This window comes from Mytilus edulis, chromosome 3 (assembly GCF_963676685.1).
Source record: "Mytilus edulis chromosome 3, xbMytEdul2.2, whole genome shotgun sequence".
In the NCBI taxonomy this organism is placed as follows: domain Eukaryota; kingdom Metazoa; phylum Mollusca; class Bivalvia; order Mytilida; family Mytilidae; genus Mytilus; species Mytilus edulis.
Genome location: NC_092346.1, coordinates 55166403 through 55238491, shown reverse-complemented (window position 1 = coordinate 55238491; position 72089 = coordinate 55166403). Strand labels below are relative to the sequence as shown.

The 72089-nt window shown below is 32.0% G+C and overlaps 5 protein-coding genes and 1 pseudogene across 5 annotated transcripts; 3 read left to right on the top strand and 3 right to left on the bottom strand.

Annotated features, from left to right (window-relative positions):
- Positions 1-8017: 8017 nt before the first annotated feature.
- On the bottom strand, positions 8018-17420 carry LOC139516882 (cell division control protein 42 homolog). Its single transcript, XM_071307302.1, has 3 exons — positions 16489-17420; positions 9677-9735; positions 8018-8692 (listed from the first exon to the last, which is right to left on the bottom strand). Exons 1-3 carry the CDS (start codon positions 16628-16630, stop codon positions 8288-8290), a joined length of 606 nt encoding a protein of 201 aa, XP_071163403.1. The 5' UTR covers positions 16631-17420; the 3' UTR covers positions 8018-8287.
- Positions 14898-15437, top strand: LOC139518168 (adhesive plaque matrix protein-like; annotated as a pseudogene).
- Positions 17421-27544: 10124 nt separating the features above from the next.
- LOC139516881 (tyramine receptor Ser-2-like) lies at positions 27545-29614 on the top strand. Its single transcript, XM_071307301.1, has one exon. It carries the CDS (start codon positions 27917-27919, stop codon positions 29369-29371), a length of 1455 nt encoding a protein of 484 aa, XP_071163402.1. The 5' UTR covers positions 27545-27916; the 3' UTR covers positions 29372-29614.
- Positions 29615-32739: 3125 nt separating this feature from the next.
- Positions 32740-35192, bottom strand: LOC139514891 (cerebellin-3-like). Its single transcript, XM_071304482.1, has 4 exons — positions 34871-35192; positions 34521-34633; positions 33622-33837; positions 32740-32867 (listed from the first exon to the last, which is right to left on the bottom strand). Exons 1-4 carry the CDS (start codon positions 35121-35123, stop codon positions 32760-32762), a joined length of 690 nt encoding a protein of 229 aa, XP_071160583.1. The 5' UTR covers positions 35124-35192; the 3' UTR covers positions 32740-32759.
- A 3327-nt stretch (positions 35193-38519) lies between these two features.
- LOC139516879 (uncharacterized) lies at positions 38520-54927 on the top strand. The gene is made up of 11 exons (XM_071307299.1): positions 38520-38652; positions 43918-44248; positions 44837-44981; positions 45476-45595; positions 46118-46258; positions 47030-48884; positions 49434-49564; positions 49943-50204; positions 51153-51266; positions 52300-52400; positions 54663-54927. Exons 2-11 carry the CDS (start codon positions 43956-43958, stop codon positions 54891-54893), a joined length of 3393 nt encoding a protein of 1130 aa, XP_071163400.1. The 5' UTR covers positions 38520-38652; positions 43918-43955; the 3' UTR covers positions 54894-54927.
- Positions 54928-57539: 2612 nt separating this feature from the next.
- Positions 57540-67693, bottom strand: LOC139516880 (mediator of RNA polymerase II transcription subunit 6-like). The gene is made up of 8 exons (XM_071307300.1): positions 67573-67693; positions 64230-64389; positions 63543-63634; positions 62842-62924; positions 61840-61879; positions 59889-59960; positions 58652-58786; positions 57540-57839 (listed from the first exon to the last, which is right to left on the bottom strand). Exons 1-8 carry the CDS (start codon positions 67586-67588, stop codon positions 57721-57723), a joined length of 717 nt encoding a protein of 238 aa, XP_071163401.1. The 5' UTR covers positions 67589-67693; the 3' UTR covers positions 57540-57720.
- Positions 67694-72089: the final 4396 nt, after the last annotated feature.

Here is a 72089-nt window from a genome sequence, read left to right as displayed (position 1 = left end):
AATTTGGAGCATTTCCATATTTTTGAAATTTTTGGTGTAGTATCCATGGCAACATAGCAGTTCCAATGATTGCCAAAATCATCCAAAACCAGTATATGCCCGGCACCTACATTGTATCAAAATATAATGATTCTAAGTTAAAGCATTTCCAAATAATTCATCAAAACCAAAAACTGGAATTTTCCATTATTTTTCGGTTTCCATGGTGATGGCAGCCATTTTTTAGTTCCAAAGTTGCACTGCAACTTGAAAGTCAGGGTTCCTTGTTATAGTGCACCATCATTCAGATTGGTTCCTTTGGCTCTGAGAAAACTGCCGGACAAAACTAGGTGGAAGAATAATAATAATAATAATAATAACTAGATTTGTAATTGCTAGCAATAACGGATGGCACCCTCGTCCCCCCATTGCCAGGCGACCGGCAGCCATTTTGAAATTTCCAAAGTCAAAGAGTGCATCTACACATGCAAATCATCATTTTTGTAAAATTTCATTAAGTTTGGAGCATTTTGAAATTTTGGACAATTTTGCTGTTTCCATGGTTACGGCGGCCATTTTGCAAATTCCAACTTCAAAATGCAACTCTGCACATGCCAGTTACTATTTCTGTAAAGTTTCATCCAGTTTGCAGCACTTTATTTTTTTTGGAAATTTTGAACATTTGTGCTGCAACCATGGTTACAGTAGATAATTCCAAAATTCTAAAAGCAGACATCTCATTGCCACATGTCATGTTATATATCAATACAGTTTCATTTACTTTGGTGCAATGCTCTCTGAGAAAATGCTCATTTTGTGCTTTTTTCCATAGGGTCAATGCAAAACTTGGCCTTAGTTTCCATGACAACGGCGGCCATTTTGAATATTCCAAAGTCAAACCCCTGCTGCAATTTTTTCCCTCCATAATCTTATATACCATCATATACCATTTAATGTCTCTAGAATAAATTTAACATTGATGTTCTGGAATGTTCTGTGAAAATTCAAAGTTTTGAACTTTTTGCCTTATTTCCATGGTAACAACAGATATTTTGGAAATTCCAACGCCAAATTCCACATCTTCCAATGTTGCTCATCGTTACTGTGAAGTTTCCTGAAGTTTTGAGCATTTTGAGAATTTTGAAATTTTTGGTGTAGTTTCCATGGCAACATAGTAGTTCCAATGACTGCCAAAATCATACCAAAACCAGTATATAGTGGGCACCTACATTGTATTAAAATATAATGATTCTAAGTTTAAGCATAACGTAATAATTCACCAAAACCAAAATCTCGATTTTATCACAATTGTGCTGTTTCCATGGAAACGGCGGCCATTTTTTACCATTCCATAGCAAGGTGCACAACTTCACATGGGGGTCTTCATTATAGTAGAGTTCCATCAACATTGGTCCATTGGATTCCAAGAACTCGCGCGGACAAAATTTGTTGCAAGAAAAATAATAAGAAAAAAAAGAAACGTAGAATAACAATACGTCACCCCAACTCCGTTGAGGGTGCCATAATAATAGTGAAAAAGAAACAGAGGAATAGCAATATGTCACCCGACATTGTCGATCGGGTGACATAATAACAAAGAAACATAAGAAAAGCAATATGTCACCCGACATTGTCGATCGGGTGACATAATAAGAAAAAAAAGAAACGTAGAATAACAATATGTCACCCCAACTCCGTTGAGGGTGCCATAATAATAGTGAAAAAGAAACAGAGGAATAGCAATATGTCACCCGACATTGTCGATCGGGTGACATAATAATAAGAAAAAAAGAAACGAACAATAACAATATGTCACCCCAACTCCGTTGAGGGTGCCATAATAATAAGAAACGATACAAAAACAATAAGTCGCCAAAAACTCCGTTTTGGTGACTTAATAATAAACGAAAATTCATATTGCGATTATATTCATTTTGCTATTTAATTGTGTTACAGTTATCTCCCTTTGGTCAGTAGACTACAAACAATTAGTTTTTGTCATCATAATCATGATAATTTAACAGATAGCAGTGGTATGCGTAGTGTTATCCGTAGAACGATTCATATTAAAATAAACATACAAAAGAGAAATCAATAACTTTCAGGGGCGAAGCTACGAGTCTTGAAAATAGAAGCAGAATTTTTTAGAGTATAAACGTCGACTACGTCTTGCCATTGCAAAACCCTAGGCGAAGTTTTGTTTACGCTTTTGGACGTCTAGGCAATTTATGTTTCCAACAGTTTAATTGACTACGCCTTTTAATTTATTTTATAACCAGGTCTTTTTCATCCGCCAGTAAAATCCTTAATTTTTGGGGATGATGCAAGTGTGTAAATATTCTTCCAAATAAATAAGATGAGTGCCAATGAGAGACAACTATCCAGTTAAAAAGTAAACAATTATAGGATAAAGTATGGATTTCAATATGGAGACTTGGTTGACGCCGAACTGGAAGTATAAAGGTCCCCAAAACGACTAGTTTAAAACAATTCAAACAGGAAAACCAACGAGAAACGGGGGAAAACGTATGAACCACATCAACAACCGACATCCATTGAACAACATGTTCTTGACTAGTTTATAAAGAGTTCATTACATTTTATATATTTTTGATTGTTGGTGTTTTAACGCCACTTTTAAGCACCGCATTAAGCCTATTTCGTGACGGTCAATTTTTATTGGTGGAGCACACCACATACCTTCGATAGGAAAACTGACAATCCTAGTCAATTAAGATTGGAGTAGAGTGTACCCGCACTAGCGGGGTTCGAACTGACAACCTCAGTGTTGACAGGCTAGTAATTACAGTAGTAACTACTTAGACCACTCGGCCACCGATGCCGCCTACATTTTATATAAAAATACTAAACCGGTAGGACAGATTCAGCTGGAAAACGGCGTAGCTAATCTTACAGATGTTCATTGATTTTGTCTGTAGGCTTACCTTTTTATATAACATTAGGTAATTGATTGTCTGGCAGAGAACTATTTATATCGTGTGTTCGTTAAGCATTATTGCATAGCGTTTTATTAGAATTTTTAGATATTTCTAGCTCGCGTAGGTTTACCCAAAATCAAAACAATTCTGACCTTCACAAGAACTCTGGAGCTCCTTACACAAAACAACTAAAGATAAAAAATTATCGTAAGTAATTTTTAATTTTTGTGTGAAAAGATTAGGTGACCTCTTACCTCCGTTATTTTGTCGCAAGGAATGAAATATCTATTGAGGATACCTAAAGCAAAATATATACATTCTTTTAAAATGGGCATATATATTTAGTCTTAGATGCATGATTTTTTGTATTAGTTGTCAGTTTCTTTGCACTAGCTTTCAGTAACTTCGAGTACTGTAACGTGTTTGGCTTATGAACTATATGTTCGTATCCGTTTTCACAGAATTTGAGATACTCCAATATCAATCTTTTAATTAACTCAAAAACTTAACTACAACTTGGAGGCTTTACTTAAAACTACAAGACCAACTTTGAAACTTAATAAAGAAAACACTATTTACACAAATAACTTTGTATCAAAAAGTAGTCTGAAAACTAGAACCTCAATTTATCCTTAATCCTTTTACTGACTCCGAGGTCCCAACTGATTTGACAAACAATTATATTATAACCATTCAACCACTATTAAACTGAAGAACAAGCTTCAAAACTCCTGAAACACCTAGTTCTGAGACACCTAGTCCTGAAACTAGTCTCTGAAGTACCTAGCTAGTTCCTGAGACCTAGTTTTGAAACATCTAGTCTCCGGAGCACTGAAGTCACCAGACTATTACAAACTACCTGTTCGAGGGACTGCGACCATTCCCGAGGGAAATTACAGTGTCGGAACAACCCGGTAGCTTCTAGTTCTAATAATTGTAATACTTAGTCTCCGAAGCACCAAAGTCACCAGACTTTTACAAACCACCTGTTCCGAGGGACTGCGACCATTCCCGAGGGAAATTACAGTATCAGAACAACCCGGTAGCTTGCAACAATCGTAAAGACTTTAAAAACCGCGTGCTTCAACTCAAACTAGGTTTACAAACTTTTCCTTTTAAGCTTCTTTATTTGCTGGTATTCACTTTCCGACGTCGATGTTTATCCGTCGACGGCCAATTAATAAGATGAGCGATTATTATTCGTTGACAACCAAATAATAAATAACAACAAATGGAAGTTTTTAACGACCTTGACTGGCTATACAGCCCTTGCACGGTCGGCTACAAAGTTACACAAATGAATCGGTGTATTTATATATATACCAAGAGCGCGGACCTCGAAGAGAGCACCCTAGCAACAATTAACGCGTCTCATAACAACCAAGGATAAAAGAATGATTTTATATGTATTTATCGTTAACCCATTGTTCAAACGGGTAATTTATTATAGATAACAATTCAACGATAAATTATAAATATTGTCTTATGCCTAAACTGCATTTTTGTCACAGTTCTGTCAGATCAGTACTTATAGTGTCTTTTTGTCTTTTTGTTGTTGGGATATATATACAAGTAGCTGGCCACTTCCACTTTTCGTTTTTGTTAGATGTATTTTTGTTTGTACCAATGCAATCTGATGAGTTAAGCCTTTTTCAACTGATTTGCATAATTTTTCTCATGATGTACTGTTATAACCTTGTCTAAGTACATTCTGTATGTGAATGTCCAAAGTCAGGAGCCTGTAATTTAGTTGTTTGTTGCTGTGTAACTGATTTAATTTTCATTTATTTTTCTTGTACATAAATTAGGCCGTTAGTTTTCGTATATGAATTGTTTTTCATTTTGTCATATCGGGTCTATTTTATAGCTGATTATGCGATATGGGCTTTGTGTTTTGCTGAAGGTCGTACGGTGGCCTACAATTTATGAGGCAATGGTCTCTTATGTTGTCTCATTGCAATTATTTAACATATATTTTGGATTTTTACCTTCCGAATTTCTTGAATTTACGTATCTTGACGTAAGTTATGCAACATCAGTTTGAGTTTGTATATTTGAAATTAACCTTGCTATACCATTTCATCGAATATTTATATCCTAATTATCGCGCTTTAAATATTTTATTCGTTTCTTTATTGTAGGACGTGTTTGCGTGATACAGTTTGTTTTATCATAACGATTTGATCCCGATCTTGTGTGTGTTTTCACATTATCATTTTGTGTTTGCATACCTTCTATAGTGTTTTGTTTATACCTTCACAGTAATGTTGTAATGCTATGTTTCGTAATCTTCATTGGAGCGATGATGTAAAATATCGCAGTCTTTCACATGGAATAATCGTCAAAGATGACTACCGAAATGTTCCAGTTTTCCGGTCCTCTTTTCGTTAGCTATTATTCGTGTGCTTCTCTGTCCTATATGTTCTCCCATTTATTTGTATTGTAGTCCTGCCATGTAATGTTGACTTTTTAATGTTATATTTAACATTGCCACAAAAGCGGGAGATTTGGCATGCCACAAAACCAGGTTCAACCCACCATTTTTTTCTTCTTAAAATGTCCTCTACCAAGTCAGGAAAATAGCCATTGTTGTATTATAGTTTGTTTCTCTGTGTGTTGCATTTTAATCACGGTTTTGTATCTTTGATATATGTCATATATGTATGTCCGTATTGGTGTTGTGAGCGTGTGTAGTAACATTTATACTATTCAATAACGTGTCTGATTTAACTCTGTTATACAAAAGATATAATCTCTCTGATGTGTTTTGTATTGAGACATAGATATAGAAAACTTCTTTAATATTAAAATAATTTAGATTTATTGATTAAGTGTTTCCTTTTCTTAGAAGCGATAGCGGTTAGGCACTTTCAATAAGTAGTTTTCATACCATGTTTACTCTCTTAGGTATTCAAAACTTTATCACTACAAATACGTTTAACAAGACGGAAAAATATAAGAAGTTCCGAATCAATTATTTAGTTCGTTTTATACACATGGTTACAAAATAAGAATAGGAAATGCAATTAAATTTATAAATCGACGAAGGATAGAAAGAAGAAAAATAACAATTGTTTCTAAGGGTGTCGAGAGCCTTACCTTTCCATAAAATGGAACAGTGGAGCAACAGCAATGTATGAAATCAGTTGAAAGGGCTTAAATCATCAGATGGATACAAATAGAAATACATCTTCCAAAAAAAAAGACACTAATTATAGATCTGAGAGTACTCGCAGTTACTGACAGCAAGTTTTAAGCCAACAAAATCTTCTAAAATAATCATGTATCTAAGACTAACATATCAATAAGTACACCTGCAACATCCAATGGATTTAGGATCATTAACAGTCAACGTAATTTTGTAATAATAATGTTTACATATTGAGTTTAGTTTTTAATTTGCTGACAATAAAATCAATATTGATACCATTAAAAACAATATTAAAAATTCTAATACCAGTGTTGAATTAGTTAAATTTTAGAAAAAGTTTATTCAAAGGATAGATTAGTTTACCTGAGTCGTTTCTAAATTTCCGGGCTCTGTAAAAAAAATTAAGATGTGCTATCCCTTTGAAATCAGTTTTCAACCAAGCTACATAACCTAAGCTTTAGATTAATCTAAAGAGAGCCACAAGCAGTCAATTTATCACACATTTTCAATAAAGTGCAAATGCCCGATGAAAACATAGTATCTACTGAGAGGCGAATACCAATTTTGAGTGCAAATAGCGTTTGTTCAATGGAAATCATACCACATTACCTTATTTCAATATTTCAATTCAAAACGTGTTACAATAAATATGTTTTCTTACAACAGCAAAATTGAGGGATAGTAATAACCAAATATTTATATCTATAACATGGAAGATGAAATAATATCTAAATCCTATTAAGTATTCGTAGTGTTGTCAAATGGAATCAACTAAAGACCACAATTGGCTACTTAGTCCAAATGTCATTAACGACGTCAAACATAAATGACGAGCTTAAAACAATTGATGTTTTTATATACAATATCCTTGGATCTAAGTTATATTTAAAGTAACTGTTACAATTTAGGAGTTGTAAGTGAATTACAATGCAGGGGCGTGGAAATACTTATTGTTGTAACCACTTACAAGTTCACAGACCAATCTAGGATAAATTGTTTTTTAATAGTAAAGTACATCGGCTGTTATGATCAAATGGATAAGAAAATATAACATGCAATGTATAATAGTTGTCCATAAGCTTTTCTTTCTTATTCATCTGACCATTGCCTAAAGATGATAATTAATAAAACACATGTTATTGCCTAAATCCTGTAGAAAGTTATCATTAAGGTTACATTCCATTTGACATAAGTTTAGTTCGTTCATTACACGACTTTCATATTTTATATGTAATTTCCTTTGGTACCAAATAATAGGCATTTTGTATTTCTTTATATTACTGATCATTACTGCCAAAATCTCATTTCTGTTGTGTTTTGTATACTATTGTTTCCCTCTTTGTCTTTTTTTTTAGCGATGGAGTTTTCAGTTTACTTTTTTAGCAAATGATTTTACAATTATTCCTTCGTTCTCAGGCAATGTTGGTCGAGGTTGAGTTTTACCAATTTCTTCTATAAAATATGGAGATGTGGTATGGTAGCCAATGAGACACTTATTTAAAGGAGACAAAACGAAGAGAATAAAAATAGTGGATGTAGTCCATTGTATGTTACTGTATGCACCTACTGTGTTATATACTTGAAGTACAATGTCAAACACATTTTCGTTAGCGTATTTCAGGACAGGTCAAGCACACAATCACACACATAAAGACATTCACTTTTTTGTTCATAAAGCCCTACAACTGTCTGGGTTCTAATACACCATTGGCTTTCAAATATTCGGCTTTGAGCGTTTAAGTCCAGAAAAGCAATTCGGACGATTTTAATTTATAAAGTGTAACAGCTGTTAAATATTTTCACTGATTCACTCACAGTTTTAATGTAAATATGAATGAAAAGCGATGTCGGGTATAGGTCTATGTGGCATCAAACGCACGACAAGGACAAAAAACAATAACACAACATCAAGGGGTCAACATACGATTTTTAAAAAAGAATTCTAGTAAAAGGAGTATTTGATTGATTTATTATTATGCATTTGCCCTTATAGACGTGAACACATTGTCCGACACAAAGTTTACACACACAAAGTGTTTATCACAATTTACACTATCAAAATCATCACCACATGCAAGCCAATGGACGGCGAAGTAATCTAGTATAAGTGCATTCGTCAAGATCAGCAATCACTAAGATCAAGGAGGTTAATGTATCATCCTGACTTAGACAGGCATAACAAATATGGATTTTAGTTTTGATTAGTTATCTAGTAAATTCATTTTTCTGCTACAGATTTTCGTTTGAAAGCACTTTTGAGACTCTTCCATACCCGTCGTTTCTTTTTAGGAGTTACTGCAGCATGATATGCAGCAGTAAATATTTCGTCCATTCCATTTAATTCTAGTGCACTACATTCTAAATAGTCTACAGCACCAAATTTCTTAGCTAGTTTCTTTCCTTTTGTAGTTTTTACACAAGCGTCTGTGATATCTGTCACTGAACCACGTAAATCAGTTTGTGTCCCTACGAGAATAAATGGGGTATTGGGTCGGAATTCTTTTATTTCTGGAATCCATTTTGTTTTGACATTTTCTAGTGAGTCTTTATCCTCCACAGAAAAGCAGACGATAAATACATCCGTGTCATAATACGATAATGTCCGCAGTCGGTCGTACGTTTCCTGGAAAAACAACAAAATCATCTTTAAAACATTTCCTGTTAACTGTTCCCTGATCACAATCATTACAGCTAATGTAATTCACCTACTTCAATTTGCTACACATTATTTTATAAGGAAAGAAGAAAAATAACTGTTCAATAATAACTAAATGGTTATAATTGAGTTTTTTATGTTGCAATTGATATGGCGAGATTTGGATTTTACAAGATGTAAAATGGTGTTTTTCTTTTGATATATATGTTCAAATTTTCTGTATAAGGGCGTTCCCTTTTATTTGAATCTTTCGTTTTATTTTTCCTATTCTAGTAGTAAAAATTATGATTTGTTTTAATTTCCATTAAAAGTTGAACCTAGTTTTCATTAGGAAATATCATTAGAACATAATAATAAAGATTAACCAAGGACGTTCTATGTGGAAGGATGAAGGTTAGGTGTCCTGCAGTCATTTCATTGTAGGTCGTCATGATAAATAAGACCCTATGGTATTATGGCACATTTCTGCAGAGCTTTGGATTGAGGATATTGTTTTATCTAGAATCATATTCAAAACAGTGTGGCTGTGGCTATTGATTGACGACCTAAATTATTCCATTGACTGGGACAGGTTGTGTGAACGTATGTCTGTAACACCACTGCTCACTATGTACTTTTTAATGACACTTAAACTGTGGGATCACCAAAGGTTCTCAACACCTAAATAAAGTTATTCGAAAAACTAATCAGGAATAACACGATGTTTTGATTTATATCAATAATATAAATCAAAATATAAAGGTTATTCCTGATTAACTTTTCGAATTATTTTATTATTAAATGCGTTAAGAACCTTTGATGACCCTACGGTTTAAATTCTATAATAAGTAAGTAGTGAGAAGTGGTCGTTACAGACAAACGTTCACATAATCTGTCCCAGTCAATGGGATAATTTAGGTCGTCAATCAATGGCCACAGCCACACTGTTTTGAATATGATTCTATTACTTACTTGGCCTGCTGTATCTGAGACCTGCATTTTTTCTTGTCCATTATGTGTATGGATATTTACTAAAATATAAAATTATCAAGTATTGAATTCTGTAAGTATCAATGATATCTAGATCGATGTATATCAACATAAAGAGTAAATCATTTAATTTCCTATCAAGGGTGTTTTACAATTTTGATGAAGACTGTAAAACAGATGGTTTATCCGAAGATAAAATCCTGTCATTGCACTGGTGTTAATACAATGCACCCGATTGTGAAACACTCAAACCCGTAGAGGTCGAATTTATTTAAACTATTGTCCTTCATTGTGTAAGACAAATTCAAAATATGGTGCATTTTAAATCATTTATAAGTTAAATGATATCACTTAATGCAAAGAATGATTCAACTCTCATTGTTAACGTAATCATTTGAAAAGACTTCATAATTTCTTCCCATTCATGCATATAAGATGTGAAAGTAGAGTTTTACTAATGCAATGTCTGAATTTGAAGCCTTTTTATTCAAGTAAAGTCAAAGGGTCAATTTCATTTTTACTGTGGGAGTGTGTATGAATTTATGTATATGTCTATTACCTGGTCTTTTACCTGAAGTGCACCTTATAATTTGACACATTATAAATGGAAGGAATGCTACTGTTTACATGTTCATGTCATTTACAAACTATTTACTTTAAAAAGATCCTTTTTAACCGGGTTGGGTTACTATCATTTTACACAAGTCAAAAACAGATCAGTTTACAAGACAATAAACATTTCAAGATTTGTTTTCTCTTTTCACTTAAAACACAATAAGTTATTGTTCTATTAAGATTGAAAGTGCAGGTCCCCTCCGGGATAATATTATGGTGTAATAGATTTATTATTTCTTTAACCTTTAGTAAGATGAAAAGCTTGTGACAATTTTTGCTATTTGTCTGTATTAAATCACATTGCATCTTTTGGGTACAGCTGGTCGACCAAATTTCAAACCCCACATAATCTGTATTATTTGTTCTTCGATGATCATGAATTCAGTTTATTTAATCATTTATAAATTGCTTCCTTGTATGTTTGGTTTTTGGGGTATCTCTCCTTATAAAGTATCCACACGAAGCCAGATATATAAATACCTATTACTATAACATCACTAAATGTAAATTTTCATGTGCCCTTGGTACGTTAAAAAAGAAGATGTGGTATGATTACCAATGAGACAACTTGCCACAAGAGACCAAATGACACAGACATTAACAATTATAGGTCACCGTACGGCCTTTAACAATGAGCAAAGCATACCGCATAGTCAGCTGAAATGACAAATGTTTTAACAATTCGAACGAGAAAACTAACGCCCTCATTTCTGTACAAAAAATGAACGAAAAACAAATATGTAACACATAAACAAACGACAACAACTGAATTACAGGCTCCTGACTTGGGACAGGCACATACATACAAAACGTGGCCGGGTTAAACATGTTAGCGGGATTCCAAACCCTCCCCCTAACCTGAGACAGTTTTGTACCAGTACAACATAAGAACGAACTATAAAAATCATTTGAAAAAGGATTAATAACTCATCAGATGGATACAAATAGAAATACATCTAACAAAAACACTAGAGTGAGCGTGGCCGGGTTCTTGTATATCCCAACAACAAAAAGACACGTAGTACTGATCTGAGATTACTGTTTGTTATTTTATATATAGTTAAATATGTGTCCTTTTTCTTTTGTAAGGAGCCAAACGATCATTATCTAGAAAAAAAAATATAATCAGCTGCACGTTTCCCTCCCAACACTCAGTTAAAATATTGTATGAAGGAGGACATTTGCAGGATGTAGAAATACGCAGTCACATCAAGAAGTAATGGGACAAGCAGTCTCCATGATTCACTTGCTACATTTGAAAGTGCTTTTCTTATATGAGATGTTGAGAGACAAACTATCAGATTCTTTACGAAATGTTTTCCAAATGTCCCGTCACAAATGGAACTTGACATTTTGCAAGCAATTAACCGATCTTTATTTACATTACTAAGATTTAATTGATTGTAAGTGATTTGTTTAAGTTGTTTCATTGTCAATCATGCCACATCGCTGTATATATGTTATGTATCATGTTGTACAAATTATAATTAACAAGTGAACTGCTTAACATAAATGGATGATGCAAGCACAAAGTCTTTTGTTTCACATATGTCTGTCATACTACATGATGATACAATTTAATACTGAGCATTGATACCAACAACATTATAAAGAAAACAAAAAGACTTTTATGGACATGAATATGGTATAAGGAGAGAAAAAATAGAATTTAAACCATTCGGGTAATCCGCATTTCTAGTTTGAGGAAATAGCACTAAATTTTAGGTTGAAGTATGTAAACTTGAATTTAAAACATTAAACTGGTACATTTAAGATAAATCTGTATCACCTAATGCAAAAATCGTATTATTACTTGTACACAACATATATACATGTACTTGTAAGATATTGCTCGTTTATTTATTTTTTCCTTTATTTGTATGATACAGACAAAACAGAAGCTTTTAAAGAAAAGTCAAACGTAGAACCTTGAAAAGCAATTGGCCCGAAAACACAGTTATTTCGTTGTAGTGCATTGCTTTTAGACAATAAATTCAAATTAAAAAAAAATCGCACCTGCTCCATCTCAAGAAGATTTTTACAGTATAGTGTACTACTAGTGGGACAAATAATATCCAATTTATTGAAACTTCTACCAGCTCCTTACTCAAAATATTGACAATTCTGTGCATGTTAAGGGGTCTAAAATTCAGTTTGACAGCTTCAGACGTAGCAAAATTTGACCTTTTTTAACTGGACCAAATCACTACTTAACATAAAGATTCAGCACCCACATTTTTACAACATGTAATTACATCCCCTTCTTAATATTTCATGCATTAAATATCAAGAAATAAATTGGGAAAGTGTATCAAATAAAAAAAGGCAAGTTATACACTGTTCACAATAGGGACTGTTCCAAAGGACGATAACTGTGTCCTTTGACCATTTAATAAAAGAACATCATAGAGGTAAAATAATGATTTTTTACCTCGAATTCATAGTGTTATTTTAATCTAATAATTATTTTAATATCTCATTATTCTTCTCGCAAATTCTTTTGAAATAAAGCATACCACAATATCATATGCTTCTTACCAAAACTTAAGGGAGGTTGTCGATAACAAAAGGGTTAAGTTCAATGTTCCAGTTTTGACCTGATACATGTACTTATAAACCTGAGTTTTCCGACCAGAAACTCATAAACCTCAGATTTCTGACCAGATGCATGTACTTATATACCTAATATTCCTGACCAGATACTTATAAACCTAAAATTACTGACCCCGATACTCATAAACCTAAAATAAATGAACAGAAACTTATAAACCGAAGATTCCTGGCAAGATACTCATGAACCTAAGATTCCTGACCAGATACTCATAAACCTAAGATTTATGAATAGAAACTTATAAACCGAAGATTCCTGGCCAGATACATGTACTTATAAACCGAAGATTCCTCATCGGATACTCATAAACCTAAGATTTCTGACTAGAAATACTCTTTAACCTAATATTCCTGATTAGATACTCATAAACCTAATATTCCTGACCAGATTCTCATAAACCTAAGATTCCTATCCAGATACTCATAAACCTAAAACTCCTTTTCAGATACTCATAAACCTAAGATTCCTATCCAGATACTTATAAACCTAAGAATCCTATCCAGATACTCATAAACCTAAGATTCCTATCCAGATACTCATAAACCTAAAATTCCTATTCAGATACTTATAAACCTAAGATTCCTATCCAGTTACTCATAAATCTAAGATTCCTATCCAGATACTCATAAATCTAAGATTCCTATCCAGATACTCATAAACCTAAAATTCCTATTCAGATACTCACAACACTAAGATTCCTATCCAGATACTCATAAACCTATGATTCCTATCCAGATACTCATAAACCTAAAATTCATATTCAGATATTCACAAACCTAAGATTCCTATTCAGATACTAATAAACCTAAAATTCCTATCCAGATACTCATAAACCTAAGATTCTTATCAAGATACTCACAAACCTAAGATTCCTATCCAGATACTCATAAACCTAAAATTCTTATCCAGATACTCATAAACCTAAGATTCCTATCCAGATACTCATAACCCTAAAAAGTCATATTCAGATACTCACAAACCTAAGATTCCTATCCAGATACTCACAAACCTAAGATTCCTATCCAGATACTCATAAACTTAAGATTCCTATCCAGATACTCATAAACCTAAAATTCCTATCCAGATACTCATAAACCTAAGATTCCTATCCAGATACTCACAAACCAAAGATTCCTGACCCGATGCTCATAAACTAAATATTCCTGACCCGATACTCATAAACCTAAGATTCCTATCCAGATACTCACAAACTTAAGATTCCTATCCAGATACTCATAAACCTAAAATTCTTATCCAGATACTCATAAACCTAAAATTCCTATTCAGATACTTATAAACCTAAGATTCCTATCCAGTTACTCATAAATCTAAGATTCCTATCCAGATACTCATAAATCTAAGATTCCTATCCAGATACTCATAAACCTAAAATTCCTATTCAGATACTCACAACACTAAGATTCCTATCCAGATACTCATAAACCTATGATTCCTATCCAGATACTCATAAACCTAAAATTCATATTCAGATATTCACAAACCTAAGATTCCTATTCAGATACTAATAAACCTAAAATTCCTATCCAGATACTCATAAACCTAAGATTCTTATCAAGATACTCACAAACCTAAGATTCCTATCCAGATACTCATAAACCTAAAATTCTTATCCAGATACTCATAAACCTAAGATTCCTATCCAGATACTCATAACCCTAAAAAGTCATATTCAGATACTCACAAACCTAAGATTCCTATCCAGATACTCACAAACCTAAGATTCCTATCCAGATACTCATAAACTTAAGATTCCTATCCAGATACTCATAAACCTAAAATTCCTATCCAGATACTCATAAACCTAAGATTCCTATCCAGATACTCACAAACCAAAGATTCCTGACCCGATGCTCATAAACTAAATATTCCTGACCCGATACTCATAAACCTAAGATTCCTATCCAGATACTCACAAACTTAAGATTCCTATCCAGATACTCATAAACCTAAAATTCTTATCCAGATACTCATAAACCTAAGATTCCTATCCATATACTCATGAACCTAAAAATTCCTATTCAGATACCCATAAACCTAAGATTCCTATCCAGATACTCATGAACCTTAGATTCCTATCCAGATACTCATAAACCTAAAATTCATATTCAGATACTCACAAACCTAAGATTCCTATCCAGATACTCATAAACCTAAAATTCCTATCCAGATACTCATAAACCTAAGATTCCTATCCAGATACTCACAAACCTACGATTCCTATCCAGATATTCATATACCTAAGATTCCTATCCAGATACTCACAATCCAAAGATTCCTGACCCGATGCTCATAAACCAAAGATTCCTGACCCGATACTCATAAACCTAAGATTCCTATCCAGATACTCACAAACCTAAGATTCCTATCCAGATACTCACAAACCTAAGATTACTATCCAGATACTCATAAACCTAAAATTCCTATCCAGATACTCATAAACCTAAGATTCCTATTCAGATACTCATAAACCTAAGATTCCTATCCAGATACTCATGAACCTAAGATTCCTATCCAGATACTAATCAACCTAAGATTTCTTTCCAGATACTCATGAACCTAAAATTTCTGGCAAGATACTCATAAACCTAAGATTCCTGACCCGATGCTCATAAACCTAAGATTCCTGACCCGATGCTCATAAACCTAAGATTCCAGATACTCATAAACTTGAGATTCCTATCTTTATTTTGTACTGATAAAAGACTGCTGCAGAAAAAAATTACTGAATCCATGTGTTCAACCAATAAGATTAAATAAAGTCTTGGAGTTGAAATCTTAGGTCGTTAATCCGGGTTCCCAATTTTTAATAAATATGTAACAATTAAATGACCACCGAAATGTAAAATTTTGTAAAAGTATCAATACCTCGCGAGTTACTCCTGTTGGATTTTCATCATGTAATCTGGCGGATGCTGGTGTGAGGAAATACATGATAAGCCTCCAGGAGGTCCCATTTATAAAAGGGGGGAATGTCACACAAAATATTGGAATGGTTTTACGCTAATTTAGTTGACGTTCAAACACTAATTATATAATTTGATTACACACTATATATACATAAGTTTTACTTCGACATGCCAAGTACACGTCATAAATGCCTTTTAGTTCTTTATTTACATAACTTAACTAATCCTTTACATTTTTGTATTGTTCTGTCTAAACAATCGATTCTAATGTTATTTTTAGTTCTGACGGCTTTGTTTCTTGGAAAACTATCCTTACATTGTTAGTTTTCTCATATCATAAAGAATTCGCGATCGATTGGATAGTTCTTTTTCCTGATTGAATTGGACATTAGATAGCTATTAATTCTAATAGCGAATATCATCTTAATGAAAATTTGTGGAATATATTTCAATTAAAAGAAGCGTTTAAGCATACAAATAAAAGCATTATAGGCAAAGAAATAAAAAAAGAAGAATACAAAATATTACAATAACTATTACATTTCAAATGTCATCGATCTTTCGATAAAAAATGATGTTGTTCTTCATTTCAATTGTATATAATTTTACCGGAAATATTTCAAAAAATATTTTAAACTCACCTAAATAATCGTCAAAGCATGTTGGTTCATATGAAGTCATAATTTTTCCTGTGGTATAACTTAGAATCATACTAGTTTTCCCGACCCCTCCATCTCCGACTAATACACATTTCACTTCTTTCGGTCCTTTCTTCGTCATCATATTTAGTTTTAAATCTCCATTTTTGAATTGTATATCTATCTGCTTAAGACAGTTAATTATAGTACAACTATAACTGGAATGACGTTACGATCGACTTTTTCCGGTCACGCCTCACAAGGTTTCATTAAGATAAATAACTATTATTAATTTTGCAACGAGACTAGATAATGTGACTCACAAGTATTGCATATGTCCTAACATATAATAATATATGTTACGTATATATATTATACAGATATTAAGAACAGCAAGCTTGTTTTGTCTCAGTATGTTTTATTTTCAAAGTCACTTTAAATATATTCCCACTAGTTTTATATATATACAAATTTTATGTCGGAAGTGTTTTAAAAAGTCCGGATACAAACTAAGTTCTTATTCACCGATAAGAAGTTGGAAAAATGTCAAGTGGCGGCTATCTGAACTGAAAACTTAACAAAGACACTATCAAGACAAAGGACGATCAATACCTCATCCAAATTGTAGGCGTGTGGATTTGATTAACTGGGAAACTGAAGGATCAAGCTATAGTTCATACTGACATGGATTTCTTATTTAAAATAAAAATATCCACGATAAAAGACTATATCCGATACATATGATACTCTGTAACACTTGTTTAATATCACATTCATAATATATTTAAACAATATCTATAACACTTGAAGATGCATCGTCACAAAGCACTTAAAAGTTCCCACTGTAAAAATAAATGTTTATGTTGTCACATTTATGATATTTTTCATCATGACATAACATATAAAATGTTGTTTTATAGTTCCATTTTAGTACTAGTACTTTTTAGTATATAAAATATGGAAGGAATGTTATCAGGGTTTGACATTTATGTATTATACAAATTTAACAATAATAATATAGCTTTCCAATATTTTTGATACAGCCCTCCGTTTTGGTTTTGTTGCTAAATATTTCTATCACATTCGGTTGAATTGAGTATTGGAAATAGATCAATATAATATGAAAGATACCATACTTTAATCCTTTATTTAAATCGTAAAAAGGTGGGGTACAACACCCGGACCCCCCCCCCCCCCCCTTTCCACCCAATCCCCCCTTGAATCCCATCACTGTGTCTAAGGAGTGAGTTAAAGAATGAAAAAGATCGTAAAAAACTTATATTTGATTGTTTGGGTCATACTATTAGCATGTTTTGCGATAATATCTTCAAACAACTTCACATGCACATCATTAGTTAATTCGATGAAGACAGTTTTGAAAAAAAATGATAGATTTTACAGCAGCTCAAAACCGCGGACGTCCCTTTCACGGCCGACACTCGGCTAACCGAGAGTTTGGTCGGTTAATTTATATTGAGTATGCGGCTATATCGGCGGTTGGTCTGTTAATCGGGTTGGCTAAAGTCTGTTAATCAGGTGTTATCGAGAAAATCATTGCAAGGTCAGTATGTTTCATTGTATAACTTTTTAATTATATTTATATCATAAAAACTATTCATGTCTGACAAAACGAGTACTGAATCCAGTGGTGTAATTATTTTTTTTTCTAGCTTCAATAAACGATCTATAAAATGAAAAGGCGAGTTACTCATCAGTAAATTTATACACATTTTACACACACAAAATGTACACAAAAATGACAAGTTGGTTGAGTTTACTTGCATGCAATATTTTGAACATCGAAAAAAGACAGGCATTATGTTTGTTTACCGTATTAACTTCAATATGTGAAAAATCTACACGAAAAACTGTATTTTGGTGACATAAATCAATTATTGATAAAAATGTGGTCCGTTAATGGGTCGGATGTATAAAACTCGGTCTGTTAATTGGTCTGTTAAGAGTTAAGAATGACATTACAAGAATAATTTAATTGCTATATGGGGTGTTATCTGAATAAAGAGATAGACTCAAGATTAGTGGCTAGAATATATGGAAACAACACATGAACAATGAAACATAAGTTTAGACAATGGAATCTGAAAATTGATAGAAATGGTTTCAAAAAGTGTAATATCAAAGTAATATTAATTTCAAAAGACAATACATACCGGAAATAGTATGAAATTCAAAACAGTGTAGCTGTGGCCATTGATTGACACATTAAAATCATTCATTGACTGGGACAATTTAGGTGAACGTTTGTATGTAACGACCAATGCTCACTGTGTACTTTTTAAAGACACTTAAACTATGGGGTCACCAAAGGTTCTCAACACCTAAATAAAGTAATTCGAAAAATTAATCAGAAATAACACGATATTTTGATTTATATCAATTATATAAATCAAAACACAAAGGTTATTCCTGATTAATTTTTCGAATTATTTATAATTAAAGGCGTTAAGAAACCTTTGTTGACCCCACAGTTTAAATGTCTATCGTAGGTACGTCATGAACAGTGGTTGTTACAGACAAACGTTCACGTAAATTGTCCCAGTCAATGGGAAGATTTTGATGGGTCAATCAATGGCCACAGCTACACTGTTTTGAATTTCATACTAAACTCCTCATAGATAACAGGATTGAAATTTTATATTTACGCCAGACAGGCGTTTCGTCTACGAAAAACTCATCAATGACGAAAAAAATGTTTAAAAGGCCAAATAAAATACGAAGTTGAAAAGCATTGAGGAAACACAACTAATACCGGCGTCACACATCAGCGTATAGCACTGGCGTGTTCAAAATCATTTACGCTGCCAATACGCTAGTAATTTTGGATGCATTTAACCTGTCAATCATATTTGTAACGTGTGCAAAACGAGCTTTAGGCGTGTATTGGGCGTACTAGAAACGTATGTTGTATGTTTTTTATGCTGCATACAAATTTCCTGGGGTTGTAGCGTTCATCAAGCGTATTTACTTTCCTTCATTGGCTAGAGGAATAAGGGGAGGGTTGATATCTCATAAATATGTTTATCCCCGCCGCAATTTTGCGCCTGTCCCAAGTCAGGAGCCTCTGGCCTTTGTTAGTCTTGTGTGATCTAGTATACATATTTTTTAAGGGGCCAGCTGAAGGACGCCTACGGGTGCGGGAATTTCTCTCTACATTGAAGATCCATTGGTGGCCTTGGCCTGCTCTATGGTCGGGTTGTTGTCGCTTTGACACATTCCCCATTTCCTTTCTCAATTTTACCTTTGTATTTCGACGTACTACAAACTTATGCAACGCGCTTTGAACGATTGCTAAGCGTTCCTATGGCATGCAACTAACGTATACCGACTTTGTCAATTTTCTCTGTACGTTTGGTGCACGCCGGTCTATACGCCAATGTGTGACGCCGGCATAAGGTAATTTATTCCTGAGGTAGAAAAGCCTTAGTATTTCAAAGAAAACGCATGGAATTTAACCAGCTGTATTGCAACACATGACAGATTCATAGATGTTACAGACTTTGAACAGACAAAAAAAATAAGGCTGATTGATAACTTGGCGTAAATAATAAATTCGTGCGAATTCGAGCGGCCAATCAGTCCATATAACGCTATATTGAAGTGACACACCCTTCAATGAAATGCAAAGAAATAAAATTAAAATAAAAGTTCTCTTTCTATAAGGATACTGTTGCACCGTATTGTAATTTTTTCGTCACAAGTACATCTCATTTTTTTCAATGTGAAAATATAAACTAAAGGTAATAAGACTATTGTCGTGGCTAAATAACTCTTAACTGACACGATTTAAATTGTCCAACCCATTAACAGACTGTATTCCCCTAATATTCATTAAAATGTGGTATTACTCAACTTATATAATAATTAAGAAATATTTATCAATGACAATTATTTTTTTAGAACCAAAGTACTATTTTGTGTCCTTTAAATCATATATAAAAATGTTTTTTAGCCTTTTATCCAAAATATTGCTATGCGTACAAGCATAAAAACCACATACTTGCGAGACGCCTTTTCGTTTTACTTAAAACTGCGCAGGCTATGCATTTTTTTTACTGGTGGAAAATGTTCTATGATAGATATCATTTTGTCAGACACTTTTCTATTTTTTATGTGGTTCTCATAATATGGCAAAAATCTGTATATTTAACAGAGTTTAACATTAAATTGTGAGTTTTACTCTTAACAGACGTATAACCAACCCGATTAACAGACCAACCGCCGATATAGCCGCATACTCAATATAGATTAACCGACCAAACTCTCGGTTAGCCGAGTGTCGGCTGTGCCTTTAATGGACAAAAACTTGAGAGACGGGAACGAGGTCAATTGTGACTTTCAAACATCATATACTAGTAACTAATTTGTTTAGCATTGGTGTTGTTTGTTCTTTCCTTTGTCTTTTGGTGTTTTCTGTTCTTTCTTATGTCTTTTGGTGTTGTCTATTCTTTCGTTTGTATTTTGGTGTTCTCTGTTCTTTCCTCTGTCTGTTGGTGTTGTCTGTTATTTCCTCTGTCTTTTGTTGTTGTCTGTTCTTTCCTCTGTTATGTGGTGTTGTCAGTTTTGTCTTTTGTTGTTGTCAGTTCTTTCCTCTGTCTTTTGTTGTTGTCTGTTCTTTCCTCTGTTATGTGGTGTTGTCAGTTTTGTCTTTTGTTGTTGTCAGTTTTGTCTTTTGGTGTTGTCAGTTCTTTCCTTTGTCTTATCTTTACGTTATATTTTAAAGAAAAGACTTTTTAAAAAGAAATTGCTATGCTATGATTGTGTTTTCCAGGGGGTTCTGATCCCTGATCCCGCTTAGTGTTTTGTCAGATTCCCGTATCCCGCTTACACTATGTACGTAAGCAATTCTGATTTTTTTTGTAATTTCCATGTCCCGCAAGACCTCATTTCTCGTTTTCACGGCACAATAATTTGACTTTAACGTATCACGCTTACGAAAAATCGGCAATAAGGCGTCACACTTAGACCCCAATGAGACCCACTTTCCAATGAGTAAGGCATGCGAGAAAAAATAATTAAGTCAGAGTTTTCAGAGAAAATACACAAAACACAAAGAAATAAAATTTGAGTAGTTTGGGATATTGAAGCTCGCATCTAGGTGCGAAATATTCTCGCTGTGTCGAAGACTCATTGCTGGCCATTGACTGTTTTCTGTTATGGTCGGGATGTTGTCTCTTTGACACATTTCCCATTTCCATTCTCAATTGTATTATCATTTTATAAAGTGTGTGAAGTGCAAGGTAACGAGGTCGATTTCTATATAAAAAAAAATAGATATGAAATAATAAACCAAGAAATGTAGCTTCATATTGTGTAGTAGTTCTCCTCATGACCAGAGCATAGCAGTGAGGAACTTTACATCACCACACTGCAAATGTCATCAAGTGGCGGTAGTTTGAAATCAACAAATATTATGATGCTCTTATAAGAAATTTCGGTTCTCTTCGTGACTAATGCACAACAGAAACAGTGTTACCGAGCAAGTTTCAGCAAAAGACGATATTTCAGACTTCTCTAAGGGAACATTCTAAAGTTCAAATTTTGTTTCAGTAAAATTCAGGAAATATTTTCATTGCCGACATCATTTTACATAATGCACTAACGTCAAGCCATTCCACAATTCTCGTCCAATACAATTTTATCAATACATACAAATCAAGAATGGTATGAGTACTTTTCTTAAAAGCTTTTTGAATAATTATCAAAAAATTGTCTAGATTTTAGTGAAATATATGGGAAGAATGAATACAAAATTGTTTGCACTGTAACAATGCACTAGTGGACAGTCATCTGTAAAATAATTGTACAATGATGACACTTCATGCCTTTTTCACACACCAAAAGTCATAACAGAGTTATTTCAAATGTTAGCTTAAAAAGATAACACAGTATGCATATGAGCATTTGTATGTATATAATGCATTCATGAGTAAATTTACCTTTTGCGCAATATTGGGTTTGTACTACATTTTAGCATGCATCACGTTAAATAGTTTTATTTTTCTTATAATAAATCATATTATACAAATTATAAATGATTATATTATATATGCATGGTTAATTCGTTTTTGAGACAGGTCCGGGTGACTGTAATTCAAAGATACTTAGTAAAGTGCAATCATCTGACCAATCGGAAATATAAAGAGATAAATATTTGATAATCTGGGGCCGTGTCAATGAAAGTATCCTAGGATATGTCCTAAGATAGGTCTAAGGACATTATTTAGGATGGTTTTAGGACGTGTCTGAGGCATGTCTTAGGATGTAAAACAAAGCTGTCTTAGGACAGTCCTAACTACGATGGTCCTAGGACCATCCTAACACATATATATTTAATTGAAAAAAATATATAGAGATTTCTATGACAAATATTTTATTGTATTTTAATATTTATATGACTTTATATGGAAAACAATTAACGCAAAATGAAAGTTAAAGATTTAACGTAATACTAATAAAAACGTTATTTAAAAGTATGATGGAAGATATGAATGATTTTCATACGAAAACAAAATGAAATAGGCACAAAACTTTGTTAAATGCGATATTCGTGCTGCAGTTTTAGTACGTAAACTAGTTTTGTCCTTAGGTCCACTCGATTTCATTACATGTATCGAATGAGGATTAGTTGAAAAAAAAGTATTTTTTTCCCATATTTAAATTTTTTTGCACCGTTTTGGTAAGTCGCAAAAATATTGCTTTACTGATAGTATTTTTTAGGCTTCAAAAAAGGCAGCACGAAATAATTTAATGTGATACAATTGAATCTTTAACAAAAATTGAAAAAAAAATTGTGTGTTTATTAATTTAATTCTTAAAACAGTAGTTTGATAGTTTAATATTGTATAAGTATTTTTAGTATTGAGTTTATGTCATATTTGCTGTTTTTATTACGTTTTAGGACATTGTAACCTTTAGGACTATCCTATATGACACCTATTTGTATGTCTTAACTTTAGGACCAAATTTAGGACATATCTTATTTTAGGAGACTTTCGTTAACATGACTTAGGACTAAGACGTGTCCTAAGACCATCCTAAGACATGTCCTAGTCCTAGGACAGCTTCGTTGACACGGCCCCTGATGTGAATGGTTGCTTTATGAAAATCTTGATTTCGTTTAAATGTAAGATGCGAATAACTGCTGGAGTCTTAAAGCCTAGTTGTAAATATTACAAGTAAAATGAACTTACGTTCGACCTACACACACCGATTAGCTGAAAAATGTGTTCTTCTTACACAATAACCTTTGACCACGAATAGTTGTCTTTCACCACAACATTGTCTTCCCATTTACGTCTTTAACTCAATGACTTATTGTGGTTGTATAACACGTTTCAAAATATATTATGAGATATTTTTCTATTGGTAAACAATAATATTTTGACGGAAAGTATTGTGTAGACTTTTGAGGGCTTACTTTCAGTTTCGTCGGTTTTCTCTATATTGAAGAAACATATTCTGTTCCCTCCTTATAGTGTTGATGTTTATACTTGTATGTCACTATGTCCAATAAAGGAGAAATGGGAACGTTTGAAAACATAAAACTGAAGACAAGTATAAGATGGTATGTGTTGAATGCATAACATGTTTATGAATTCTTATCTAAAAATGGTATAAAGAATAAAGGTTTGAAGTATTTATTCACAATCTTCGATATAACTAAACTATTCGTCAACTCTTTAAAGAAGTTGTTGTTATTAAATATTTCATTTTGTGTGTTGGGCGAAATTATAGTATCAAATACGTTAGCCAAACCAAGAGAAAAACAGTTAATACATGCAATAGGAAAAGGTATCAGCAAAATAAGATCTACGTATAGGAGCTTTTTCCCTTAAATGAAAATGTTTAACCCTTTTTACTTTTTTAATCTTGAAATATAACGTAAAATTAACTTCCAGTAGAAGTTATTCATCTTAAAGGAAAATGCTTTCCAATTTTATGTTTTTTTCTATAATCTTCAAAGCTGAAACAAGAGTTCCAGATTTAAACTAAAGTTTAAGTCTCATTACAGAAGAAGGCTTTATATGAGTTAAGGCAAATGAGGCTCTCTCATATTCAAATGCATCAAAATTTATTATACGAACAATTTGTCCATTTTTACCATTTATGAATCATTTGCAGGGATACTTGGCAAGAAAATTCCAAATTCATAAGATAAGTTTTCATAACTTATTCAGATCAACCAGGATCCCACTATAAAAGACACTTTACACACGGGCGTTGTTAAAAGTCTTATAATACTACTGTAACGGTTTTAGAGAATAAAATATCGTTCTTTCTACTAACTTACTTACATTTACTGTAAATAAAAAAAAACATCGTTTTATACATAGCGTTTTAATTTTAATTCATTCTATTTTTTACTTATTTTAAGTCTATGCGATGCATATAACATGTGACCTCTCAGAAATGGTCACTGAAGTGAAAAACTGTCATTTTATACAATTGAACACAATTTACCGAAACTATAATCCGTAGAAAGAGAGATAACTCATATTTTGTAGGACTCCATATCAGGAATAAAAGCCGGTTTTCTAATTTAAAATAACAGAGACAAGGGAAATAAACAAAACAAAAAATGAAATTTAGTTGAGCATCCGCAGAAAAAAACTGTATTGAAAATTTACACATATTGTACCTTTCTGTTGTTGAAATTTGAAGAGAACAAAATATTCATGCATGATTTGATTGCGTGTATTATTGACATCGAAAAGGACATCAGAGCAGCAGAGACAATGGAAATAAACAAAACAATACAAAAATTTGTTGAGGATCCGCAGAAAAAAAACTGTATTAAAAATTTACACATATGTGCACTTCTGTAGCTGGAATTTGAAGAGAAAAAATATACATGCATGATTTGCCTATGTATACCAACTCTCATGTGCCTAGGAAATTACATTATTAAAGGGTTAGAAATAAGATCCAGATGTAAACAAAATATATAAAGTAATTTAGTATTTTATTGTTATAAGATTTAATATAATAGTTATATAAAACACATGTTGTGTTAGGCTCTGATCCTGTTCATAACCTTAAAGTATGTATTAGTTTTCTGTTTTGCTTTTTCCAATCATATTGTGTTGTAAAATGATGCCCTTTATGGGTTCTTGATTAGATTAATAAAATTCTTATCTTATCTTATTCTTATCTTATCTTATCTTATCTATACTATTGACAGCGATAAGAACATTTGAGTTGAGGAAGTCTGAAAATTCACGAGAAAAAAGAACTTGAGGACTATTGAAATATTTCCTTATGTTGGTACTTAACCAATTACCGACTATAAGTAATGCAGACAAAAAATTCAAACGGATCACTGAAAATCTGATGTACACAATTAAAAATCTATTGAACTGTCGAGAAAATTGAACAGCAGACAAAATTTTCTGTAAGCAATAGCAAAACGACTGTTATCAATGGCAATCGGGATCATATCCTTTTGAATCTGCCGAAGAGCCTGAGATATGACGTAGTCAGAGTGTATAATTTCTCTTTAGTAAATTAGCCTCTCCCCGTGTCAATCCATCAAAAATGATTATAAGTATCATTAGACTATAAAAAAGAAGATGTGACATAATTGCCAATGAGAAAACAAGAGACAAACTGGCAGCGATATTAACAACTATAGGTCATCGTACTGCCTTCAACAATAAGCAAATCCCATACCACAAAGGCCCTGAAATGACAAATGTTAAACAAATTAACAATTCAAACGAGAAAACATACGGCTTAACTTATGGACAAAAAAATGAACGAAAAACTAATAGGATACACAGCCAAAAAAGACACTGAACTACTGAATTACAGGTTCATGTCTTGTGACAGGCACATCCGTATAGAATATTGCGAAGTTAAACTCGTTTGAAGACGCCAACTCTTTCTTAACCTGGACAGTGGTGTAACCGTACAACAAAAGACATAAGAAGTTATAAAAATAAGTTCAAAAAAGCTTAACTCATCAGGTGGATACAAATAGAAATGCTTCTAACAAAGACAGAGTGGAAGAGATCTGAGAATACTCGTAGTAACGGACAACTAGTTCAAAGCCAATATCAACTAATGAAAAATAACATGCATCTTAGAGGGCTAAAATATCAATCAATCAGCACACATTCAACTTCCAATGAATTTAGTATTAAGACGTCATAAATAGTCAGAGAAAGACATGATAACATTTATGTAGATACAGAACAACATTTAAAGGGGAAGACCGAATGTCAATTCGGAAAACTGTATTCCTTCTAAAGAGAGTAACAGAAGCCTTCCCTAAAACAATTGTCAAAAATCAAATTCAGATAAATTTCCGTCTTAGGTTTTACTTCTTGTTTTGTAAGATTAATGGTTGTGAAACTTCATATCAAATATATTTGGTTTTTTATTTACCTAAATGTGTATGAAAAGTTGTGCATTTGTTATTTTTTAGGAAACTTATTGTAGCCTTCTAAGTATACATTTGTAGTATAGTGCAGTGGTGGCTTAACATAATGCAAGGGAAGGGTTAATGCTCCTGGAAACAAATAAGAGGTTAACAGATAAATTTATGTAATCCAACAAATAGATAGAGTAGATTCATAAGTTCTAATGCAAAACATTTTAAGCTTGAATTTTAAATTTTGTCCGAACATGTTCTATATTATATATTAAGAATTAATAATTAAATATGAATTTTATATGCATAAATAATAACATTTTAAATAAAAAGCAGACATTAACTTCGGTTTCCTAATGGAATATATAACTGGTCTGATTTCTGTCGGGATCATGGCCCGATAGGACTGACATGTATGTGATAAAATAAATTAAAAAGTTGCACTGCATTATCCCAAGCCCTTTTTATAAGTACATAAAAAGTATAAATGCTTTAAATCATTAAATTTAAAATGCATTTGGTATCCTTTATTATTATTTAAAATCCGGATAGACGAAGGAGGAAAATACCACAATTTCTTTTGTTGAAAATATCTTACGTCAAATAAAATTAGTTTAAATTGACTTTAAAGTTACTTTAAATATTACTTTCATGCTTTAACACAACCAGCTGTTAAATTTAAATGATTCTCTTGTGTGTATAGTATAGCGTTTTGGTGTGTTACATTTGCAAAAAATAGATTTTTATGTTCACAAATAGCATTTGTTGATATTACAACCAGTACACTTATTTTTCATTTTCTATCGTGTGTGAATAATAAAAAGCATAGAACAACACGGAAAATAAGACGTTTTATGGTCTTCCTTAAGGCTTTTAGTTGTTTACTTTTAACCAAAAAAATAAACATTTAAACGTTATATTTTGTTTTTTCCGCGCCATTGAACAGTGAAGATTTAAGATAAATTTTAAATCTCAAGTCACAAAGAAAAGTCAACCAAATTTTAAGTGACATGTATCGGATAAAAAGTGTTAAAATTAATGAAATTCAGAAATGATAAATTGATGATGATAATCGGAAATCTTGAGAATATTTATCAATTGATGGATACGATAAATCGGACAACAAATAACTCCAGTAATCAGACCACAAATGGTGACAATCCATTTTCTGACAGCGTAATTATATGGCTGTACAATGAAAGTTTATATAAGAATATCAACCTGCCGTGTGTTATCTTTTTAATAGTTTTAGCTGTATTCGGAATATTTGGAAATTCGCTAGTTTTATACATCTATGGATTCCGGTTCAAGCGGACAAACGCCCATTTCTTTGTTCTATGTTTGGCTGTGTTTGATACAATGTGTTGTATTGCAATGTTAATGGAAGTATTTGACAAACGGTTTCCGATGTACACAGGACGTTATAGAGTATTGTGTAAGATAACCAGACTAACAGAGATGTTTTCGACCGTTTCATCTAGTTTATTTTTGTTGTGTATTGCTTTGGATCGTTATTATAAAATATGCAAACCATTTAAGAGGTTTTCATACAAGAAAGCTAGAATGTGTTTGCTTATTTGTATTGGTATAAGTTTGGTGCTTTCTTGGCCGATGTTGCTCTTTCACGGACCCGAGACAGTACAAACCGGGGTCCAAAATGTAGTTGGGTTAGATTGCGGCGATGATGACCAGTATAAAAGTTCAATTTTACCATCGGTTTACTTTGGATTAATGGGAGTGTTGAATGTTATTGTTATTATTTTACTGTCTTTCATGTATGTACGTATATTTAAAGCAATTTGGGTATGGAAGAATCAACATATAGGCGAGGACATACCCTCGTCACCGGTACATGTTGTATCAATGAATTATAGACTTAGTAAAGTGATATCTAAATTTAAATATTCTAAAAAGAAACGGTATAACAGTGAAACCTCTGAAACTTTTTCTGCAGAAAATGACGAGAATACTGACGTTTCTCACCACGAACAACCAAACAACAAAGCTGACACTTCTAATACCGAAAATTCTGTCACAGCACAAAATGGAAAATCAAATAATGGATTTATTCATGAAAGAAGTAGTCGACCTAGCCATTTAAGTTACAAAAAACACAACAACGGACGACAATCGTCGACAATAGAAGAAAACGAGCATAGAAATTACAAAGATAGAAGACATTCAACATTTAGTACAGGGAGCGGTTATGGTTCAAGGAAGGGCTTTAAAAGTTCGAGGACCGTGACGACAAACACAGTACTATTCAGCACTGTGACGATTGTTTATATATTCTCTTATCTTCCTACCATAATTGTTGAAACCTTGAACGCTAATCATGTTTATGTCGAAGAGAATTTGCCAAATTCAACTCGCAGCTTATTAGTTCTTATGAATGTGACTTATTTCATTAACAATGTAGCCAACCAGTATGTTTATAGTGCCATAAATCCTGCATTCCGACAGCAAGTTAAGCAAATATTCACTGGACCATAAATTAATCAGTCATAATGTATTCCATCCATTTTGTTGTTGTTGAGAAAAAAAATATTTGAAAGGTGTGTAGCATTATTATCTGTGATATATTAAAATTTCATTTTAACCTTTATATTTAAACATCAATTTTTAAAGCTTTTATAATAGTTTGCATGTATTTACAAATGAATAAGTTCTTTTTCACGATGAAGTGTCATAATGTTCCTTCACAATTATACTTTATGCAGTAAATATTTTTATTTTCGATTGGTCTGCGTCACACATTTTATGCTCAAAGTATCATATTTCCCAGTAATACACTTGTTAACCCTTCTTTACACAATTGTTAACTGCCAAAACAGGACACAACTACTAGTATGCTAATTGAATAAAAGTCAGTTAATATACAATTACATGATATGTAAAAAAGTTTTTGTGATCACGGCACGATTTTGCAACTTTTGCAGTATGATATGCAGCATCGAAGGGTATGACGAAGCTCGGAAAATCCAGCTTTTATTGGCGGATATCGGTTTCTTAACTAAAAGTAATTGTAAAGTTATTGGTCTAGTTTACTTTGAAAACAGATTGACACCAACTCTAAAGTTTAAACCTAATTGAGACCTTCCATGTCGGGTGCAAGTAAATTAAACTGCTTCCTCCTTGTCAAATTACTTTAGACACTATTCTTAAATATTTTAATTATATGTTTGTCAAATACAAAAAGAATTGCGAGATTACTAAACAACAATCGATTTATTCTGAAATGATTGAACATACTTAATAAATATTGCATTGTTTAATATTCTGTCAGCAATAACATGTGTATATACCTTTGGGAAAGACAATAAGTCAAAATGTCACATAACTCGAAGTTCTGCAAAAGGCACGAAAGGAGACAATCTAAAAAAGGATAAAGCAATTTGAGCGTCTTAGAAAAAAAGGTGTTCTTAATGAGGGTGGTGATTTCATCGCACAATGAGATCTATAACTGTTACTTTTTCAACTATAGATTATCTATAGCTCTTGAAACTTTAAAAAACAGTTTCCATTTTTGTTTTTGTTGTTATGTATAAATACTGTAACAGTATAAAATCATTTCAATGTTAAAATGACTCGAAAAATACGACGCTAAAAAGGCATTCATACAGCATAAGTCGAAAAGGGGCTTTCAATGCGTACGATGGTCAAAAGAGTAAGACGGATGATAAACAATAATAAACAAAACATTACATAAAAAGATAGAGTTCATGAGTTTTAAGAAATTCATGAAATTTTTATAATACACTAGAACACACCCGTGATATCGCGGGTCCGTGACTGAATTAAAGTATATAAATATGAGTAAGCCTTATTTTAGTATTGGTATTGTCATCTGATAAAGTCATGCCGTTTATAAGATGCACAGTTTTCTCTGCTTTCAAACACTTTTTTTTTGAACCCGTCGACCTGGAACTTTTTGGTAATATTAATTATTTGGAAAACAAAAGGGCCTTGAATGGAGTATTTTTTTTTTATCAACAGCATTGTCCCATATTAGTTATAAATAACCGCTGTTTTACGTCATGCCGGCTAACAAATTGAAAACTGTACCTATACGCCTTATTTAAAGTCCAGATTTTTAGTATTTGTATTGTCATCTTAGAAAGTTATACTGATTAAAATACTACAATAGGAAACAATGTGACAATGATTGAATTTAGTAGTACTCTGTGGTTATGACCCGTGTATTATAGCAAAATCCTAAATACACCCGGTTTGGTGGTGCGCCTGTCAGATGCGGAACGTACAGATAAGGTTAAGGTAACAGGTGAATATACTATTGGTATCGGTATCGGATGGTCCCTGCGCCGATAAAAAGTCCAACCTCATTGACCAAACTCAGTAATATGATACCCGAATACAGTGCACATGATACTTGTTTCTGGAATATTCTGGAAACCATTCTGGAATAATCTTTTCGTTATTTTCCCTAGGAACATTTGACCATGTGTGAGCCTCAATGTATGGTGAAAGAAGAACTACGGTCTTCATGAGTTGTAACATTTAGTTTCAATACAACTGCATGTAAAATAAGAAGATGTGGTATGATTGTCCATCTTAATTACACCACTCTCCACCAGAGACCAAATGACATAAAATTTTACAATTTGGGGTCACCGTATGGTCTTAAATTCAGCAATAAAATACTCCGAAATGAAAAATGAATAACGTTCAATCAAGAAAACTATAGACCTACTGACTTGGAACTGTACATACAGAGTATGGCGGGTTAGTTGGCGCACACCCCCACCCCCTTACATGTGACAATAGTGTTACAACATAAGAACGAACTATAAAAACAGTATTAAGTTGCTGAATCCCTCAGACAGAACTGCCCTTGTATGGATTTGGTTTTATTTGAGGCTCTTTTGGTTATATAGCTCCTCACGTTTTTATATGGTTATGCAGTTGAAATTTTTTCTGGTAATACTTATTGCGGTCGAAAGAATTCGAACTTTTATATTTTTTATCTAAATCATGTATTTGATTTTTGATTCAGACCATGTGTCTTTTCTTTATGACAGCGTGTCTTGAATTAGACTATTTACCGGATTTGTAATCACATAAGCAACACGACGGGTGCCACATGTGGAGCAGGATCTGCTTACCCTTCCGGAACACCTGGGATCACCCCTAGTTTTTGGTGGGGTTAGTGTTGTTTATTCTTTAGTTTTCTATGTTGTGTCATGTGTACTATTGTTTTTCTGTTTGTCTTTTTCATTTTTAGCCATGGCGTTGTCAGTTTGTTTTAGATTTATGAGTTTGACTGTCCCTTTGGTATCTTTCGTCCGTCCCTCTTGTCTGTAGGCAATTAGCTCTTCAATGTAGAAATTATTTAAAAATATTAAGCCTTCTGTGTTTTTAATAGTATTTTAGAATCATTTTTATAACAGCGTGGAAAAGTTCGTCTGTATCGTCCCCCTGTCATGTCGTACGTGTTGTAGTCATTTAAATTGCGGGGCCGCCAAAGGTTCTTAACGCCTAAATCAATTAATACGGATAACTAGCAAAGGACTAAACCTTGCATGTTGATTCAAATGTTGAATACTTAATCTTTCTTTTTTTTCTCTTGCGTGTTTTTTACCCTTTTATAATATTTACATCCCTATTGGAAGCCCTCTAACAGACTGAGTGTGCGTAAAATCCCTGTTATCGATAGCCGATGACAAACAAGTTATTGGTAAATGATTCAGTAGTATTACCAGCATAAGTATTGCGATTGTCCATGCTGTTATGCAAATGATTCTAAATAGTTGTATGTGTTTGACTGGTAGCAATTTTGAATAGTTCTAAATTATCTAAAAGACATGTTTGCTGTACATTCCAGGCTCGTATTAATGACAATCTAACCAGAGGTCCTTTATTCTTATTCCAATGGGTATAGAAGCCATCCAGAAAATGTATTATCATTATAACCATCAAGTGCTCCACTGCCACTCAATGTACTTATCCAAATATGTTGATTCTTATTCACCTGCAAAAAAATGTTGTATCTATTGTGAATATTTAGGCAAGTCGAAGCAGACACTCGCTCTATCTAGCGTTTACACTGTTCCGATTATTACTCCCGTTTCAGATCAGACAGCGCCACGACATAAAAAAATAAAAAAAAACAAACTCGGATTTAATATCATGCATGTTCTTGAATGTCCCATCATTATCTAAACGCAGAGTGAGGCGTGTGTATTCGTTATAGAATAACTACGGCTCGGGAATTATCCGTAGAGGTCGGTCAAGCAAATAAACCGTGTAGCTTGCCTCTAGTTATGTCTCGTCATTGTCTGATCTCTGTCGAATCGTATTCGGGTTAATCAGAACCCAAAGGATCAAAGCTCGTCTCAGTATTATTGCAATATCAACGTAGAAAATTGCATGTACCTGCTTGGTATATATTACATCATTTTGATTTTGGGAGATACTTTGTTTTTCTTTTTTTCTTTTTAATATCTCCACAAAAAAGAACATTTCTTCATTTTCAATAAATAACTGCTCTAAAACTGTATATAGTTAAAGTTATTTCATAAGAATATTTATAATACTGGTTATAAAAAATCCTCTCACAGTTTATAGTGATTATTTAAAACAAAAATCTGTCAAAATTGGCATTTAGGAACTCATCGCTTTGGTATATGTCTTTTTATTTCATGTTTATATTTATAAGTATTTTTTGGTCTTTTGGTAAGAACAAACAAATCAGGATTATTTTGAACTTCTTACTGCGAACTAACCTTAAGAACAACAATCTGTGAAGCACTTCCATAATCTGTATCACCATCATTTGCAGCATCGGCTGAAGCATAGCCATAAGGTACACCGTTTACTAACAATTGAGTTCTCTCATATTGTTTTACTGCGGTTGTCCAAAAAAACACGTACATACCAGTAATAGGTGCAGCAAAAATTCCATCATTGTTGTTGTATGCTTGTAAAGTGTCTGTCACAACCTAATATAATTGAAATATATTTTTTTTGTGGCAATTTTTTTTCTTTCACATTTAGGCTAAAAGATTTACACAACAATATAACAAAGTTGTAAGATTACATATTAAATTGCAGATTAAAATCAAGAAATAAATTTGACATCCCCTAAAACAAAATGAAACGAACTGTTAATCTTGATGTTGAAATCTGCAACTAGAAGGAATGGAATATAAGCGTCCTTCTTTAAAGTTATTTATAGCAAGCCTAGTTGGAAGATCGAGGACATCAATAAGCAACACACACTATATCCGAAAACGCTACTGACTATTTTAAAGAATTGAATGCTTCTTTTTGTAAATTTATTGGGTGTACAAGCGTTGAATGACGCACATTTTGTATGAAGCGCAGCGCTTCATTCTTTAAATTTGCGCACGGTCAATGCTTTTACAACTCTCTAAAATTACCAAAAAAAATCATTCAATACTTATAGTTACACTTTGTTTACTAGGATAATAAAAGCACGATTTAAATATATAAACTTTAATGCACTTGATATACAAACCTTTCATTTAACGCTTACATCAATTTACCGCTATTCTCTGCCATGTGAAACTTTGTTCTTACATTAGCATGGATCAAAAGCTATCTCACATAGGCTTTCGTACAATATATTTAAGAAAAAAAGAACGGATTTTTGTTACGTTACCATATCAAAAACCACTGGTTGGTGTGGACTAAGTCCTGTCAATTGTTTCGTCAATCTTACAGAAAATGCAACTCCTGTCGACGTACTGCCTGATAACAGCAATCTTTTCCTATCTAAATAATATAGAGAATTTCATAATTACCATAATCTGCTGCTAGCGAACAAAAATATTTCAATTAATAACTAATTCCCATATCGAACAGATATTGCAAACAGAATTTTTTTTTTTTTTTAAATTCTTTTTTTTTTTAAAGTAAATCATGTGCCTTTTATTCCTTTTTTATATTGATATTATCCAAATCTTAAAAAGAAAAGGTAGCAAAAAGCTTAATAACCTATTTGTATTATACCTTGACTATGGGTGCAGTTTCCAGTACTAGAAAGTTGTGTGTTAAGTTCATCATTCCTCTTTTCGGAAACTTCTAGTCGCTTAGTCAAGTTATCTATGAGTATGTTTGATTTATCCAGCTTCGTCGTCAGCTCTTTCATTTGGGTTTTTAAAAACACCACATCGAACTGAAGGCTTTCAATCACGTCATCACCATACGAAGCACTGATTGTTATAGTAACAAAAAATATCCCTGTTAACCAAACTCCGAACATTTTAACTATTTACCAATTTCAAACTAATGATAAGACTATGCTTTATATTCAATGAGGACCATAGGTGACCTGAATTAAATTCATATCTCTGTGTAATGATAATATTTGTTGATAAGAAAATTAAGTTTTAGTTTCAAATAACAATAAGAAAAAAAAACACTGTTAAACTGTCGTTTAACTCGTTTTAAATATCATCTGTCGAAAATAAATCATAAATGCACGTAATGTTCACATTTATATCAAATTATTAATTTGTTATATTAAATTGTTAAAAGTAAATTAGAATGGCCCTAAAAGGCTTCCGTATTATTCCACTATTTCTAACATATTGTTTGGCAAAGTTGGAAGGCGTATCTTAATATTCAATGGTACAGATATGGTGTTTAAAAGATGGAATGACCAATAAAAAAAAGTAAATGAGCAGTTGATATCGGCGAACGTTTAATAAAATGCATCCTGAAGTTGACCATTGCTAAATTGAACAGTATAAATATAAAAAAGAAGATGTGGTATATGATTGCCAATGAGACAAATCTCCACAAGAGACCATGAAAATGACACAGAAATTTTAAACAACTATAGGTCACCGTACGGCCTTCAACAATGAGCAAAGCCCATACGGCCATACCGCATAGTCAGCTATAAAAGACCCGCTCTTTTGATGTGTATTCATAAAAGGACAAGAAATTGAACATTCTGAAGGCTTGAAAGATAAACAAGGAACCAGCCATTCATTTGATTTGTTGCTGTGTATCATATTCAATTTTCGTTCGGTGTTTTGTACATAAACAGGATGTTTGTTTACTCATGTGAATTTGAACATTGACTTAACATGTTGTCATGTGGTGGCGTTTCAAAAGTAGCCAAATATCGGCATGGCCACAAAAATGACTAGCAAGACAATAATTATTTAAAAGTTAAATTTCGCTTATAAAGGTAGTATAGGCTGTCACTCTATAGGAGTGATTACGCCGCCCCTTAAATAAGGATGTCTCCTTCTTTTGTGTTTTGTGCGAAAATTAAAGAAGATAGAGAAAAACTAGACAGACTAAGTGATCAGCTATAAAGATCAACAAACCAGAGATTTTTGTCAAGAATCCTTTTCTCGTCTACAATGTTGGAGAGAGTCCTTTGTTGAATATGCACATAGACCAAGGTGAGCAACACAGACTTTTTATACGCCCGTCAAAATTTTGACGGGACGTATATATTATGATATACAAATGTCCGGCGTCGTCCGTCCGTCTGTCTGTCCGGCGTAAACATGTCGCACCGTAACTTGAGAACGACCGTTATCCAAATTTCATGAAACTTAATATAGTTGTTTCTTATGATGGTCAAATGATCTGTATACTTTTTTTGTGAAAATAAGATTTATCTTTTTGAATTACGGGACTTTGTAACTAAAACAGGGGGTGGTTTTTTTCACATGTCGCGCCATATCTCAAAAGCGATTTATGATTATTGCTAAAAACTTTACACACTTCTTAGTTATATTAATCTTAAGATCTGTATACTTTTTGGTGATGATTCAAAAATTAATTTTTCAGTTATTCAGTATTTTGTAAAAAAAGTGGGGGGTTCACATGTCGCGCCATATCTCAAAAACGATTTATGATTATTGGTTAAAACTTTACACACTTCTTTGTCATATTAATCTAAAGATCTGCATACTTTTTGGTGGTGATTCAAAATTTTATTTTTTGAGTTATTGAGTATTTTGCAAAAAAGGGGGAGGTTTTTTTTTACATGTCGCGCTGCATCTCAAAAACGATTGATGATTATAGCTTAAAACTTTACACACTTTGTTATATTAATCTAAAAATCTTCTGTAGATACTTTTTGGTTTTGATTCGAAATTTTATTTTAGTGATATTTAGTTTTTTGTAAAAAAAAGAAAAAAAGGGGGGGTCACATGTCCCGCCGTAACTCTAAAACAATATATGATTATTGCTTAAAACTTTTCATTATTCTTAGTTATATTAATTTTAAAATCTGTATACTTTTTGGTGATGATTCAAAATTTTATTTTAGAGTTATTGAGATTTTTTGTTAAAAAAGGGGTTTTTCACATGTCTCGCTGTATCTCAGAAAATATTTATGATTATTGCATAAAACTTCCACACAAGACTACGGGCGTATCATGCGCTCATGGCGCAGCTGTTTTTTTTTTTTTTTTTAGATATTCTAGTAGTTTCCGCACCAGAAATACAACAAATGGACGTTTTTAACTACCTTGACTGGCTATACAGCCTTTGCACGGTCAGTTACCAGAAATATGCTCGTTATGAACCATTTTGTAGTCAGTAATTCAAGGTCTATAAATTTATGACATAACAATATATGTGAAATAATATATTTGATTCTTATTCATTTGATGGAATGCCGATAAATCTATATCCCGATCTGGAGGTATATATGCTCAGAGATTTTTCTTTTGATACGATTTTCCCTCTTGCTTAATGAAAGCAAAGATTTGGACAATTGCAGTGAGAAATACTATACAAATCAATCAGCCAAACGCGCCGGTACGTACCCGCATTTTGAGATTCCAAAATTTTAAATATATTTTTTCATTCGTATATTCATGTATAATTTATATAATTCAATTCAATCCAATTTTGATAAAACTATTCGTTTATTTGATTTTGTTATATCAGAGACCTATAATATATTATATGTTTCTGGTCATATTATTTGATTTATTGTACCAAGTATTCGTATAGTTGTCTAAGGGAGCTACCATTTGATTTTTATGGGGGGGGGGGCTAGGATGAAAAATTTTGTCCTGCATTTTTTTTTTAACTGTAATCTCTGTCTTGCCTTTTTATTTTTCACTCTAATCGGTCCTGCCTTTTTTTTTTAGTTTATCCTGACTTTTGTTTACCTAAATTGTCGTCCTGACTTTTTTTTTTTTGCAAGTGTCACATCCTGTCTTTTTTTTTACTCAAAACTCCTGTCCTGCCTATTTTTTTCAAACCTAATTCAATTCAATTCAATTTTGATAAAACTATTCGTTTATTTGATTTTGTTATATCAGAGACCTATAATATATTATATGTTTCTGGTCATATTATTTGATTTATTGTACCAAGTATTGCATTTTTTTTTAACTGTAATCTCTGTCTTGCCTTTTTATTTTTCACTCTAATCGGTCCTGCCTTTTTTTTTAGTTTATCCTGACTTTTTTTTACCTAAATTGTCGTCCTGACTTTTTTTTTTTGCAAGTGTCACATCCTGTCTATTTTTTTACTCAAAACTCCTGTCCTGTCTATTTTTTTCAAATTTCATCCTAGCCCCCCCCCCACCCCGATAAAAATCAAATGGTAGCTCCCTAACTAGACAAATCCTTGATTGTACATCCTGGTATTCTTTTATTTTTAACTATTCTATGGTAATTAGTTGGAGCTTCTTTCGGATCTCTTCTAGGTTCTTCCTGTGCTTTCGTGTTGTTTACATTGGAGATTTTGGCCCCTATGCACATCACATACACATTGAATTGTTGCGTACTTTGATTACATACAAATTGGTAAGAAAAATGACATTTTAGAAAAATATATTATGCAAGGCAAACGTCCACGTACTTATAAGCTTAGAAAGCAACCTTGTGCTGTAGCACGACCCCAGCTTGTCTGGCAAAACAGCCGTTGGACGTCAGAGTAATCAATCTCGGACTAGAATGATATGAGATGTAAATATTAAAAGGAAGGGATAGGGCTAACATAGGGTCTCACTAATTAGCGACAAGAAGCGTCAAGAAGTGACAAGAAGAATAATTTTAGCGACAAGAAGCGACAAGAAAACATTTTTTTTTACTAAATGTAAAAAAAGTATGCATTTTGGTTTTTTTAATACAGGGGCAGAAATAAAATATTAATTTTTATTATTATATTGATAGATGAAGAAATTAAACATTTGTGAGGAAGAGTATTTTTATTATAACATAGCTACATGAAGAAATTAAACATTTGTGAGGAAGTTAAGGGTATTTTTATCATATAAGGCACAAAATGTGCACCATAATTCAGTTACCTTGTTTTGTAACCCCCATTGACATAATGGTTACATTGGTTACATTGGTTACACTCATACAAACTATCATAAATCATCATATTCAGAAATTCTCAAATCCTGGTACATTTGTAACCTCCATTGACCTAATGGTTACATTGGTTACACGCGTCAGACTATACAATTACACAGCCAGAATATACAATCATTGTAAATAGTGAACACCTGTTGAAAACTCAAGATTGTCATTAATTTCCTTTAATCTTCAATTAATATGCATAAACATGATAAATACCGGTAAATGAGGCAATAAACTAAATAAAATGATGAAAAAATTTCACATTTTAATTATGTTTTCCTCTCGTCTGATTTCAGTTCTTTGTATTTCTCAATTTGTGTATGTATTTTCTGGACATTGATGCACAAATAATGCATTTTGCAAGTTTTTTTTCTATCAATATTAACTTTCTTGTCGTTAAAATTGTTTTCTTTTGCATATTCTTTTAATATTTATTTGGAATAAGTTATTTTGATAAAAAAAAAAAATGTTTTTTCGTCGCTAAATAGTTTCTTGTCGCTTCTTGTCGCTAATATTATTCTTCTTGTCGCTTCTTGACGCTTCTTTTCGCTAAAATTCGTCTTGTCGCATTAGTGAGACCGCTAACATACAGTTGATAAATATGAGTATTTTTTTTTTACTTTTTCTATTTGGAATTCTATTTTAAGACTATTTTGAAGTAAAGTGTTACCCAAAATCTAAAAAAAAAAAACCTTTACAAAAACTGATAATTATTTTAGATTATTAGGTAAGGTTTGATTAATTAATGATAAAAAAAATCAACTTGAATACAATGTACATGTGTATATGTAACCTCTGTTAAAATAACTTTACATAACATACAGGATCGGTACGTCTAAACACTGCTAAGGACTCCTTAGTGCACTAAGGACTATACAATGCCACTAAGGACTAGAAGAAGTGCTGTTGTGTGTATTATTTTTACATATTATGTTAGAGATTGATATTTTATGCATAAATTTCAAATTTTATAGAAAAATAATCATAAATAAACAAGATATTCAACATTATTTAGGCACGTGCCCGTTTTTCTTTGATATGCCGAAAATCAATGAACCGTTTGACACGTGCCAAATGACAAAACAATTCATTAAACAATCATAATCTTTTTATTTTAGGTAATAAACAATTGTATCTAAAAAAATGTATGCTTAATATTTATAATTAAATGTGTTGTTCTTATGAAAAATTATTACAGAACAAATAATTTTGTTTTTGTTTTACTTCTTTCCCGACAAAGTTATTTGCCACAGGTGCACGACTTTGATGTGCGCCTACTAAATGACTAATAAGTTAGAGTGTGGTCAGCTTGTTATGTAAGAGATATGAAGACAAAATAAATATATATATTGATAAGTGTTTTGTTTTTATTTTAATTTCGACAAAGATGCGTGTATATATACAAATGGTTTCACTAAAACAATACGATGGAATTGAGAGAGAGAAAATTATGTGTCGTTCTTGGGGTTTATCCAAACCACTAGTTTTCAACCAGCTTGATATTTGTTTACAAAGGCTTCATACGGTACTTATTTATTTGTATATTTCGACATTTTATTATTCTTCTAAAAGTAAAAGAAGTTAAAAAAATCATTTCCCGATTTTAAGTCAGATTAAGTTTCATTTTCAAATATATAAAAGAGACAAATGTTTTAAAAATGTTCCACATTTTTTAGTACAGTATTCACGAATTTTTTTTCAGTATGTGTAAATTTAGAGCTAAAGATATAATTCTGACAGAGAAAGAGAATGCTTCGTATGAATGCCTTGAAAATATGCCTTTACCACATGATGTGTAAATAATTATTTTTTGTAATGCAATATAATCAGAATATTTAAACCTAAATATATCACGCGAAAAAAAGAAAAAGCCGACAGAAATATTTTCAACTATAATTTCTTTAAATCTACTTTTCTTAAAGAAGAACAAGTATCACAGGCACTTGTCTCAGAAAAGGTATATAGGAATTTTTTTTCTGAGACAAATGCCTGTGGCAAGTATGTCAGAAGGAAATCCGATTTGTATTGTTTTTAACAAATTGTCTGCTTAACATATCGTACGAAATAATTTATGAAATAATGACTATGTGCTATGCGCTTTACTCACTGTTGAAGGCCCGAAATATATTACTCAAACGGGTCATATATGAACTTAGTGTGTTGCATGTAGTAAAAATGCATTATCTTATTGGTTTCGTTTTGTCCAGTTATACATTTCTTAAAATGTCTTCATATATGAAAATAAATTTTGAACAGTGCACCATAAGAAACAAACTAAAGTGTTCCAGCTCCAAACCAGTCTATTGTTCAAACGCATGTCCGTCGTCGCCTGTCACCACATTAAAGCACACTTGCAAGAAAAAATAAACAGAATAGAGATACGGGTACAAAACACATTATAGATAATGTGTCCGACCACCTGAAAAATAAAATTGGTTCAAGAGACAAAGAACGCTACGAAATATTAGATTAATTTTTCGGTACTACCGAGCTTATCAGAGCCCAATAACAAGATGAATTTTATGAAAACGCAACAAGCATCTGCCGGTTATCCAAACTTCAACACGTACTTTAAAAAAAATATATATAAATGTGAATTAAATATCTATAAAAATTTGTATTTCAGTCACTTATTAATATGAACATCAAATAAAAATCCGACATTAGATATATTTCTCTGGTGACAAATTTAATATTTACAAGAAATATACACTTGAGAAAATACTTCTTCATTCAGATTATTTTGTTAATAAAATTTCAACAACAATTCATTTATTAGTATCCAACTTTACCAAAAGGATTCCCGTGTAATCAATTAATATGTAATTTGACACGTGTCAAACGGTTCATGGATTTTCGGCATATCAAAGAAAAACAGGCACGTGTCTAAATAATGTTGAATATCTCCTTAATTTATTATTATTTTTCTACAAAATTTGAAATTTATGCATTAAATATCAATTTCTACCGTAATATGAAAAGAAATTGCATGTAACAGCTCTCCATCTAGTTCTTAGTGGCATGTTATCAGTCCTTAGTGCACTAAGGACTCCTTAGCAGTGTTTAGACACACCCCATGTATGTACACACTTGAAAGTGACGGAATACACACATGCAGGTGCTATCAGTCAAATATTTGTAGCAGTAGGAGCATATACATGTATATCATTAGACCACATCACCATTTTGGATTTTGTGACATTCTTGGTGGACCTTTTTACTTCACAGAGAAATCAATTTACCTCTATGGCAACTTAAATATTAAAATTTCAGAATCTTCTTTGATATCCAGTTAGGACAGACATGTATAATGAGAAAAAGCATATGATACATGATACAGAAATGAACCAAATCTCATCATAGGAATAATTTATTAAGAATTGCATGTACACATTGAGTACCTCTGAATCTTGAAACAGAATGATAAATTAAAAAAAAAAATCTTGTCTTGAACATACCTATTTCACCAAAATGTGTGTCATTAATATTGCACTATGATTTTAACAAAACATACAAATGTATATCATTGAGAATACTTCCTGAATTAATTGCTGTATTTTAAAGTTAATGATAATTGACAACCTATGAACATTTTATACTAAGTATGCATCAGTCCATTTGACTCTTATAAATTTGTGCAATTAGGGGCCTTCCTGACAATTTTGTCAATATTCTCTAGTTTTATAATCTTATAATTACATTAGATGTATGTTTCATTATAATACATGATTCTGATTTGCTACTCTGTAATCTCAAGTTAATCCTTAAGCAACTTCATTACAAAATAAAAGGAGTAGGTTCAGTAAGACCCCTTTTTGGCCCCAAAATATAGCAGTTTTACAAAATTGTTAAAATGTAAACCTTTAGTTATTTATTTGACAGTAGAATGCTTCTGCTACATAAATATGGACTGTTTTTGACTATACAAGGCACATATATCCGGTACTAGCACCAATAAGTCATGCTAAATTACTGAAATCCTCATAATTCTAGCATTTTAGTTAAATTTTAGACGGTTTTCGTGTAAAACGAAAGTGGCCGCATTCGTGTTCATCCTTAGTATTGAAATGAAAGTTGTATTTTATGATAATACATCACATATATAAAGGTTGAGGATGAACACGGATGCGGCCACTTTCATTTTTACCAAAAACCATCTGAAAAGTGACATTTTCCGGCATGTTAGGTAGATTTTTCATATTTGAGCTTGAATCGGATCGTTTTTAATGACTTAATCTGTTAAAATCTTTCTCATAAACTGATTAATTCAAATAAAATAGACACTTAAGTGTTTAAAAAGTGGTCAAAATCTTTCGTCAGATGAACCTGAAATTTGAGGCCAAAATCGGTCCTTACCGGACTTACTCCTTTATCATTCATGATGACAAAAAAATGTATTTATTATAAGTATTGAATGATTCTTTTTTTATTAACTTCATAGGGTTGTAAAAGCGTTGACCATGAATGAAGCGTGGAAAATGTACTTCAGTCAATGCTTTTACACCCCAATGAAGTTACAACAAGAATCATTCAATTCTTAAATAACTGTAATAATCTATAAAAAAAAAATATTTTGCATATTCATGTCTACTGCATAAAATTATAATGTGGCAAACACAACTACAAATTTTAAATGAAAATCTTATTAAAAATATCTTTGATATTCAGATTGCAATATAAATTTAACTTCTTATATTCTTTTAGGTTATTATAAAAGAACAACTGCATGAAAGACATTTAAGATGGCAATGGTGCCGTCCCTGAAAAGCATTTCAACTTTGGCAAGTAGTCATGTGTTACTAGATTTTGTAGAAGAAACAAGACCTGAATTTACAGAATATTTGTTGACTCTGTTAGAAGATGGAGTATTTTCTGCTGTTACAGAGGATTTGTTGATTATCTTGTTGCAGTTTTATTCAGAAAAAGTAACTGATAGAATACTGAAAGCTGTTGTGCCATGTCATTTGAGGGAACTTAAAGTAGACAAATGCCTGCCACAGTTGACTTTCTTTGGATTGACTGAAGTCATAAAAAAGTAAGTAAAGTGACATAATTTATAACCATTTTTTTGATAATGTACAAGTATGCATACATGTAGGCCAAAATTCCTTAGACTGAAGGTCCATAACTAGTTATCTTTTTTTGGATTTAATTGATTCGGACTAATTGCATACATTTTGACTTTTTTGTCATGAATGATACATTTTTTGTCATGAATGATTATTATCATATAAAATATTTCTTTACTTAATTGTTTTTTTGGTGGGGATGATCTGAAACTAATTTTTTACATCTTCTGAAATTATGGAAAACAAGAATGCACAATAATTACTTAATAACACCATTCTAAAGTAATTTGCTTGTGTTATATATACATGTAGTCATGATACATTGTAGTATTCTTATGACTAACATTCTGCATTAGATCTTTAAAAAAAAAACACCTAAAAATGTGATATGGTTATTTCTTAGATCATCTGCATATGGTTGTTCATGATGTTATGGTTATCTTTTAAAAGTAATTTGGGCATCTTTTAAATAACTGCAGCTGGATTTTATACATTTTTTGTCATCTCTTAATTTCTAGATATTATAGTGTTTATAAACCAATATTCTTTTATAGATGTCCACATTTACAAAAGATTTCTTTAAAGGAATGTGATCAGTTGATGTCACCTGGACAGTTTGTTTTATGGAGGAGATTGGGAGTTAGTATTACAGCTCTATGTTTAGAATCTTGTCATAATGTATCAGACCAAGTTGTTAAAGTAAGTTAGAATCATAAAAGTTAGATATATGCAAAATCATACACTAATACCAGTATTATAGGCTGTTTTTAATGAATATGAATACAATATAACTGCTTTACATAAAAGAATAATTAATAAATGCTTGAATTTATCTCGATTTGACCACAGATTGGTCTTTATATACTTACCACATACAGTACCCCAAACAAATAATGACTTTGCAAACCAGCTGACATACAATATATTCATATTTTACCACAGGTGTAAAACTCGAAGCTTTTGGTCACATTAGAATGATGGAAAACTTTACATATTATGTTTAGAGAGAGAAACAAAGAAACTTAGAAGTGATTCTGTGAATTTTTCATGTGAAAATATGCAGCCAATGATAGAGTTGATTTTAATTTAAAAATTTAGAAAAATGTATATTTTTCAAATAAAAGGATTGTCAACCTTAATATGACTTTGATTATATTAAATCAAGTGATACATGTATTTCTTTTCTTTTTCAGAGTGCTCTACGACATATTCCTACTTTACAACATTTGAATGTTTCTAGTTGTGACAGCCTAACAGAAACTGTCTTCCTTTTAAATGAGGAGCTCCAGAAAGAACGAGAGTTCTCACCATCAGTAAGATATTCTAAGTCTAATAAAGCTACAAATGTAGCAAGGATGAGTCAAAATAGATTCTTAAATCTATATTATTTTGTATAAGGCCAAAACAAAATATATGTCTGTCTCCTGCTGCCAAGGCAAAAAAATCAGGGTTGGTAGGTCGGGATTTTTTTTTTTTTTTTTTTTTTTTTTTTTTGCACTCCCTGTCAGATTTGCAGATGGTTAAATGTCATGTTTGGTTAGGGTCCTGTACCCAAAAAAGCTGAAGTAGTAATTTGTTAAGGTTGTAACACTTTTAGTTTTTGAATTACTATTCCTCTTTATCAATTGTTTATTTATAGTTACAATTAGTAAGTGTAATGTTAATGTTTGAATCAGTTATATGTTATAAATATGAAATTTTGGGTAAACTGAAACCTTAAAGACCTGTCTAATAATAAATATTACAAAACTTTTGACCAATTTTCAGCGATGGTATTAAATTTGTATGACAAGATTTTAAATAAACTAAATTTTAAATAATGAATTTATTTACAGCATGATACAAGTCATCATTATGAGTGTTCATTGATAAGTGTTGATGTGTCTGGTTGTCGAGGAATTACAGCTACAGCAGTCCGACATCTGACATCACTTACTGGACCTACTTTAAAGAATGTCAACTTATCATGGACATCTGTATGTATGAAATGTAGTCCATAAACTTGTCAACTTATGTTATACATACAAAATGTGTTTTTCAAAATAAGAAATAAGAAATTTGATATTGCTAGCTCTAAAGTATTAAATTAATTATATAGGGTAATGGCAAAATTCAATTAATACACAATAATGATGTAGTATTCTGTAAACTTGGAAATTTTTAATCAGGGGTTAATTCAAAGTTCACAAAAGCGTAACATGCGCAAAAATAACAACCATGCAGATATTTTGTTTGAAAATAACCCACATGCAAATGATTTGTTCTAATCAGCAATATTGATGTGAAAAGACAACACACCACTCAATGCACAAATTCAACCCTCTCATGAAAGGTTTGACTTTGTATTCAGTTTAATAACAAGCCACACAAATATCCACTTATACAGTAATTGCTATTAAATGTGGCAGACTTGCAAAACTTCAAAGGAAGAGAATGGGGAATTTCTTCAGATCAAAAGGCATTCAACAAGAAGCATATTTAAATAAATGGAAATGTATTCATGGGATACAGATGATTACACTACTGCATCAATTCCTAAACAGTTGTTATTAGTTTTTACATTGTATGTGGTTTATTGTAACGACCCTGCATACCCATGGTAAGGGATGTCCACTTTAATTCTGTTAGAGATTCTCATTTTGTTGAACACTTTAATTTTCATTTTACCTGTACTCATGTTTCATGAAAATAAGTTGTCCTGTATAATATTGAAACCATGATAGTAAATGTATTATATTTACTTACAGATTAACTTGATAGCTATACTAAGTTTGGCAGGGTATTCATTACCTGCCATGATAGAACTTGTTTTATCATTTTACAACAAAGCTGAAGGCCCAAAGGATCCAAAGAATGATGAACTGTATAAATGTTTACTAGAATTCAAAACTACTTTGGAAAAGGTAGATCAACAACTGGAAAAAAAAGAAATCGATCATGTGACAAGTGGAGGTGAAGATGCTTCAGAAGCAGATGGAGCTGCTGATATAAGAAGTGTCTTGCAATTACCTGTAAATATAAATATAACAACTGATTTAGATGAAGAAGTTGCATTGTCAACTAGAGAATATGAATCAATAGGTTTAGCAGGAATTGAAACATGCTCAATGGAAGATAGATCTACTGAATATAAAAATCCTGAGAATACTTTGAATGATCTTTATAAAACAGTAGGAAATTCTTCGATTTCTTCTGAAGCTCAGGACTTGTTAGACCCTAATATACAAAATATTAAAGAATCATGTTTTTCAAATCAAGAATCAACTGACAGCAATGCCAAAGATTTAATGAACCAATTAGAATTTTCTGAAGCATCATATTGTGTTCACCCTGATAATGTTGAAATAGATTTTGTTGAAGCCCCTGAGGATCTTGGGTCTGATTCAACAAATTTTAGTAAAACCAAAATTATAGATATATGTTCTATAAATAATGAATCAGTAAACTATGTAGATGCTTGTTGCCATGGTTGTTGTGGAATTGGAATTCACGATGGTGCTAACTTCCAGTGTCAAACAGATGATGTTTGTGTGCTAAATTCAAATATGTTTATGAAAACTGGTTCAGAAGAAGATTTTGGTGCTACATCCATAAACTTTGATCAAAGCAAATCAATAAAAGAAAGTACATGTATTGATATGTTAAGCAATAAAACAGACAGCATTCACCATTCTGATCTCAATTCAAAGGAAACTGTCTTTCAATTAAGTGACCACAATAATGCAAAGTATCGTACTGGAAATGATTTAATATGCCAAAAATGTGAACAGTTAAAACTAGTCTGTGATAGCAGTTCTGTACTCTGCAATGGACAGTTAGCAAAAAGTGAAAGTGAGGGAAACATATGTGATTATAAAAATTGTACAGTAGATGGAAAAGTTGAAGGACAAATATGTGATCATACAAATGGAAAAGTAGGGGTAGATAATCAAGCTATAGCATTTAGTGATTGTGTAGAAAATTTAATATTAAACAATGACTGTACTCTCAAAAGCTGTGATATTGATGTTCATGATGCAAATGACACATGTTTACAAAATATCAAAGAAAATGATAATATTGATGACAAAGACAGCAAACCATCAGATGAAAATGCCAAAATGAAAGGAAAGGAAAATATTGATGACAAAGGCATCAAACTATCAGATGACAATCTGAACTTTAAACAAAATAAAAATGTTGATGACAAGGTCAGAAAACTTTTAGATGACAATCTGAAATTCAAAGAAAATGAAGATGTGGAGGAAGACATCAGGAATTCAGAGGAGAATCAGACAGATAAATCCAATACACCAAAGGTCAAAAGAGAAATAATAAAACAGACATACAAACCACAGCTAGTTTCCGTGGATGTTACCAACAAATTCACGTCAGTATATGAATCGGTTGGATTCGACTGTTTGAAAGAATTTTTACAATGCTCTCCAAACTTACAGAAGTTTGGAATGTCCTGGGCTGGACTGACAGATGAAATGGTCAAGGACTTGACTCCATTTTTAAAAGACCTGAAGGAGATTAGTCTAACTGATTGTGAATCTGTGACTTATGGTATCTCTCATATTGGGCAGACATGTCAGAAGCTGCAAAAAGTTGACTTTAATGGTAATTGAATATATCTTAAACAATTGTTTGTGTATATTTCACTCAGAATTACAGTTTTTTTGGGGGGGAATTAGGTATCCCTTATTATCTTTGAAAAATCAACCTGTTTTACTGAAGTAAGTCTATCTAATTTAGACATAAAATAGATTTATTATTAGTAACTCAGTTTATGTCTAAATTAGATAGACTTATATGTAATTCCTGAATTTACGTATAAATCTTACTTATAAATAAACCCAGAATACCCAATGCAGTTTTTTCATGTATAAATATATATACAGTTTACCATGTTCATGGAAAAGTTGATGTTGATGCTGATAATATAATACCATAATCTAATGAATTACTGAAAAAATTAAGAGGTTTCAAACAAACAGTTTATCTTCATTCATGATTTTTGCTTGAAGATCATGATCAAGGTAGGTCTTTGGTTGTTTGTTCTAAATACAATTTATATTTTTCTATTAAACAGTAATTAGAGGGACAGGTTTTTTTTAAGTATTCACACTGTACTCCATTTTATTTATTAATGTTACAATACAATTTTAGGGATTCATTTTATAAAAGACCTGTTCCTCAGACCATTCCTGCTGGGTCCAGAACTACAAAATCTATACTTGGCAGAATCTGACATTTCAGATGGTACATTATTTAGATTAGCTGCCAGGAAAATGGATAAGGTAAATTTTGTAATATCATAAATATATATTCAAAGTAAAGTTAATTGTAATCCTTATAAAATCTCCCTTAATCATTGATAATTCTTATCTGATTTAAATATTAGGAAATACTTTTATATGTTTGATCGAAAGGACTTCTGGAAGTGGCTCTTGACATTATTTATTTTTCTATTGACAACGTAGACCAAACTACTCTCGGTAACCAATATAAACAAGATGGTGGTGATCATTACACAAACTGGCTTGTTTTATACAAACACGTTTCACTTACAATGTATGTTTGCGCATTCACATATTTGATAGACTAAATAATGCATTTGAAAGTTTGGAAATAAATATGTATTCGTGTATTAATCTGACATTGTCTTTATGTTTTAGTTTGAGGAATTAGATTTATCTTGGTGTGATGAGGTAACAGTTCAAGGACTGAACGCATTATGTCGGAAACCTAGTCCTCTGAAGAAGCTGTCTTTCAGACATTGTCCTGCTTCAACAATGACCTTGGCCTTGATGGCAGAAAACTTTAAACAGCTACAAAATCTAAATATCTGCAGTGTAGATAGTATAACTGATGCATCTATGGTTTATCTGGCTGAAAATTTACCTCTTCTTCAGGAAATTGATGCAAGCTGGAATTCAGGTAATAATTGATATAAAAAAGGAGTGGAAGATGGTAATGTGAGTATCTGAAATCATTCCTGGAAGAGGGACTGACAGAATCATGGCAAAATTGTTTTTAAGTTTTTTCTTTACTATGAAGTAATTGCTTTTTTCTGGTTTTCTGGAGTAAAACTTTAGAATTAGTCACTAAGCAAAGATGTTTGCCTTATAACTAATTGAATTATAAGTACTATAATAAATATTTTTGAAACTTATATCAGCAATGTCTCTGACAAGTTTGAGAATCAGTGCTGATCAATTATTTTAAAAGAGTTATTCCCCTTGAAAATATTATTTGTATAGAAAATTGCAGTGTTAAACCTCGCACCTGTACAATCTTGCAAGATTTTTTTATGAAACTTTAATAATAGGGTTTATATCAGATATTTTTCAACAAGTTCTAAAATAAGTGACAAACAATTATTTTGAGTTGTGCCCTTGAAAATATTATTTATATTGAAAATTGGTTTGTTAGTGCTCTTACATGTACACATTTTAGCAGATATTCATGAAACTTATGTCATAGGTTTATATCAGCAATGTCTTGGACAATTTTGAAAATCAGGGCCTATCAATTACTTTTTAAAAGAGTTATGTCCCTTGGAAGTATAAATTATAATGGAGATCGCATTTCATTTGCTCTCAAGCCTTCATTTCTTATAGATATTTATGAAAAAAATATTTTTTTAAGTTATTGTCCTTTGACAGATATAATATGTGAAAAACAGGGACATTGGAACTAGTTTATCTATTTATTGTGATAATATGAAATATGCCTTTTTCAAGCATAAACTTTTCTGCAACATTGTGATTTGATTTACATTTGTTCTTTCTTGATACATTATTTGTGTTTAAAGCATTTTTCGCAATGATAAAACACATCCCAATAATATCAGAATTTACAAATATTTTATATGTTATATTCCAGGTTTGTCAGATGTCAGTGTTAAAGCTCTGTTGAGATCCTGTATTTACTTGAAGAAAGCTGTTCTGTCTGGGATAAAGTTCCTGACATCAGCACCATACTTACCCATTATATCAGGTATTGCATTATATTATTCTGTAAGGAGTGGTATTGGTATATCACTTACATTGGAGATCTGTTATACAAAATTGATAAAACTTTTATTTTGACATTTGACCTTAATTACAATAGAACCAATCCTATATGAATAAAAAGTTATGTCTATAGATATATGTCAATCAGACAGTTACCCAACAACAAAGAAAACTAAATGACATCTAGAGGGCAACGTAAAATCTTCAACAACAAACCATTTTAACCTGTACAATATGTTGAGCTATATAGCGTATTAAGTCAATAAAAGTTGTGAATAAATGTAACCAAAAACAATCAAAGATTAGCCATTGACCATCTTTCTTCCTGACTTCATTCACATATAGTACATGGACAAAATTTGTTTTGCCAGTTGTAGAATAACTTGTGCTCAGTATTCACTATTAAATACTCTCTCAATGAGTGTCAATTTCAGTAAGATTTTTTAAAATTAAATGTTGCTTTATAGAAATTCAAATCTTTTTTTTCATATGCCCCTGCCGTAGCGGAGGGGCATTAAATTTTACCCTTGCCTGTCTATGTGTCTACTTTATTTCCAAAGTTGGGTTCCATTCTTTAACTTTAGTTTGCCTCAACCAAATGTTATGAAACTAATACACAATGATTATTACCACAAAACATGGATCAAATTTGAATTTTGGTGGCGTCACTTTAACCGTTCTAGAGTTGTGCTCCTTTACAAATGGAAAAATTGCTAAAAAAATAATCTGATCAGTAACTTTTGTTTACCTCAACCAAATGTTATGAAACTTATACATAATGCTTATTACCAAGAAACTCAGATTAAGTACAAATTTTGTTAGTGTCACTTTTACCGTTCTTCAGTTATGTTCCTTTACAACTTTTTATGATATGCCATCAGCTGTTTCCTATGGACACATTCCACATTTTTTCCCCCTACAGAGTATGATCATAATGTTAATATTTTAAAAGACAGTAAAATCATTTACAGATATAGTCATCATGTTTTTCTTCATGTGTTATTTTTCTGTTCAAGACTTACAAAAGTTCAGAAGATGTCAAGCTCTATTGAGATTTAAACTACAAGAAAGAAAAATGCTGACTGAAAATGGAGAGGAACATTACTCAAGTGATGAAGTATGTCTTGTTATGAAAAATTCTTAACTTTAAAATTGTCTTTGTATTTCTAAGTTGATCATTATAAAAATTAGGAGATGTGGTATGACAATCTAATTATAATTAGTTCTTGCACTTGCTTCTCATTGTTTATATGTAATGCTCCCACACACGACATATAAACAACGAGGAGAAAGTTTGCCGAGAACTAATTGTAATTAGATTGTGTGGTATGACTGCCAAGAAACAATTAAACTAACCACCAAAGTTCAAATTAAGTGGATGTAAGCAAATTTATGCCACTGTATTTTGATATTTCTGATAACCAGGTAATACATAAACCATTATTTATAGCATTAACTATTGAAAAGTTTTGACAGAGTACAAACAGATGCTCCACAGGGCGCAGCTTTATATGACCGCAGTATGGACAAGTATGAACACAACATTTAAGCTTGATACAGCAATGAATTTGGATTGTGATTAAATAATTGACACAACATAGGTTTCTGACACAGAATGAATGCGGTCTAAGAACTTAAACTTAAAAACTTTAAAAAAATTAAATTGGACATGTATCTTTTATGGTCCAATATCCAAAATCTAAATACATGGTTAGATTCAGCATATCCTAGAACCCCAAGAACTCTATTTTTGATGAAATCAAATAATGTTCAATTTTAGACCCTTTAGACCTCAATGTGGACCAATTTGATGACACCGGGCCCAAATATTAAAAATCTAAATACATGGTTAAATTCATTATATTGAAGAAACCCATATATTCAATTTTTGTTGAAATCAAACAAAGTTTGATTTTGGACCCAGATTTGAACCAACTTGAAAACTGGGCCCATAATCAAAAATCTAAGTACATGTTTAGATTCAGCATATCAAAGAACCCCAAGAATTTAATTTTTGTTAAAATCAAACTAAGTTTAGTTTTGGACCCTTTGGACCTTAATGTAGACCAATTTGAAAACAGGACCAAAAATTAAGAATCAAAATACATGGTTAGATTTGGCATATCAAAGAACCCCAATAATTCATTTTTTTGATGAAATCAAACGAAGTTTAATTTTGGACCCTTTTCGCCCCTAATTCCTAAACTGTTGGGACCAAAACTCCCAAAATCAATCCCAACCTTCCTTTTATGGTCATAAACCTTGTGTTTAAATTTCATAGATTTCTATTTACTTTTACTAAAGTCATAGTGCCAAAAACCAAATGTCTTCAGACGACGCCAACGCCAACGTCATACCAATATACGACCAAAAATTTTTCAATTTTTGCGGTCGTATAAAAACTTTGAGCATGATTTAATACAGTTATTTGATATATATGTGAGTATTTTTCCTGGGTTATACAACCATAAAATCACAACAATATGATCAAATTATGCACCACAATGCTATGACAAATACATACCAAGAAGAAAAGGATCTTTGTGAGCATGCTCACATACCCCACACTCATACATTGTCTCTGGGCCACAAAATATCAATAGAAATTCATAGACTCATATGTTACTCCTACAAAAGTCAACTGAGATAAAATTTCTTGTTGATATCTACAATTATATATTATGTACTTATTATCTTCAATGTTTCATGAAATTGTGTTGTCTGGTTTCAGAGAAGTTGCAATAATAAAACTGTTGCAATAGTATATTTAGTCAAAATTCTAAGTTCAAGGGGACATAACTCCAAGATTATATTTTTTGTATGCTCATCTACATATGATAGTTTGTCCTTGCTATCTTCAGTTTCAGCAAATTGTGTTATGTAGTTGCAGAAGAGTGACGATAACAAGAACAGGACTGACAGACTGACTGACATGTCAAAAACATTATACCTCACAGCAGGGTATAATTAGTAATTTAGCACAATTTTCACAAAAACAGTATATACATAGGAAGTGAACTTCATAATTATTTTTAAAGTAAAAAAATCTTTGTGTGACAATTGCATTCCTTATTTTTCAGGCAATACATAAAAACGATAACCTTTTTGTGTGAGAATCCTGCAAATATCTCTTCAGACCTTACTGAAATGAGGTCCCAATCAAAGTCTTATAATTTATACAATTTCCTAGTCTTTATCACAAAGTATTTAAAAATTATGTAAATCATGAAAATAAAAAAAAGGTTTATTCCAGTAAATTTATATGTAGCAAGGGTCATACATAGTGTGCCCTGTTCTTTGTAAACAAATATAAAATTCTGGTAAGTCCTTTAAGGTATTTGCATACATCTATCTATATTATTGGGTTTTTACTTTTAAGGAATATGAAGAACTTTGTGTTCCCTATAGATCAACAACATATGCAGCAAATCTACAGATCTTAGAGTTGGAATACTGTGATTGTGTAGATGACAACCATTTAGCAGAGATTGTGGCTGTTTGTCGAGGGTCACTGCATATTGTGGACTATTTTAGTGAAGCTATTAAACCTGTGATGATACATGCTCAAAAAGGCAAAATTTGCCTCCCTCCACATTTCAAAAACAGTTAAATATTTGATAAATAAACTACAAATGTCTTATTTATATATTGGAAACTCTTAGGCTGTGATATCCATGCTCAAAATAGATTTTATTATTTATTTGTTCATATATAGGTACCGTTATACAAGTATATCATGACACTTAAGGAGGCTCGCTGGTACAAGTTTTCAGAAAAAAATAAAACATTTATTTGCATTACAAATTTTATTAATTACCTTTAGTAGTTGATACTTTATCATATGGTACTAAAATTATCCCAAAAAATCAATTTCTGTTGGCCCCAGGTGACTTTAAAATGTAGATAGCATTGAAAAAGCTCCAAATTATCTCCCTTTGGTGCAAAAATGGCATTAAAATTAAAATTTCTTTTTTTAACTCATTGGTGACCTATATTTTTTATTGTTGTTTTCGAATAAGCAGTTCATAAACTAAATAATTGTGAGAATTAAGCGATTTCTATAATTTAATTCTTTTTTAATTTCGATATTACCTCTATTTCTCCTATTAGTTCAACAGAGAAAAAGGACATTAACAAAAATATATGCATCTTTCGAAGGCAGATTGTGAGCGTAAATGAACGGTGACCCCATTTTTTTATTTCATTTTTCTATTAGTAAGTAAAAGATAAAGTTCATTTATAGAAAAATATAGCGAAATCCTATATCAAATAAAAAAAAATATTTAGACCTGTGAGCCCCCTTAATGATTAAAATTTGTAATGACCTTTATGCATATTTTTTTTATTGTCAAGCAAATATAATGGAAATCATTCTAATCATTTTTTAAGGCATTCTTTTCAGATTACACAGCCAAATTAGTGTGAGCTTTTAGGAAGTACACCACTAATTAATGGCCCCATTGCTTTCTATGTTAAATTCCTCAATTTTGAGTGGTCACAGCTCTTTTATCTTAAGTTCAAATAAAGTGACAATCATTGCATGTCAAAGCAACACCTTCTGGTGTCCTGTACTGAAAAAATCAACATACCTTACATTGCATATAAGAAAGAACTGGTTCCCGGAACTTCGGATGTACCAAAACAGGTACTTCCGATCTGACAAAAAGGCAAAATGTACCCTCCTTTTTAAATTTCATGCCATTTTTTTATTATTCAAATTTATCGGTCAAAAATTGTTCTACAATAATCACCAGTCATGCAGCTTTCATTTGATTCCAAAATTAATAAAATACTCTAAATATTTTGAAAGTTATGTCTATGCGTAGGAACTATTTTGTGTTAAATATGTACTACTTTCTGGTATGTGCTTTCTGGCCGGGCCCGAATTAGTGGTGTTACACCTTTATTCTCACTTGGTATCCTCAGAAATTTTCTTTATGATTGGTCTTGGTTTTCCCCGGGCACTCAAGCTTCCTCCATCAATAAACAAGAGTGCACCATGCTAAAATTTCTCGCCTTCTTTACTTATCATTGATATTATGTTGATAGTCCTAAATATAAAGCTCTTTTACTACAACTGTCACATAAACTCAACATTAACCAAGAAAACAAAACATTGATTAATGAACCATGAAAACGAGGTCAAGGTCAGATGAACCATGCTAGGCAGACATGTACAGCTAATTATTCTTCAATACAACAAATATAGCTGACCTATTTCTGTGTGACTGACGTTAAGATCATATAAATTTTCCATACACCAAATATAGTTGACCTATTGCATATAGTATTAGAAAAATCTACCAAAACTCAAAAACTTAACTTTGACCACTGAACCATGAAAATGAGGTCAAGGTCTCATGACACCTGTCAGCTAGACATGTACACCTTACAATCATTCCATACACTAAATATAGATGACCTATTACATATAGTATATGAAAAACAGACCAAAACACAAAAACTTAACTATAATCACTGAACCATGAGACTGAGGTCAAGGTCAGATGACACCTGCCAGTTGGACATGTACACCTTACAATCCTTCCATACACCCAATATACTAGACTTATTGATTATAGTATCTTAGATATGGACTTGACCGCCAAAACTTAATCTTGTTCACAGATCCATGAAATGAGGACCTTGCAAGGTACACACATACCAAATATAGTTATCCTATTACTTATAATAAGTGAGAATTTAACATTACAAAAAATCTGAACTTTTTTTTCAAGTAGTCACTGAACCATGAAAATGAGGTCAAGGACATTGGACATATGACTAACGGAAAGTTTGAAACATGAGGCATCTATATACAAAGTATGAAGCATCCAGGTCTCTCACCTTCTAAAATATTTAAAAGCTTTAAGGAAGTAAGCTAACGCTGCAGCCGCCGCTGGATCATTATCCCTATGTCGAGCTTTCTGCAACAAAAGTTGCAGGTTCGACAAAAATGGCCACCACAAAATAGCCTAAAAGTGGTGCTTACAAGTGGCATTAAAACACCAAAAATCATAATTAATGATTGGCCAGGGAAAATATACATCTGCTATCTTTTTGTATTGACCTTTAAAGAGACTTTTGAAATTGAGTTTCAAATGACGCACACTGGGTTGCTTTATGTGTTGCAGACAGAATGATGGACAGAGTCAAGTGGTACCTTGACCTGCCCTTGACTCTGGGGAGGCTGGTTATAAAGACATATGAAGGGTTACTCATTTGTGAAAAACAATGCAACCAAAACTGATAAAAATAAGTGAATCAGATCTTTATTTCTCTATAATTCTGTCCTTCTTTCTATTGCACCTTTCAGAAAAGCACAATCTGACAATAGCTTGATACAATTTGCAATGGCAAATACTGTATGTACATAGTTCAACTTTTGTGATGACATAATAGAAACTTCTGAGATATATGGTCAAGTCTTATGTTTATCATCTCATTAATTTGGGTTTTTTGTCTGGAGGTGGTTTTATAGATGTATTCGACTTGTCATCTGGTCTATCTTGTTTTATTTCTTGTTTAATAACTGGTTCCTGTTTTACTGGTTCTTCTATAAAAAATATAATTCAATAAATTAAGTGCTCTTTTAAAAACAACTACACAAAAAGAAATTTACTGATAATGCTATAACACTGTATGTATGTAATTTTATTACACATTGAAAAATAAAAACACTCGGGTGATTTCCAGTTTAAGGCTTTCCAAGTAATTTATTATTTATAAGATAACTGGTAATTCTCTGTAACAAACAGTCGAACCTGTTTGTGTCAAACTAGGTAGTGTCAATATTTATATATTCTATTGACTTTATTTGTGCATGATTTGTATCTATGCTTATGTGTTTAATTATTATGAATGACCAAAAAATATGGCTAATGAATACACAATCATAAGGTGAAATGTCAAAAAAAGACACAATGTGCATAGTACTATCTAGTTTACACAAATCTCATGCTGTATTTCATACATTCCGAATTTATGAGGACAAGCACAACCTTGAATGAGTCACATACTTTGGTCTGGTCACTTGGACTACTACTGTCGTATAAAGATTGGTTCAATGTTCTGTCTCATGCAATGCAATAGAATAAATAAACTGTTTCTCTAAATGACTTTACAGTTTATTTATAGTTTAAAAATACTGTTTGTGATTTATGGAGACAACTAGTATTCTAGAGTTTTTGGTGTTTTTGAATTCATAGTACATTACAAATTTCAAATTAATTACAAACAAGCGTTTCATATATGTCATTTATAAAGTTGCTATACTTGAAATGGTATCCTTATTTGTGGTTTATTTTTATTTTTAGAAACATCTCAAGATTATCATCAAAAGGATTCAATATGCAAATAATGTGTAACCTTTAACTTCTGGCTGTGTTGGTGGAACAACTTTAGGTGGAAATTTCCTGGCAAGTTCTCCCAGTAATAAATCAACTCTCTGTCTTTGGAAAACTGAGCTAGGTTCTTCTTTCTTTTCTTTAGAATCACTTTTCTCTATAAAAGTATATATTATTAAAAATATAATATTGTCTGAAAAAATGATTAACTTCTACATGTATTTTCCTATTGAATCAGTTGGAATAAAACTCATCTAACATCAGTAGATGTCCTTGGGTTTTGTGTTGATATCACTATAATGAATATCTAATATCTTTCATTTAAAAAACAATGATATATGAAGCTACTTCAAATCATTTATCTGAAAATTATTTATCTTCAGTTGAATAAAAGATTTCTGAGGTCATTAGGAAGTTGGATATAAATTGGAAGATGTAACAAATATAATGCAGTTGTATTAATTTATGTTTCATATTTAGGACTAATGTAGATGAAGATCATAAAATAAAATGAAGTCCTAAAAGAAGTGTGGGTTCAAACCTTCTTCGTCACCAACAATCTAAACTTTTGAAATTCATTCAATCTTTATATCGATAAAGTCTGTAAAACCATTGAACCCTGAGTCAAACAAAAGAACATTGATTGTTTTAAAATCATCATTTAAACCCACATTAATTAGAAAGTCTACTTTACTAGTAAATGTAAATTGTAAACTAGATGTGTCAAAGCAAAACCAATGGCCCCGTCTCAAAAAGTTGAAAAATCTGCAATTTTAATAACATGTGGACACAAACATGATGGTAGTCTCACATATAAAAAATCAGCTCAAAATCTGGAGGCGTATAGAAAAATGTCTATATAACTGTGATTTCAACAATTTTCAAAGTTGTAAACTCTTAATTTTGGCAAAAATTATCAGAGCGGAACGAAATCTACACTTGATCTGTAACTCATCATGGTTAGCTCACATACCAAAAATCAGCCCAATATCTGAAGGCGTTTAGAAAAAAACTCTGTATAATGGTTTGTTGCGGAATGACTGACAAGGGTAAAACTATATGGCATGACAACTTCGTTTAGAAAAAAACTCTGTATAATGGTTTGTTGCGGAATGACAGAATGACGGAATTACGGACAAGGGTAAAACTATAGGGCACCGACAACTTCGTTGCGGGGCCATAAAAAGTCCCTTCCCAAAATTTAAAGCTGGGTCAATTGACCTCCACATTATTTAAATCCTGAGTATCAATATACAAACCTGATTTATCTTCTTGGTCTGAGAACTCCCACCAATACCCTTTTGATGGTGTATATCTTGAAAATGACTGTGCTACAATACATTGAGTAAAGTATGGTTACCAGTATTACTAAGTGTCCAGTGCATATCAAACATTTTTTTAAACATATAACAATCAGTATGACATTTCTTGGTGGAAATATTAAGTTAAACCCTACACTGATTTATATATATTAAAATTCAATAAAATTGATTTTACAGTGTTCTTATTTATCATATCCTATATTTTTACGATGTAACATTTATATATTGTATATTTTCCATTCAGTTTTTAAAATTTTTTTTTTTTAATGAAAAATGAAAACAGATAGAAAAAAATGATGTACCACATTCTTGTGTCTACCTATTAAAGTCAGAGGCATGTTACTCAGTGGTTGTCTTTTGTTGCTGTATGCCATACCCTTGTAAATTATGTTTTTTTTGTTTTAATAGCATTTTTTTTAATTGTTTTACATTTTGTTATAATTATCATTAAGCTCTGATTCATTGAACCTGAGATAATGTGACAATTATTTCATTCATATTCAGGACCATATTGCCATGTGTATGGTTAAGTGATGAAGTTGATAGGCAGCTATTTTGGGATATGAACAGGGGTTAAAAAATCCACTAGCCCGACGCCCGGGACTACAACATTTAGGCCTCGGGCAACCAAAACTTGTAACCCAATATGCCCGACGGACTAGTAACAAAACATTCTTGGCGTTGTCAAAATATAAAGTGGAAAATCCCCTCATCACTATTGTATCTTAGCCAATCAGATTCGACTACGTCATCTGGGATTCCCAGAATTTGAACTGATTTTGTAGAAGGATCCCGTACTTTCAATACAGGGGTGTTGTACATTGCTTATGCAACCATAGAAATTTAATGTAAATAGATTGTACCTCCTTCTGAATAATTTATTGAATTATAAATGTGAACCCCTTTTAACAGCAGACACCCGACTTTTGTCAGATATAAATTTGTAACATGTGCACATGTTATGGTAGCCATTTTGTTTTTGTTTACATACTATGAAGAAGCCTCTAGAACCATGACCTATACATTAACAGTATAAAAAAAAACTTAAAACTTGATGCAATAATATTTCATCATTATGATTATGATTATCTTCGTTGATATTCAAATGAATTTGATTTTTAAAGAAATAAATTTTATAACAAATACAATTTCAGTTTAGAGACTGCTCAGTTTGGAATCTATTAATAGCGCACAATTAGCTTACCTGTAATAAATGTAAATATGGATATTACTGTACTTGGTTTATAAAACTATTATAAAAGACACAAAGTATGGAAGTATAAAACTATTATAAAAGACACAAAGTATGGAAGGTGATATTTATTCACATATATATTTGTGGTCATTTGATTTGTTTTAATAAATTGAATTTTTAAAACTGAAAACAAGTATGAGCATTATATGTAACAAGCTGATATTTCTTTTACACAAATATGATGATGTATCTGATAAAAATTACTCCAATCCTTTTATGCCAGGCAAGCTTTTGTATAACCATGTATAGAAGTGGTCAAGACTTGTACCATCTCGAGAGTTGAGCAAGTCATTATTACAGTATATTTGATGAGTATTCAATTATCGAATTGAATATAATATCTGCTAATGGAATATTTTTTGCTGTAAGTTTTGGGTATCCAATTTGCAAAAAAACCACTGTACAATGGATAAAAATTGTCAAGTTTATAGAATTCATTGTTTATTGCAGGAAACTCTGAATGTGGAAGGCATACTCGGGCTAGTAGGTCAGTTTTGTTGGGCTATTAATTCTTTCAATAGGGCTAGTAAAATCCTGCTACCAGTAAGCCCTGGGCTAGTGAGCTTTAGTAAAATTTCTTAACCCCTGATGAAAATGTATCGCGCAGTATAGAGTACCACTCAAAATACATACCTTCTACAAATGCTGATTGCAGATTAAACAGTGTATTTAGCTGAAAGTAAAAAAAACAACCATCATCAATTTTAGGTTGAAGAAAGCCATTAAATATGTACACATTATAGTGAATTACTCCTTAAAACTATTAAGTCAGTGTCAAACTAACTTTTTGGCCACAAACAATTTTTTTCAGCTACATGTATATACATTTTCTATGTTGAAAATACAAACAAATGCATAAAATTCTGAATATTTCTAATAGAGTCTCTCATCTTTTTTGCAGTTTTATTATTGGAATGCATTCACCTAAAGAAAAAAAATCTTTGAATCCAAAATAGTGTGTAAAAATCTCGTCCAGTATTTCTAAGTGATTCTTGACAAAGATATTTTGAGTCAAAAAGTCTGCAGCTGACTAGATGCTAACTCATTTTTTTCAGAGAACCAGTAATATGGCCCGAGAACACAGTTATTTTGTAGTGCATTTCTTTTAGACAATAAATTCAAATTAAAAAAATCGCACCTGCTCTTTCTCAAAAAGATTTTTACAGTGTAGTGTACTACCAAATAATATCAAAATTATAGAAACTTCTACCAGCTTTAACTCAAAATATTGACAATTCTGTGTTAAGGGGGTGTAAAATTCAGTTTGACAGCTTCAGACGTGATAAAATCTGACCTTTTTGAACTGGACCAAATCACTACTTAACATAAAGATTCAGCACCCAAATTTTTTTAACATGTAAATACATCCCCCTACTTAATATTTCATGCATTTGATATCAAGAAATAAATTGGGAAAGTGTATCAAATAAAACATGCAAGTTATACACTGTTTACACTAGGGACTATATTCGTAGACAACGAAAACCAAAGGACGATAACTGTGTCCTTGGACCATATAGTGAGTCAGCAACCCAAGGCTTTATACAATGTACAAAAAATGTATATAACAATATAAAAAAAAACCAGACAGTCCAAATCTGACAGTTTTCCTTCATATGTAAATTTTTAACTTACCAATCTAGAATTAATAACAGATCCTAAATCAGGTGCTTGATATACCACTCCAGCTATGATATAGTAATCTGCTAAGGGCGTCACTGAAATTTTCAATAATCTCATGAAAAGGCAATGTGACAGAACTGATTTTGGAATGTGGATTCAAAAATACTTTATTTCTAACCTTATTGTAAAAACAAGTTTTTGATGTCCATCAAATGGACGGACGATCACTCCTGTTATATATGTTCGTTGTTGTTTCTACTTTTTATAAGTTAACATACAGCACCAATTACATTCATTTATTTGTGTGGATGGGTGACTATCTCTTTAGCATACATTTTCACTACTCATTTCCTTTTATTCAGTGACATAAATTGTAATAACAATCATGTCTTTTAAAAGAAAGGAATTTTGTATATGTTTTGTTCAAACATCGTTGTAAATATAATGGAATTTGATGCAACTGTCATAGAAGTGGGAGGTTTAGCTAGCTTCAAAACCAGGTTTAATCTTCCATTTTCTACATAAAAAAATGCCTGTACCAAGTCAGGAATATGACAGTTGTTATCTATTCCTTTGATGAGTTTGAGCTTTTGATTTTGCCATTTGATTAGGGACTTTCCTTTTTGAATTTTCCTTAGAGTGTTCAGTATTTTTGTGATTTTACTTTAGTGTACTCTGTATAAATTTATGTTAAGACATAATAAGTAACTAACCTTGCTGTGGAGAATGTCTGTGTTGCTTCCTAACAACATACAAAATTGGTTCTTGTACATGTAACAACATATACTCTAATCCTGTCATATTACTGTAAATAAATATTATAGTCATTTAAATAGATGCTTTATCATAAATATATACATAGTTTCATATATTTAATTTTCTAATATGTAATGGCACTTGTTTTCTGTTGGGATACTATTCAATGGTAAACATTTTACCAAGAGCATTGCATAGCTGGGGTTTGACCTATTATGTTATAAGATAGAAAAATAACAAGTAAATTCCATACAATTGAATTAATTTTCTAAATTTACAAGAACTCTAACTGCTTCTGATGATCTATTCTCAATATTGTGGAAGATGTGTACTGCTCAATAATGTGTGGCATGTGTGATGCTCAATACTGTGTGGAATATGTAATGCTTAAAAATGTGCGGAGGAATGTGTAATGCTTAATAATGTGTGGAATGTGAAATGCTCAATAATGAGTGGACTTTGTAATATCTTTATTTCTTCAAAAGATTGATACAATTGAAAAATAACATGGACTTTCATAGCTGGTAAATAATAAATTCTTACTAAAACTCTGTGAATCATCATACAAAAATTATAAAAAATTGACTCTATAAATGTGATGAGTAATTATTAAACATTATTACAATAAATATAAGAATGATTACTTGAGTTGATCTTGACTTAGTCTTTGCATCTTGATAATCTCATTATTGCAAGTTCTATCATAGAATGGGTTACTTCTTTCACCGAAATAATCCAGGATGTTGTTTGGATTCAGTAGTGGTATCCATGCTGTATCATGCCAACTTATTCCTAATGGATTATCTGAAGTTCAAGAACAAATATTGTTAAGTCTTATTATCTTTGCCACATTCATGTACATGCATTTATGATTTGAAGTAAAAGAAAGGATCTATTACTTAGGCCACACCAATTTAATTTCTTGTTCTACGGATTTTTGGACTCCAAAAATTGGGGCAAGCGAGCGATTTGAAAATTTTAATAAAAAAATATTTAATTTGAAAATTTTTGAGGCGAAGCTTGAAAAGTAAAGGCGAGCGATTATAATTTTTTTTTTGTAAACATAAAATAGTAGGTTTCGACAATATTAAAACTTGATTTATCACTTGTACTTAGACATTTCATTAATTTATGAAGTATTTTTTCCCTGTTCACCAAGAAATAATTGTATAATTAAATCTGGTCTATGTATGTGTGACTGACAATGAGACAATTCTCCATCTAAGTCATAATCAGGTTGGGAACAACCCCTTAATGTTATAAATATCCCTTTTATGAGGGGTCAATATAAGTTATAATATATTTCTTTGTAAAAAAACACTTTTTAGTACAAAAGGGCTCTTCCCAAAGAACTATATATCTATCTTGTATTAAATGGTCAAAACATGTCCAAGAATTTTGTAATATTCCTGGACTTAAACCATGATCGTTAACACATTTACTTTAACAGTTTATTTAAAATAAGTGGACCCCTCTTTTAGAAAAGTTGTTTAAAATATGATGTATTTCTCCTACTTTTGAGTAAAAATTTTTAAGTTTTCAAAGGTTTTGTATAGCATGTATAGTAGCACTATACAAATCCTTTGTATTTGTACATTGTATTTCCTTTTCTACAACAGTAAAATGACCCCTTGTCTGAGGGAGGGTTGTTCCCAACCTGATAATAACACACACAGGTCAAAGTACGGCCTTTTACACAGGGCTTTGATCCAGACCAAACAGCAAGCTATAAGGGACCCCAAAATTATTAGTGTACACAATTTGAACAGGAAAACCAACTATCTAATTTATATATCCAAATTCCAAAGGGAAAAATACCAATGACCCACATCAACAAACGAGAACTGCTGAACGACAGGCCCCTGAATCAATCAGGACAGGTGCATAAACATGCAGCGGCTATGGATAGTTTTGTTTCGCCAGCATTCAATATAACTGCAGTTGAAGGCAAATCCTTCAGAAGTTCTTTGTACTTTATTCGGTTAACAACGAACATTTTTTGATAGGGAATATATAAGTAAGGGGGAAAGAAACCAATGTTTTGTTCTGTACAGGTATTTCCGCTGTTATATATTTATATCGGAGCACAGTCACTCCCACGTGGGATAAATCGCTTTCATGCTAAACAAATATTCTCACAGATATTAACACATTGTGATGGGGTGCTTATAGGTTAAAATCGTTATATATACAGGTTAGACTGTGATTTTAAAAAACAAATGTTGATATCTTTTTATAATATTTACAAAAAAAAACGGTGCGGGATATAGACATGATTACATTTCCGGATGTGGGAAGCAGGAATATAAAAAAAATCTGTTTTGAAAAAAATAGGTACGAGCGGGTCCGTCGAACAAGGAATTAAATTGGTGTGGCCTTACTATTGAACATTTAGTCAAATTGACAAAAAAATGTTTATTATCAAACTTGAGACAATTTATTTCATACATTTACATGTGAATAATTATACAGAATAATACTGGGCAGATCATTTCTATAAAGTTACTATAAAACAGTGGAATAGTATACGTACAATAGGAATATTTTATGTACATGAACATTAAGAAACCTCAAAGAGTGGGGCTATACCATTACAACTTCTAACCAAAATACTGTTTTTTGGCTCCAATGCCCTTTATACTTTTGGAGGTCAACTGTATAACATGTACATATATTTCAAGAAATTAATGTTAAAAACCTACATGAACTTTGCTATAGTTTACGTTTAGGAAATGCTTCAGACAGCCTATAGGCAGTGCTCTTAGCATAATGCCATTGGAGCGTACAAAATGTACAATTATTTTATGCACAAGTATACTACCCTAGTGGCTCTCAAATTATTTGGCATGTCTATTTATGATCAAACATATATATAAAAGTGAAATTTTTATAAATATGGTACTAAGACGAAAAACACAATGGCAATGCATGAGGATATAATTAATATGATTAAGGTCTTGAGTTCCATTCCCTACATAGGCACTGGAAATTATGTGGATTTTTTCTTCAAAATTTTGAAAGTTTTTCTTCTTCTTTTGGTATACAATATTCCATCAACATCAATGATTAAATACTGTTGGCATGTGTGGACTAAATTGTTACTCCAATTTAAATAAAATGTAATTGAAGTGCAATGAAAATATTAAATTTGTGATTAAAACTATGTACAATTTAAACAAATGCTATTAATTAAGAACAGAGAACAGCTGAAGTGAGCTGTAATTTGAATTTCAAAATGACTGAGCAATGGCAAAGTTCACAAAGTCTAGTCTGATTAATCATTTTACAAAAAAAAAAGTCCAAGCAAAGGGAGGGGACTTACGCCCTCAATGCCCTCTCTGGATCTGCCACTGGGACCATCTCAATTTGGGATACTGATTGGATTGTTTGAGGGTCCCAAATAACAGGCCTTTAAAGCCTTGATGGCAAAGCTGAATTAAATTTCAAAATTTGGGGGAGGGGGTGGTGTAATATATGCGCACCAAACCATGGCAGTATTATCAGTTTGTTGATTGTGGCAATTATCTAGCAGAAGCAGAATAGAAAAAGAATATTCAAGTTTGGGTCTGACAAGTGCTTAGTATGCCTGACTAGAGTAAGTCTTTATTCTGCATGGGAATTTTTTATTGTGTGTTCAACAGTCCTTTCAAAATGTTACAGTACACACAAAAGCATGCAGAACAAAGAAACTCAGTCTAAAAGTAGGATGATCCCGTAGGACTGATCCTACTCGAGTTACCCTGTTAGAACTACAGGGGTTTCTTCCTAATTGCCGGTTTACTATGTTGTAATCCGCGGAAAAAATGTTGTAGAACTCGCCACAGGAGTTTGAAATGCTATCAATAACGGGGTAAAAATATATCAAACTGGACTTTCTCTGTTAGTGTTACAACATTTAGCTGATGTCAATAAGTGTGACAATAATGGTGTATCACCTCTGTATATAGCATATATCCATCTCTCTGGATTTTTTAACCTTAAATTTACCCTTATCTAAAGACATAGCTAATCGGAAATTTGCTTCTTTAATTTTTTCTGTTTTCTATTATGCAGTCGCCATTTTGAGTGTCACGTGATATCTTTCGGTAACAAGAGATTTCGTCATCATGGGATATCGGCCTTAGGTCTGAAGACATTTCGGCATCAGTTTTGGACATTTCTGGACAAGGACAACGCTACACCTCCCTTTTCTCTCTCAATATGTTAAAAAAGATACATAGAATTTTAAAGAAAATAACAAGAATTGTTATGATAATGTGGAAATCCGTGATATTTCGTACTAGATTGGATAGTTACATAATATAAATCTTGACCAATGCGTTTAAATAAAGCAAACACGAATAGTAGATGCCGATTTGTCTAGGTGCCGATATGTATTGATACCATAGTAAGACACATCAACTAATTCTTAACACTTATTTCCAGTAACTCAAACGTAAACACCATCTATTCCAAAATCTATTAAAATAAGAATTGAATGCTTCTTTTTGTAAATTTATTGGGGTGTTAAAGCGTTGACCGAAGAATATTTTTTATGAAGCGCAGAAGCAAAACTACAACCTTTAACACATATCACCATCGATACTTAAATATAAAAAAATGCAAAAGGTAATTATTATTAATAAAATTAACAATATCATATATGGAAAAAATTTGTAACTTATCTCCATTTTCCAATAAATATACATTTATGATGATAATATTATTTCTATTGGCTTTCAACAACCACAAGCGGTGGAAAACACAAGATTTTGTCTGCATAAGTTATGGAATTAGTGGTAAAATTGAGAATCGACTGGGAATGGGGAATGTGTCAAAGAGACGACAACCCGACCTGGCATAGAGGAGAAGACAGCCCAAGACCCCAAATGTATCTTCAGCACAGCCAGAAAATCCCGCACCCGTACGCCGGCTTCAGCTGTCCCCTAACACATGTGTACCAGTTCAGTATAAACGGACGTCACACTAAACTCTGAAACATGTAAATGCACTAAATTAGAAAAAAAATGTCATACAAGGCTAACAAAAGCCAGGGGATCACGACTTGGGAAAGGCGCAAAAATTGACAGGAATACTCATGTTTTGTCAATCTAATTAAAATATTGATCTCTGATTACGTTATACTACATGTAGATTAGATTGATGTTTTGTGAGACTCCCCCCCCCCCCCCCCCCCCCCCCCTTAATACCTCTAACATTCAGACATCAATACGCACAGTAAGTCTGAGTCATGTCAGAAAAGGTAACGGAATAAACTAAGCAGAATGACAATGATTCATACAACGTAGTGCTAACAATTACTGACATGACGTACAGCACTACACCTCGTGCAATTTAACTGATAGAAAGAGTTTGTCTTCATCATAAAAAAAGGTATCCCTTTTTGCTCATCGTTTTAGTTTATCGTGTACATTAACCTATATCTGAATCATTTCATAATTATCTTTGATAAAAGCACTTGTCTGATATTTGAAGCAGAATTACATCTGTTCTATCGTCAACATCACCAATACGTGAAGACTGCAAGTCATATTTAAATCTAGATTATTGCGTTATCTAAATATTATCTTTTCAACATACGTTTAGTAAAATCAAATTTCCTTAATAAATGATTTGCTGCATTTTGGTGTCTAATATAACTATATTATATCAATTGTTTATATGGAGTTTATACCTGTTGTATTTTTAATTAGTAATTTAAACCGATAAAAGCAGAATTAAAGAAAATATTTAGATAAGAAGATGTGATATAATTGCCAATGATACAACCACCACAAGAGACCGAATGACACAGCTATTAACAACTATAGGTCACTGCACGGCCTTCAAAAATGAGCAAATATGATACCGCATAGTCAGTCTATTGGATTTTGTCTATTACAGTAATTTTCACCCAAATACTATGTAGTCAGTGTAGTTGTTTTCATGTGATAAACACAAACCTTATTGCTCGAAGTTCTCAATTCAATATAGTATAATCATCATGATCATGTTGAACTGTTATGTGGAAGTATACTTATTTACATTTTGATAATACAGTATGATTAGTCTGAGGTAGAAGTTATTTAACTGAGGATATTATTTATTTTCGACTTACGAGTTTGAATGTCCCTCTATTATCTGTCGCCTCTTTTCTATATGTATCTTCAAAATTATATATATGAATTAATATGCTTATTCTAAAATTTACCTACTCAACACTGTAAATGGATCTTTAAATATTGTTTGTATTGGTATAAATATTGATTTTGTTATTAACAAATTAATTCCATACTAGACTTTACACACATGCACGTTCACGTTACTGAAATCTGTCGATACAGATAGTTTGGCATTGCACAAGGTCATATTTTTCTCCGACTGTTTATGACGTATTTATTCTAAATCCATTTGATGTTGGATATGAACTGATTGATATTTCGTTCGTATATATGTGATCCGATGGACAAATCTGTTGTATAGTTGACACCGGTTCAGACGTACTTATAAATATAATTATTTTCTGTGACTGTATCTTACATTAATTTGTAGGATCCTTTACTATAGATAATTTAGCTGATCTGCAACAATAACATCCCCATGCCTTATATATCATGTACTGTATTACGACGCTAGATCATAGTAAAACTTACTAGGAAAGGTAACATACGGCCACAGAAAGCTTCATTTTGAAGCCCAAGTGGTGTGTGGTCTAGCTCCGGATACAGTGCAGGCGATTTGGTGTCACGATATCTCAATAGCATGGGTTCGAATCCCGGCGAGGGAAGAACAAAAAATTTGCGAAAGCAAATTTACAGATCTAACATTGTTGGTTGATGTTTAGACAAGTTGTATATACATAATGTACACATCCATGTATCACCATCACTGCTGGTGATCCGATGGACACATCTGTTGTACAGTTGTCACCGGTTCAGACGTACTTATAAATATAATTATTTTCTGTGACTGTATCTTACATTAATTTTTAGGAATTTTACTATAGATAATTTAGCTAATCTGTAACAATAACATCTCCATGCCTTATATATCATGTACTGTATTACGACGCTAGATTAAAACTGACGAGGAAAGTTAACATACGGCCACCGAAAGCTTAATTTTGAAGCACAGGTGGTCGTGTGGTCTAGCGCGCCGGATACAGTGCAGGCGATTTGGTGTCACGATATCTCAAAAGCATGGGTTCGAATCCCGGCGAGGGAAGAACAAAAAATTTGCGAAAGCAAATTTACAGATCTAACATTGTTGGGTTGATATACATACAACTCGTCTAAACATCAACCCAACAATGTTAGATCTGTAAATTTGCAGATCTAACATTGTTGGATTGATGTTTAGACGAGTTGTATATATATATATACACCAAATCGCCTGCACTGAAGCCGTCCCGCTAGACCACACGACCACCTGGGCTTCATAAAAATGAAGCTTTCGGTGGCCGGGTGTTACCTTTCCACGTCAGTTTTAATCTAGCGTCGTACTACAGTACATGATATATAAGGCATGGAGATGTTATTTTTACAGATCAGCTAAATATATATACAAGTCTAAATTGAAAACTACGTTCAAACCTATGATTGCGTTGGATAAAAACCGCAATTTTCATACGTGTGCATGTAAAACAAATTTTGTTGTAGAAGGGTCTAAATACAGCACAAACAACATTTTCCAAAAGACCAAAAAAAGTGAAAAAGTATATTTAAACAAAACGCATTTGACTAACAGGTCGAACAACTGATGTTCTTTAACCTTGCTGACTGCCAATGGCGATTGCCAAATAAAATTGATCACAAAATGTAACAAAATGGATCTTAATATAACTTTAATACTAAACAGAAAACAATTAACTAGTGGCCAAGATGTTATGCCACAAGCATAAGGTGTCAATACCAAATAAATTGATTACAAGATGTAACAAAATGGATCTTAATATGAATTTTATACTAAACAGAAAACAATAAACTTGCAGCAAAGATGTTTTACCACTAAGATGAGGTGCAAAATTTTTTATGTACACCAGATCCGGATTTCGACAATAAATGTCTCTTTAGTGATGTTAGGGATCGAAACGGTATTTGGAAGGCCATTTAATTTATCTCAATTTAGGATATTAGACTCTTGAATTTAAAGAGTCAAAGTAGGATGAACGGATCATATAAACTGGAGGGTAAATATGATACAAGCCCAAACGAAAAAATATAAACAAGTCTAAATTGAAAACTACGTTCAAACCTATGATTGCGTTGGATAAAAACCGCATTTTTTTTTACGTGTGCATGTAAAACAAATTTCGTTGTAGAAGGGTCTAAATACAGCACAAACAACATTTCCCAAAAGACCAAAAAAGTGAAAAAGTATATTTATACAAAACGCATTTGACTAACAGGTCAAACATATGATGTTCTAAAACCTTGCTGACTGCCATTGGCGATTGCCAAATAAATTGATCACAAGATGTAACAAAATGAACCTTAATATGAATTTTATACTAAACAGAAAACAAT

What these genes read in the sequence shown, in the direction of transcription:
- LOC139516880 (XM_071307300.1), bottom strand. An exon ending in CTAAGTCAAGATCAACTCAA is followed by an intron (nt 63,635 to 64,229) that starts GTAATCATTCTT and finishes ATTTATTTACAG; the next exon opens with TAATATGACAGGATTAGAGT. An exon ending in GCAATCAGCATTTGTAGAAG is followed by an intron (nt 59,961 to 61,839) that starts GTATGTATTTTG and finishes AATGTATTGTAG; the next exon opens with CACAGTCATTTTCAAGATAT.
- LOC139516881 (XM_071307301.1), top strand. Translation starts at nt 27,917, where the DNA reads ATGAAATTCAGAAATGATAAATTGATGATGATAATCGGAAATCTTGAG.
- LOC139516879 (XM_071307299.1), top strand. Translation starts at nt 43,956, where the DNA reads ATGGCAATGGTGCCGTCCCTGAAAAGCATTTCAACTTTGGCAAGTAGT. An exon ending in TTGACTGAAGTCATAAAAAA is followed by an intron (nt 44,249 to 44,836) that starts GTAAGTAAAGTG and finishes ATTCTTTTATAG; the next exon opens with ATGTCCACATTTACAAAAGA. An exon ending in TCAACTTATCATGGACATCT is followed by an intron (nt 46,259 to 47,029) that starts GTATGTATGAAA and finishes ATTTACTTACAG; the next exon opens with ATTAACTTGATAGCTATACT.
- LOC139514891 (XM_071304482.1), bottom strand. Translation starts at nt 35,123, where the DNA reads ATGTTCGGAGTTTGGTTAACAGGGATATTTTTTGTTACTATAACAATC. An exon ending in AAACTGCACCCATAGTCAAG is followed by an intron (nt 34,634 to 34,870) that starts GTATAATACAAA and finishes TATATTATTTAG; the next exon opens with ATAGGAAAAGATTGCTGTTA. An exon ending in CACAGATTGTTGTTCTTAAG is followed by an intron (nt 32,868 to 33,621) that starts GTTAGTTCGCAG and finishes ATTTTTTTGCAG; the next exon opens with GTGAATAAGAATCAACATAT.
- LOC139516882 (XM_071307302.1), bottom strand. Translation starts at nt 16,630, where the DNA reads ATGATGACGAAGAAAGGACCGAAAGAAGTGAAATGTGTATTAGTCGGA. An exon ending in ATGCTTTGACGATTATTTAG is followed by an intron (nt 9,736 to 16,488) that starts GTGAGTTTAAAA and finishes TTTATATTTTAG; the next exon opens with TAAATATCCATACACATAAT. An exon ending in TCTCAGATACAGCAGGCCAA is followed by an intron (nt 8,693 to 9,676) that starts GTAAGTAATAGA and finishes TTGTTTTTCCAG; the next exon opens with GAAACGTACGACCGACTGCG.